A 72,089-nucleotide genomic window follows, 5' to 3' on the forward strand; every position below is an offset into this window, starting at 1 on the left:
TTAAATGCCCTGCTGGTGGGACTTTTTAACAGAAATGGAATTGACAGCTACCACGCTCAGTTCTTCGAATACGACCAGACGACAACGACAAATGTTCACGCGCACACATACAACGCTTTCTTTGCTTCCGTAGCTTTATTTCTATAAAAATCTTAGAAGTAGTTTGGCGCCAATGACGGAAGAGGATTGGAGAGTATTGGCAATTCCCCACCTATTCGGTAGTATAAAGTATTTAGGGGTTTTAAATCTAAGTGGTTTCTAATCTCCTCTTTGAGGGGAGTTTGCAATCCACGATGAGAGCTTAGAATACACCTAAAATCATTTCAATAGTTACAAGTGGAACATGTGTGTCACAGTACACTATTATTCTATTGGGCACATGGCTCACTAATAATGATCAACATCGTCTAAATATTGTCTAGCACTATCCAAACATTGTCCATATTAATCAACGATTAAAAATCGTTGGTTAGTCACTCAGACATAATCTTATGCTTACGGCCCATCCAAGACTTGAAATTTTATCATTTTCAGGCAAAGCATATAATTCAGCAGGCTTATCACAACCAGGGGATTGGAAACCCCCTCGAATCCCCTCGAATCCACGGTGCCAAATGACCCCTTATCCTCTAATTACCATTTGATTTAGCATCCATTATCCTTTAGGGCCTGTTTGATTTTCTAATTACAGAGGTAATTCAAGGTAAATGGGTAATGATTATTTACCTTTGTATTTTTTGTTGGATTTCTAAGGTGATGTTGACCACCACCTTTCATTTATAGCACTCCTTATGTCACATGAGTAGAAAAATGTTAAATCATGGGGCACACCAAAATGTTTGTGTCTTATCCACACCGTCCATCCCTTTAGCCAACTCATTTTAGGGCATGAGCCGAAAAATGAGGCAGATCCAAAGATCAAGTGGACCACACCATAAGAAACAATGGGAATTGAACTTCTACGATTGAAAGCTTCTTAAGGAACCCAGAAGTTTTGGATCAGACTGATATTTTTGTTTCCACTTTATCCATGACTGTGTGACCTTATGAACAAGTTGGATGACAAATAAACATCAATGTGGGCCCTAGGGAGAAAACAACTTTCAACCATTGACGTCTTAATGATCATTGTTTCTTAAGGTGTGGTCCACTTGAGCTTTTGAATTTCCTTATTTTTGGGATCATGCCTTAAAATGTATTTTTTTAAAGGATAGATGGTGTGGATAACTCACATATATCATGGTGGGGCCCACATATTTAAATCAGTAATAACAGGGTTTGTATGGATTGATTTACGAAACGTAATTCCCCGCGAATTTCACATAGTTAAAGTAATAATTACTTATTTTCGTGTATTTACCGGGGAAATAAAAAATTAAACAGCCTGTTAGGGTTGTCCCCTAATAGAAGAATGACATGTAATATTGCATGAGAAATAAGAAGTAAATGAAAAAGATCTTCTAAGATTTTAAAGTGTTTTTTTTTTTTTTTTTTGCGAACTTTCAGCTGACATAAATATACTTTTACACACCGAAAGATGGTTGATATAATGTTACAATCGACATACAAGAAATGTAGTCAAGTTGTTTAAGATATAAAAGATGATCAAAGGTAGTAAAAACAAAATCTTAGCCAACAAAAATAAAGTAAGGCTGATAAACATTTGAGAGGGGAGTTGTAAACAAAAAACATATCAATAGATTGATTAAGAGGAGTTTTTTTTTTATTGCTAACCATTGCAGTAAATGAAAGAATAATATAGAGGAGTACACTACGATAGAAATTTATAAAATAATAAAGGAATTCAACAAAGAAAGAACAACCTACCTGATCTAATACAATAATCAAGCAAATTTATCTTATCGATTGTTTTATCTTGGTTTATCATAAGAGTAGTGATAATCTAATAGTGGTAATTCTTATATATAATTTTTAGTTGTAATCTAAGTCTACACTCATATGTTGGATTCATTCTTTATCCATTATCAAGCAATTCTTTTAAGAAATGTATTCTTACGGTTACTCTTGATAATTGATTGTGAGTTTTTCATTTTTGTTTGATTTGCATTGATATTAAGAAAGTCCTTTCTAATGTAAGTTACGAAGTAACTCATCTTCAGAAGAAGAACCTCACTCTTCGATTATCGTTTGATTGTTATAAACTTCTACAAGTAGTTGAATAAGCGACCGATATGCTCAAAATATGATCCTGTATGTTCATATTGGGCCTGTCGGAATTTTGAATAGGGTTAACCTGACAGCCTGGCTCAAAACAGTTCAAAATTTGAGTCGAGACCTACCCCAAGCCTCGCTCTGTTGACCGCTCTACTCCTGTACCAAAGTCGGTGGTTGAAAATCTATAAACAGATACAAGGATCATGTGGACCACACTACAAGAAACCACGGGAATTGAACGCCTACCATTAACACCCAACCAATCAAACATTCTCACCGTTAGCATTGTGTTGTGTAGGGTCATTCTAATACATTCATCAGGCTTAGGCATGATTTTGCATTGTTTCCTAAGTTGTAGGCCACCTAAGTTGTAGGCATGATTTTATATTATTCCTAAGTTGTGGCCCACCTAAGTTTTGGATCCACTAGAGTTTTGTTTTCTCTAGTAACCATAAGGTGAAGAAAACGACGAATGGTGTAGATCATGCGAATAGTTTACATAAGCCCTACAACATTCTAATACCGCCGCAAGTTGTGGCAGCCATGTGAGTGCACCATCATTCTCCTTGAATAAGTTTTTGTACCAGTGCACCTACATCTAACTATCTAAGTTAGGGGTGGCAACCGATCCGAGCTACAAGCCAAATTCTAGGACCTCAAACCTAGACAATGGCTAAGCCAGCTTGGCTTGGTTGGATGGTTTAACTAGAGTGGATCACTATTATAAAAGAAATTATGCTTTTACAACTTTGTATATATATATTTAAACCAATTAATTCAACTCTTAGGTGGACCACCTTATAAACTTATACTTAAAATTTCTAAATTCACGTGATATAGCCCAACTCAATCTTGAATTATTTTGATTTTTTATGTAATTTCTTCATCTTGATGAGGCATATTAAATTGTTTTTTTTTTTTTTTTTAAATGTAATTTTCTTCATCCCAATGAGGCATATTAAATTGTTTTTTTTTTAAATGTAATTTCTTCGTCCCAATGAGGCATATTAAATTAATGAATTAGATGACTCATAAACATTGGTATGCCTTACACAAAACGAATGGTGGGCGTTCTTTCCCAATTGTTTCGCGTGTCATGGTTTATTATGATTTTTTGCACAATAGACACAGCGTATTTCATAAAATTCTACAAATGTGGCTTTTTGTCTAGCAAATGAAACATCATAGGTACATTACTGCACGTTACCAAGCACCACTAAAAATGAATCAGTAGAAAAGTCAGCTTCGTGAGAAAGAAGACTACCATACATTGATGATTTTTTATTTTTTATTTTAACCATAAACCATTGGATAACATGTGTGGGTGAAATTTTAAATGGATGTTGTTTTACACATATTTTTTAATTCCTAAATTGCCTATAGTTTTATTTAAATGCCATTTCATGATGTACACGATTCTTAGCTATTGAAAACAATTTTCAAGGGCAAAAATGTCCACCAAAATTTACTTTATAATATAGATAAGACGTCAGCCTGTGGGACCTAATCATGATAGATCTAACCGTGCATTTATTACGGTTGACTTTAGTTTCAAGTTTTAAAACCTGTCAACGGTAATAAATGCATAATGTCATTAATGATTCAACCATTTGATAAGATCCAATGGCTCTTTCATGATGTGAAATGCAACGCTACCATGCAATTAGTTTACTTTGATAAATTTTCCAATTACATAGCCATATCCAATCAGATTCTCATTCATAGATCCATGTTAGAATTTAAATCAAGTTGAATTTAGGGTGCGTTTGGCTGCACCAATTAATCATAAAATTTCATGATATTTGGTGCAGCCAAACGTGCCCTAAAACATAGGTCTAGTGGGGGATAAAAATAATTCAGTGGGCAGATGAGCTTTGACCTTATTTACTGAGCATATGAAATGCTGGACACTTTTCCAAAACAAGTGATTCATGTCAAACGCAGTCAATTTATCACATGTGTAAGATATGTTAGCAATTCGTTCAATCGGGTCCGTCCACATGTGATGTCCAGTGGCCCACCGAGTGAGGGTCCCTATTGGTTGTTTTGGTCATGATTCAATGAGGGCCCCTTATATGATGGAGAGGAATGCAAGTTAAGAGATTCTGGCAGTTGGCACATGTGTCATAGATCCAAGCCATTCATTAGGTAGGGTATACTAAAGATGTCATATGCGACGAAAATAGATGATTGAAAAAAGAAAGTTAAACGGTCTAAAATTGTGTTTGAAATGAAAAAATTGTAGAAAATGAAAATATTTTTGTTTTTATTTAGGGTAAATTTATGTTTGAAATGAAAAATGTAGAAAAAGAAAATATTTTTGTTTTTATTTAGGGCCTGTTTAGGAGCTTGGATTTGGAACCCCTGGATTTGGAACCCTTAGGATTTGAAATCCTTGAGATTTGTAATCCTCTCAGTGCGTTTGGCACCCTGGAGTGTTAATCAACTTTAATCCAAAAGTACCTATGCATAGTATATTTACAGGGGTTTAAATTTAATTACTAAATCAACTTTAATATATCTTATTAGTGAAATATGTAATTTTTGACACAATGGTTGTGATAAGCCCGTTGAAATATATGCTTTGCTTGAAAATAATGAAATTCTAAGTCTTAGATGGGCTGCAAGCACAAGATCATGCCTGAGTGACTAACCAACGATGTTTAATCGTTGATTAACGTGGACAATGTTTGGACGGTGCTGATGTACATGAACAATGTTTGGATGATGCTGATCATCATTAGTGGGCCATGTGCCCAATACAATGATAGTATAATGACACACATGTTATACCTGCAACTATTGAAATGATTTTAGGTATAATCCAAGCTCTCACCGTGGATTGCAAACCCCCCTCAGGGAGGGGATTTGAAACCCTCAATTACTTTATGTGGCGAAACAAACAGGGGATTTAAAACCTCCTCAAATCCCCTCTAATTCATAGTGTCAAACGACCCCTTATTGTAGTTTGAATTGTAAAGAAAATTCTTAATTAATTATACTACCTATTTATGGTGGATATTTTTAGCATAAAATATAAGTTGATCGATGTTTAATCAAATATTTACTCAGTTATAGCGTCGGAAAATAATTGAAAGGAAATTTGTTATTATTATAATCTTACGACTGTTAAGATTTAATATAGAAATTGACAATCCAATGAAAATATAGTCGAGAGATAAGTAAATGTTTTAATCATTGCACCTTTTCATTGTATTATCATGAAATTCTTAAATTCAAATAAAGACATTAATAATTTTTTATGATGATTTGATAGTAAATATAAAAATATTTTTATTATAATTTTACAAAAAGATAAATCAAATAAAAAGACCAATGGTCAAATGCAAAAGTTGTTGCAAATAATTTGTAAATAAACAAATCATTAAAAAGGGTATTAGTGAATGCTTTTTTATTTTGCATTAGGCCCGCTTTCCCAAGATCTATGGATGTAAATGGAGTACTATCCCACTTGATCTAAGGTCGTAAAAGGTTGGGGCTCTGATGGGCCACCGTGATGTATGGATTTTATCCATATCATTCATCCATTTTTCATGTTATTTTATGTTATAAGCCCAGAAGTGAGGTACATCCAGGGCTTAAGCGAATCATATCATGATATGAATCGGTGTAAGGAAGGACGTGAGGTTGAGCACCGTCTTCCCCAGTGGAGTAATTGTTCCGAATCTATGGGACTTCTCTAGAGTCCTCAAATCCACGAGGTAAAAAACAAGAAAATATAAAAATAAATTTTATAAAATTTAAAATTGATTAATAAATTAACTAATCTATATGTACTTGTTGCATCATTAATATATAAAAATCATTAATATATATATAACTAAAATTCATGATTACCAAAAATAGTAAAATTTTAACTCTAATAAAAAATTTAATTCTACTAAAACTCTTCTTAATCCTAATTTCTAAAAATAAAAATTTCAAATAAACTTTGCTAGAAGAATCCTAATATAATTATAAGTTATTTCTAAAAAGAAATAAAATTTAAAACTTTGAAATAATAAATATTAAAAAATTCAAAATTATTAAAAATAGTTTTTTCTTTTCTTAAAAGTTTGTTTGCGACCCACCTACAATTCACCTTGGATAGCCCGTTTCAATAAAAATTGATAAGATGTGTGCCCAAATACCCAGATAAAAAATTACTATCAATTTACTATCCATCTTCTTTTAGCCCAACCATGTTAGGAACATATCTGTGACGGTTCTACATTAAGAATTATATTAATGACACCTATAGTCAAAAACTTCCCATGATATAATGCTTATATGCCATCCAACTCACTTATGAGGTTATATAAAAGTTAAAAAGGAACATCAACTCGTCCAAAACTTTTGTAAGTTTTCAATGGTAATAAGTGTTTAAACCCTGCTGTGGCCAGGAATTTGGTACAACGCTACTTACATTTATGTATTTATACGACAATGTTCCGCACGTGCTCATATTGTCAAAACTATTTTCGTTAATTTTGACAAAACCAAGGGCAAAAACGTCAACACGAGCAATATCGGTGGAGCCAATAAGTAGAATCCTCCAACCGGCGATGTCATTTTCCAAATCCCCAAACGCAGATCATGATCGAAAACTACTCCCTTGACTGTTGAACTGAGAATCCAATCAGTAACTGCCACGTGTCCTGAAACCCTCCACTGTGAAAAAAAATTCTCTTCTTTGCATTGAAGGTGGCTGAAAGGGAAAGTTCTTCCTTTCTTGTTGCAGAGGACGACCCATAAAAGCTAGCGTGCCGAATCTAGTCCGTCCAAACCCAGCCCTAACTTTCCATCCCCGCCGTCCAATATCCCTGCGCCGGATATTGCCGGCGTCTGAGTCACATCCCAACCGATCTGACACACATGGCCGGGAACTCATAACCCTAGAGAAGGAAGAAGATATTCTGCATTTTGATTCTCCTTCTGCTCCATCTTCAATCTATATTTTTTCTGCCGTTTTCCTATTTTCGGATCTTGATTTCAGTCCGTCGTGAGAGAGGGAGATATGTACGTCCCTCCGCCGCAGGGCACTGATCGGGGCGTCGCGGGAGCTCCGGACGCTGCGGCGCCGAGGATTTACCAGGCCTGGAAAGGCAGCAATGTAAGTGGGAATTTCCCCCCTTTTCTAGGGTTTTTATTCGTTGATTTACGTTTTGTGTTGGAAATTAGTGTTTTGGTAGTGGAACTTAGGGTTTGATCTTGTATTGGATTTGGAGCTGAATTGGTGATTGTGGTTTTGTGATGCTGTTGCTGTATTCAGTTTTTTTTTTTTTTTTCGTGAATTTTTTATTCAATCGTTTCTGTGGTCTGTGATCTTTAGTGCTGTTTACAGGCCAGGCCAGCCGGGGATGCAGTATTCAATATATTATTATTATTATTTAAAATTTTTTTCCTTGAATTTTGTTTGTTCAATGCACTCTGTGGTTGGTGATTGTTAGGGCTGTTTATAGGCCGGGCCAGCCGGACCGCGGTATTGAAAATTTGAATTTGTTAGACCTAGGCCAGGCCATTGATAGCCTTACTGATTCATTGAAATTTGATTATTTTTATTTTCTCATAATTCTCCATAATTGTTTTGAATTTTTAGCTCGGTCTCAGTTTTGATTGTGCACTTGATGAATGTAAAGATCATGAAAAAGGACCGATTTGAGAGGATTAAGTAGGCTGAGAAAATCAGATGCTGGTAGGTGAGGTTGAACTGTGTGTTGGAGAAAATGGATCTTGGTGGTGTGGATTTATTGACGATTGGGTGTTTATCTAGTATATATTTGAGTTGGATTGATTTGAATTATTGGCGCTGCGTATCCTTTACTTAGGGTAGAGCTACCACTTTGAAGCCTTGTGATGATTCTGTTGTTCTGCTGCTGAAAACCTAGAAATCCTGGATTTGTGTGTCCATCTCCCAATGGACAGCCTCTTGGATGAGTCATAGTCTGAAAATTGTGTTGATTGGAAGGTCGTAGATATCTAATTCTCCTCCTTTTTCTAGGGGAGTATAAGTTACTCAGCGTATGTTGCTTGATATGCAGGCAGTTAGAAATTGTACACATGGCATGCACTAACTTAAATTAAACCATTGTTGGACCCACTTTTGCCAAATTAATAGTCCCAAAATCGGATCGTTTGAGCGAATCTAACCTCTGATCCATGGACACTTGTTTGTTGAAATAGGACCATTGGATATTTTTCAGTTTTAACTGTCCTATGAATGTCCACTAATCTGATAGTCAGATAATCAAATAAACTTAATCTTTGGTTCATGATATATCTAAACTGGGGGCATGACTTGCACAGTACAATTTAACTTATTTGCATGCCACAAATGCAATTTCTAAGTAATTTCTAACTGCCAGTGTATCATTAATCACACTCTGCTGGAGTATCAAAGCTGGTTAGGATGCTGAATCATAAGCTCATATGATGAAGGGTAGTTCTCCAGGAGAAGTTGGTGACAATCACTATCTCAGGGCATGAATGCCATTGGATACCCTTTTCTTTTTTAAATCTTTCAGAAAAAAAGGTATCCAATGGTATTCATGCCCTCAATTGATGATAAATTGATGGTTGCCTAGTGATGTCTCATTGTTGTACTAGTTGGTTTGTTTTGCTTTTAGGGGTCATTTGGTTGTGAGGAATTTGAAAGGGTACAAAAGAATTTGTTTTTAGGAAATAAAATCCTTGAGAAAGATTTTTCCATTCTAGGAATTCCATTTCGTACAAGTAGAGATCATGCATTGACACAGTGGGAAGGGTGCATAAGATGTTCCTTCCCTGTCGTCAAGGCCTTTACCCAGAATTCTTTGCATGAAAGACCATACCCGTGGAATCATTTCCAAAAACCAAACCTTATTAGATATTTGATTCCACGGACTTCTAGCCATTGTTGCCCTTGAATTCAGCTAGCTATGGCTCCTTAAAATTTCTATGCCTAAAGATATTTCTAGCAAGTTTGCCAGTCTGTTTCACTGATACGAGTAGTGTTCTTGTCACAATTAAGTGAATTTCATGCAACTTTCATGCATAAAATATCATCTGACAGGTACTAAGCTTGTTCTAAGACTTGATGACTTATGGTCTAACCAAAGTTATGGCCGTTGATAGAGTTGGATGGCAGAACAAGATTCATGTTTGGTATAAGGGTTAGATGATGTGATGATATATTGAGTTTGTTCTGCTCATTTCATTGCGCTTCGTTTCTACTATTATTTCTTTTTGAAAGATAGTGATTTTTTTTTTATAAAAAAAGCAGCCAAAGCAACAACAAGATGAGGAAAAATACTAATCAATCCTGTATTTGGATTCATGCATTCGAAAACTCCCTAAACTTTAGGTAATTCTTTTAGAGGCTGGATTTATTGCACAAATTTATTGAAAATCATCCTTGCAGCAAGCATCCGGTCGACCGGTACTACCACTCAAAAAGAAAGGAGCAAATATCCATTATCATAACCTTTTATGTTGACAACTTTAGCTCCCAAAAGCAAGCACCGAGTCCTTGTTGCCTGTACACCATTTTGGCAAAGGGACTTATTTGATATGCTGATAGAGTACATGGATCCATATTCATGCACACACCTAGTGGATGGCAAGAATGTCCGTCAATCCAAACTGTTCAAATATTGGGATACGTTATCCATGGGGTTTAGCCCCAAAACCATCTTGATTGACCCATTTGACTTGTGATGAATCGATATTTGTTTGTCTGATTCGGAATTGACTGGTTCAACTAACTGTCCATTTGAGGTCATTTCAATCACCTGTTCAGTATGAATTATGAGTAGGCTGGATTAATTTAGCTGTATGCCTTGTGTACAGTGTCTTTATGCATCCATGTGGATCACCACTTTTCCATAGTATCTGTTAATAAATATGTATGTGGGCTGTACCATTATATGGTCTGCCTGGATTGGTGATTAAGGGGCCGTACAGTTGTAGGCCCAACTAGTCTTGGTTTTGAGTCTGCTTTCATAATATTTAGTCAATTAGTTTGTCTTGGGACTGGATGGTCATATTGTTAATGTTGTTAGGGGATTTGGGACATTATTGCTTTTAATCACTTAAAATATAAGAGAGACTGGGGGCGTCAATATCCTAATCTATTATTCGTACTCTCTTTTCTCCATATCTCTTCTTCCTTTTTCTTCTTCTTCTTTTCTTTTCTATATTGGTCTACATGGTATCAGAGCATATTTGCTTCTCATTTATTCAAACTTCCCCTCTTCTATCTCAAATATTCTCCTCCTTTTCATCTTTGATTGTTAAATCTCTCTCTCTCTCTCTCTCTCTCTCTCTCTCTCTCTCTCTCTCACGTGCTGGGCCTGTGTAATGGTCTGCATGTGAGAGGTTGAATGTTGTGTTTGTGATTATCACCCCTTATGTGTTTGGTTGGAACGTTTGGATGCGTGGGCTGAATATTCTTGTCAAGTGTGGCATGTACATTGTGTGGAGCGAGCAAGCGAAGCATTCTCTACCATGAAAAGTTAGCTGATATTTGTGTAAACATTGTGGTAAAATGAAGAGTGATCCAAAATCTGGATTCATAAATCCCTATGATTTTCTAGGAGTCCAAATAACCTCTATAAAATTAAATATGGGTAAATTATCTCTAGTGGTCTAAATCCATTCAAGCGTTTGTAACGGCCAAAGGTAAATAAAAATATTTGACCATGGAGAAGCGACATGGGAATGATAACATGTATGATCATTGGATTCAGGAGAATGCTCAAATTATGACATCCGTTAGTTCTGATGTAATGTTTTTGGATATTGCAAATGAGGTTTGGGAATTGGGATTCATCATACGTACCAATTGTTTAAAGAGATTTGTTTATTTGAACAAGGAGATGAGTCTCTTGGTGAATATTATTCCAAACTTAAAGGAATGTGAAAGGAATTGAATATGTATCAACTACACAGTAGTGATTTGGAAAAACAATGTTAACGAGATGAGCAATATCGTGTGGCTAAGTTTCTATTTGGTTTAAAACCTGAATATGAGCCATTACATGTACAAATCTTGGTTGACAAGGATGTGTCAGCTCTGAATGAAATGTATGCTTGCCTCCAATGTGTATCCCTTGACTCTATGAGTGGATTCAATAATAGCTCCACGTTGGTATTATTTATTGGACGAGGCAGAAGTGGTGGCTCTAGTGGCAGAGGTAATTGAGGTGGTCATGATGAAGTGGGAGGAGGTGGTGGTAGAGGTTTTGGAACTAGGAAGTGCACCCCTTATGGGATTACAAATCACTATGTTCATAAGTGTTGGGGTCTCCATTGGAAATCAGCCTAGATTTATCGGGCACCTTATACTGGAGAGAGTGGTGGGCCTCATTTGGTAAGTTCTACCACTATAACTCAACAATCATGTATGTTTGGAGAGACAATTATGCTTACTCAAGATGAATATTCCAAGTTATTGAAGAATTAGCCTATCCTTGCTGCTACACCCACTCCTACAGCCACATTTGTGAGCTCAAGTATGACATGTTTAAGGTCCAAGTTCTTTGGCCCATGGGACATTTACTCTGGGGCATCTGATCATATGACTGCTGAGTCTGGTGCTTTTCTTCTATTTATACATTTTTTACAAGTTCATCTGTCATTTTGGCAAATGATATCCAATCCAAAGTGTGTGGAATGGATATTGGTCACTCAAGGTCCCTGCTTTCATTGTCATCTGCTCTTTATGCTTCCAAGTTTCCTTTAAGCCTATGTCTATTAGTAAACTCACGAAAACATGCCCTTATTCATCAATGGTATCATTGTTTTTTGTCAAGAGGGGAAAAAGGCCGCTTTCCTTTAAGCCTTGTGTTTGTTAGTAAACTCACCAATACATGGTTATTTTATCGGTTATTGTATATGATGTATTGGTTGCATTGCGGAATTTATCACACTTTTTGGGAAAGATGGGGAAACATTGGGAAATTGGTTGATTTTTTCAATCAAACTTCAAGGATTGTTAAAAATGACATTAATACATACTTTTACATCATGATATCACAAAAAACAAGTGCACATGATAGGTTTTATTTGTATGGGGTCCTAAGTTATGCATTGTCTAGCTAGACTGATGCAGGTATATTCAAAGTTTATTAATATAATTTATAAATGTAAGAAGACATGTATGGAAATACAAGCAATACATTCAAAAGCAAAAAAATAGGAAACTATAAATATACCTATGAATAATGTGTATGGTTGTGGCTCAGACCCACATAGAGCTGCACGGTGGCTCAAAATCATCTCCTCTATCTCAACGAGGTTGAAAATAATACCGTTGCTCTACAAATTGACAGTACTGTGCCTAGGTCATAGTAGAATGGTACCAGTGAAGATGCTCTTCGACATAACGTTGGTACTCATCGTCATTGAACTGAACCATTATGCCCATCCTTAAGTACTGCGTAACATTAGCCTGTGGCTGTTATGGATCTGGGGTAGGCACCTATGTAGCTCCTGAGTATCCATACTCTTGGCCATATTCAAGTTGTGGATATACCTACTCGTGGAAAATGCAGTGTATTACATCCATACTTTTTAATACCTTTTAAATTAAATTATTAATTGTATTTTAAAAAAGGTCATCAAACACCATTTAATGTTGTAAAAATGCAGTCAATGGATTGAAGATAAAAGATATTTTAGAAAAAAAAACTAATTTTTATTATTTTTAATTAAAAATATATTTTTTCTTGGAAAAATCTCCAAAACTATATGAATCAGTAGATCAGGCCTCATACTTGTTTGATTTTATGTTTGGACAATAAGATTGCAACCAATTTGGTAGAAATTGTAGAAATTTTGATTTTTTTCTCAAATCAGACCACATACCCCAAAATCCCAAAATTAGAGTGAATGTGGATGATGATTTCATCAAACACTCCTACACAAGGCTGTACACGAGCCAAGCTAGCTCGAAAAGCTCGCTTGGCTTGGCTCCATCTAGCTCGACTTGAACGACGACTCAAGGCGAGCCAAGGTTCATATGACCTAGCTCGTTTTGAAAACAAGCCGAGTTCGAACATAGTACAGTGACTCGACTCGAAGCTCGTGCTCGGCTTGACTCGAATATATATTATATTATATTTAAATAAATTTTAAAAATAAAACTTAAACCATACCCCACCCATCCGTCCCTTTCTTACCCTTTCCCTTCCTTAACTCGCCGCGCTCGAGCTCCTCTCTCTCTCTTTCTTTCTCTCGGCCACTCACCCGAGCTTGACTCAGTGTCTGCTCGACTGGTCTCAGCCATACGGCCTGCACTTTCTCTCTCTCTCTCTCTCTGTCTCTCTCTCTCTGTGCACCAACAACAAGGTACCCTCTATGGCTCTATCTAATAGTATATATTATTATTATTATTATTAATTGAATATTTGATTTGGGGGTTGGGTCAGTTGGGTCGGGTTACTGGGTTGAGTTAGGTGCGGGTTGGGTCGGGTTGGGAGTAGACTCGATTCAAATCAAAGTAAGCTTGCCTCGACTTGATCCACTAGCTCGTCTTGAGCTTGACTCGAAAGGATTGGCAAACAAGCCAAGCTCCAATGGTAAGCTCGAGGCTGAGCTCAAGCTCGAACTTGAGGAGAGCATGAACGAGCCAAGCCAAGCTTGACCCACCTCGACTCGACTTGGCTCGATGTACAACCCTACTCCTACATACTCTGAAATTGGGTCCAACTGACTGTTGATAGAAATGTAGTTTCGAAAAAAAAATATTTTTAATTATTATTATTTTTTAATTTTTTAAAAATTCTCCAAAACTACATGAATCAATAGATCATGCTTCATACATGTTTGATTTCGTGTTTGGATGGTAAGATTGCAATCAACTTGGGAGAAATTGCGGAATTTTCAATTATACCCTAATTTCCGCAAATCGGACCACTTACCCTCAAATTTCAAGATCGAAGGTTTAAATTCTTGATTTTCCATGCAAAGTATGAAAAATCAAGTATTTCCAACCTTTTGGCACTGATTTGAAATGATCTAAACAAAAAAGAAGAAGATCAAAATGCATAAATACTCACTGGATTGAAACCGACCCCAAATCTGCTTTGATCTTAATTCAGGCTCAAAAATGTTGTTTTTCTCCCTAAAGATTCAAGGGGATGGACTGAAATCCACTCTAGATGTATTTAGAAGAGGAAAGAAAGAAAAAGTGGAAAAATCGAGTGTTTTTTTTTTTTTTTTGGGGGGGGGGGGGGGAATATCGGTGATATGTGTCAATATCGATAGATATTGTCGATGCTTAAGAAAAAGACAACAGTGACACGAGCGATATTTTGCGATATATCGCAATAACTATGATATTGCGTGATACATTGCGATGCATATCCCGATACTAGGGATTTTGTGTACTTCAGCCTTGTTTCATATCGCTGGACTGCGATACTGATAATATCAGCCAATATTATCGATACTGCAAACACTGCTTCTCTCTCTCTCTCTCTCTCTCTCACACACACACACACACACACAACGAACTTTAGGCCATATGTAAAGATGTGCAGTGTTTGGAGCCCAAGGTTTAGTAAACCAAACCGTTAGTATGATGGCTTCCGCCATTCATGGTCCATGCCCCCAAAGTCTTCTGGATGGGAAGATCCCAATTCCCAAACATTCAATCTTCAGCCTTTTTCCAGTTGAATGTGGACCTTTGCTGTATTTTGGTTCTCCACAAGTTAGTTGCAGGCCACCAATGTAAGGGTTGGGATTGTCCCATGGAAGAAAGTTTTGAAACTAGGCTCATGCGCTATTTGGCCTATCAGCTTAATGGTTCATGGGTATCACTTTTGCAAACTAAGGACCTGAGGATGCTGGACTTATTGTGAGGTCAAGGATCTTGGAAGTCCTCTAACCTTCATTTTTAGATTTGTCTTTCACCTTGAGGGCCTCATTGTTGGATCTTCTATTCAAAGCATGCTGTGAAAGGGAAATAAACAGGTTATATTTTTGGAGGGTTACATGATACTTGGTGGCCCCTTAGTATCAACGACTGGTGCGAATGGTTGGTTGTCCAGACCATTAATCTGATGGGTGCTTGCTCGGATGGACTGTGCCTCACAATTTTCCTGACCGGAAGATCCTAACCTCCAGATTTTGGTTTCTTTTCAATTGGATGTGGATTGTTGTGGTAAATCTCCGCTGCAGTGTCTATTTGGAGGCCACTAATTGAAGGGTTTGGTTCTCTTTTCCCAATCAGGAGGATTTTTGGGTCATGTAAATCAATGCTGGGACTCATTAGAAGAATGACCTGGATCGTTGGGCTCTGACATCACTTGTACAAATTGAGTGCCCAAGGATTGGATATTTTGTTCCAGTGGCTGTTTAGTCCATGGTCCATTGGATGGTTGGTGCCAGGCCAGAAATTGGAACACATTGATTCTGCTCATTCCCGTCCTTCGATTCAGGGCCTAGATATGAAGGGACATTTTCTAGCGTTTATGTTGTAGGTCAACTCTATGTAGCAAGGAGATTTTGTCGAAGTTGTTTGATACTCTAGAGTTTGACAATCCATACGCATACACATAAGACACATATAAATGGATCACTTGTTCCTGAATCCAAGCTGTCCAAATTGTGGGCAACATTCGTTGCTGGGGCATGGTCCAGAACCTAACTTGGTGAATGGTGCCAACTATCGGATTGTTATCCAATATAAATACGGTTAAAATGTAAATGTTCAATGGTCAAAATTCAATAGACTAATGTGCATTAATAGGAGACCAGGACCATGCAATCAATTTAATTTTGGGGCTATATCTCATACAAAAGTGAGCCCTACTATGTTGGCAGTTTGAATAGAGATAGATGCAAGCCATGTGAACAGTGGATATGTGCATGTTGTATGGATAATAATAGTCTTACCAGAGAATCAGTTTTCTTTTTCTGTTTTGTCATTAATTTTAAGGAACCATATTTCTGTTTTTTTTTTAAAAATAAATAAATAAATTTTTATTTATTTATTTGAGAGAGAGAGAGAGAGAGAGAGAGAGAGAGAGAGAGAGAGAGAGAGAGAGAGAGAGAGAGAGAGAAACCACACCACAGCGTGAGAGACTGAAACCACACCACATATTTCTCTACAACTCGAAAAAGGCAATCTGGGAAAAAAGGTTCTTTTGTAGTGGTAAAATTGCCTATGGCAGCTAGTGTTCCTAGGAACCTTGACTGAGTGACAAATTGACCATTTTGCGTAACAAATCTGGTTGTTTAGAGAATATGGAAGTTGACTGACTTGGTGGATGATAGACTTAAAAACTGGGACCATTTTGGTGTTTTTCCCAATTATTTTCCATTTTGTGATGAATTTTTAGTTTCTTATGAAATATAGTTGATTCAAGACATTTGGGCTGGGAGTAACATTGATTATTGAATCTTCTTATACTATTAGATTTTTGTTGAGCATCTCCTTTTATTTTTATAGTCTACTGTAGAAGCCAAAGTGATTCTTGTATGATATGATGATGAAGATAACTGGTTTGTTTTAGACATCTTTAGCCTGTACTGCAGAACATATTTTCATGCAGTTACATTCAATCCAATGATTCACATGGTTAATTTTGTGATATGCAGATATTTTTCCTTGAGGGGAGGTTTATATTTGGACCTGATGCAAGGTCTTTGTTGCTGACCATATTCCTCATTGCTGCACCTGTTGCAATTTTCTGCATATATGTTGCCAGAAAACTAATGGACGATTTTCATCACCACTTGGGAATATCAATAATGGTGGTTGCTGTTGCATTTACATTATATGTGAGTATTGTCGTTTTACTTGTCTACTGTCTGTTTTCCCTGTGATGTTTGGTGTTTCACATCTTGCAGCATTGGCATTCTAGTGAATTACATCGATCTTTCCTATGCTTAAATGATAGCACCCAAAATGGATGTGATGTTTTAGTGTTATTTTTTTTTGGATAATTTGGCGGCTTAATGACAGTTTTCCTTGTTGATGAACTTGGCATAATATTAGATTTTCTGGTTAAAACATGATGTTTTCACTTGCCGGCTGACATCTGGATATTTGTGACATTAGAGATAATTCTTTCACATTGGGTGGGATCTCTTGTTTCTCCAAGAGTGGAAGCTTTCTATTGAACAACTGTAGCAAATAAATATCACAATGCCAAACATGTATTTTCTATGTTGAGAAGAGTCAGCGGACCACCTCTTCCTCCACTGAAGGTTGCTAGGGAAATTTGATGTTTCTTCCTAAACCTTTTCGAGATTAGTTGAATTTTCAAATCCTTGGTGGCAGACTTGACAGCTTTGGAGGTAGGTCATTTCAAAGGCCTAGTGTCAAGTTCTGGAAAATGCTCGCTTATGCCATGTTGTGGAGCGCATGTAATGCAGGGGCCTTTTCACACCGGGCTTGAATGGGGTTGCCTGTGGGATGTAGGGGCACACTCGGGGTGGGCGGCCCGTGTGAGGCAGTACCCATGTGATTTGGGGCCCATGAGGGGGGTTCGACTGAGGTCTTAACCCATGCGATGTGGGGCCTGGGCTATGAGATAAAGAGATTAACTTGCCATGCTCTAACAGTTCGAGCTTTTAGAGCAAGTGGTTAATTGTCCTACATTAAATTGGTATTAGAGCGGGAGGTCTAATGTTCGAGACTCCTCACCGGGGGTGATTAATGCAGGGACATTTTCACACTGGGTCACACTGGGCTTTAGTGGGGTTGCCTGTGGGATGCAAGGGCACACTCGGGGTGGGCGGCCCGTGTGAGGTGGGTGGCTCGTGTGAGGCGACACCAGTCAACACTACTTCTAGCCTGGGCTAGCACACACCTGCCAACTACTAATGTGGCATCATCACCCACCTCATCCTCATCACGCAATCATCCTACGTGCTGATATTCTTCGACTTCAGGGTCGCACTGATCATACTTGTTATCCTGGGAATCGCCTATAACCAAAGCTTTTCCCTTGCTCTTAGTGAGACAGTGAGTTGCAAAATGGCCAAACTGAGGTGGTTATATCACAACCTTGGAAACCTCTTACGATGCGCAGTGGGTGAACGTGCAAAAACTTGGGATTTGATTTTACCGAGTTCGCCTACAACAGTTCAGTCAATAGATCTATAGGGTTGAGTCCATTTGAAATTGTTAGTGGGTACAAACCTCGGATGCCCATAGACTAGTTACCCATGTCAGTTACCCAAAGATCTTCTGAGTTAGCCAATGCATTTGCACGACACATTCATGATTTGCATGCACATGTTAGACAACAAATAAATGCGAGTAATGATAATTATAAATGTTCAGCTAACCAACATCGTAGGTGGACATAATTTAATGAAGGGGATTATGTAATGGTTAGGATTAGACCCGAGCGGTTTCTTCCGGGTTTTGTTAAGAAATTACAAGCTCGCAGTACTAGACCATTCAAAGTATTGCGTAAAATTGGGTCTAATGCGTACATGGTAGACCTTCCACCTGGAATGGGAATAAATCTAACGATCAATGTGGAAGATCTAGTCCTTTGTCCCAACCCTTCCATTGTTTCTTCTTCTCACCCTTGGCCACTTTTGAACTTTATTTCTCAATCCACTCCACCCTTGCCACTATCAATTGACCGTAAGGAAGAGATTGAAGCGATGGTGGATGAGGAGATTATTTTCACATGAGATGAGGCCTTCTAAGGGTACCTTGTCAAATGGAAGAATAAGCCACCATCTGATTCCACGTGGCTTACAAAAGCGGAATTGCAACGGATTGATCCGGACCTTCTCGAGACGCACAAAAGTTTTAACTTGTCGGAGTCGAGTTCTTTTCACTGAAGGGGAGTTGATGCAGACGTTAGATCCTTCAAAGTTCATCAAAGACGAAGGCGGCTGACGAATACATCTTTATGGCTCGATGATGGTTCATGGCTCAATCAAGGATGATTTTGAAGATGTGATTCATTGCACAACTAATTGATGATTTTGAAGATCTAGTTAATTGCAAAACTAAAGATGATTTTAAAGATCTTACACGTGTCCTTGGATTAATCGAAGGCCCCACATTAGGAGGGCACACGTGTAGGATGAGTTAGAAGACCGATCTGTTACGCGTGATTTTTATTTTTTTACAAAGCTTTGTTTTGTGCGTTTATTTTTTACTTCGTTATGGGGGTATTTTAGTCATTTCCTTTTAAATCTGAATTTTATAAATAGGGTGCTCTCTACCCTAAACCTAATGATATTTTTTTAATGAAAGCATAGTGCCTCATTCCCCTTTCTCTCTGTGGTAAGTTATTCTCTTCCCCTAATCTCTTCTCTTCTTCTAACTTCTATTTCTAGCCCTCCAACCTTCTTCTTCTCTTCCTATGCCTAATCTTTTCTTCTTCTTTTTGGCTGCTATTGATCTTGAAATTCTGAGAATTGATCCCAACCCTCTCTTAGATTTTCCAGCCGTCCCTATTCCAGAAATCCTTTGATTTCCTGGACTAGAGAAGCTGCATTGATTGTTGGATTGAAACCATGCAAGATCGGGAGGTCACATCCCTCGCCGGATCCAATCCATGCATGATTTGAATACGGTACTGCAGGATTGTGATGATGGTATGCAACCATTGCATGTTCCCTTTATTATTATCTTTACTATGATGTTGAATATGAATATTTCAATTGATTTCCTTAGTTTATTTCGCTGGATCATTTTTGTGCTCACACATGCATTCTAGTTTAGACCGTCCTGCATCAACATGGAAGGAGAGAAACATAAGAATTTTTACGGAGTGATAAAGTTTGTGGATAGTATAAAGGTAAAAGTTAAGCTATCTCTCATCGGTTAGGGCAGAACTGCAAAAGAATTTGAAGGTGTTTTCAAGGCCGCCTGGGGCTGGCAGCATTCTTAGGCATGATTCATAGTCATGTTTTTGAAGCCATATGACATTAGGGACTATAACTGTGCTAAAGTGGAAGTGCTCAAGGTGGACTTGAGACTAGCCAATGATCTTGTGTCCAGAAATGGTCTCATCTTCCTAATAGTGTCTGGATTCCAAAGTTGCCAATTGTGGAATGTTGGGATAGCATGCATAAAATAGCATCAATTGATGCCCAAGGGAATCTAGTTTGGAGATTGATTGCTAGAGGTCCTTAGAGAGTATGGTGTTGTTGTATATTGAGAGTGGAAGGACTGGCAAAAAGAGGCATATAATGAGCATCATTTTGATGGAGAATGTATGGCCCAAGGAACATTCAGCTGTAAGCGCAGGTAATGTCATTGTCATCATAGCCTCATAGGTGGATGCATTGGGATGGGGGTTAGGCACCCAAGTGTTGGTTACATCGAGATGATGCTGTAGCCATAAGAATTGGCCTTAGGTGATTGATGTAGGGTGATGCAATTTATGATTGACGATTCTGCCCCTGTTCTGCTGGCAAATGATGCTCGAACATATCAAATGGGTATTTTGGATAACCTTTCAAGTTATCTTACTAAAGACTCACGATCCATTCATCCATGTAAGAATTGATCAAGTTATAATGAACTTAGTAATAGGATTGAGCCTTGTTATGGGAATCAAGTGTTTTGGGATCAGGCAGGTTGCTGACATCATGATGGCATTACAAATGGAGTCCACAGGTCCAGGTATATACAAATAATGGGTTGAAGTTTCCCTTTTCTGTTTAGGGACTTCAGTGGAATTTATTTATTTATTTATTTCGATTAGCAATCTGAATTTGTTACGACGAAAGAAAAAACTACAACAGGGAAGGCCTACCAAAGACCCAAAGATGAACATTAACACAACTCTAAACAGCAGACATCAATGGCCAACCAGCCAAAACATAATTGTAGAGATGGACAAACGGAGTAAAATGCAGCAGATTGGGAGAGAAGTTCATTTCCTGTTGTGAACAAGAAGGAAATCTTCACAGCACCCAGCTTAGCAAGATTGTCTGCTGCATCATAGGCCTCTCGAGACACTTGAGAGAAGCTCACAGGATGCCAACCACATAGATCCCTAGCTTAATCGATAAGGTCCGTCACTTTCCAAGGACATGAGCCAGATCTAGCCCATTTGATAGCGTTGGAAGAGTCCTCTTCGATAACCAAAGGGAAGTTGAGATCCACATATCTTTCAAAAAATGTTGAAATCCACATCCTCTTTGATAGCCTGAAGAAGCACTACAGCTTCTGTTTTTCTAGAATCTTTTATACCAATAGACCATACAACAAATGCCTGCTTATCCGGATTACTGAAGGAATAGCCACCAAAATTAACTTTGAGGCTGACGATAGGGTGATGCAAACCCTAAAGGAAAAGTAAATAAATCAATAAGAAGAGAGAGATTGTGGGAAAAGACTCAACAATTTTCTAGCCGAATGTTAGAGATCACAAATGCAAGACTGTGAGCAAGCGCAACAGTCCTCTAGTCTAGAACTAGAGACCACTCTCCCTCCCTTCAACAGCCACTGTAGAGAAAATAAGAGAATTTCATAAAGAGAATATTAATCAGCCTGTCTTATTCCATAGGCCATAGGTCCTATTTATAATTGACCTTACAATCTATAATACCAGATATGGAATCTAAAAATATGCAAAAACAGGAAAAAACCTACATAACAAAGCATTCTAATTAAGAAAATGCCTAAAATAAGAAGATACTTAGATAAGAAAATATCAGTGTTTTAAATAGCGGTAGCGTGTTGCGTAGCGTTTAACTCTTTGTAGCGTGTAGCGTAAGCTACACAATACTTCTATATATATATATGTATGTATGTATATGTATAACCCAACGAGGTTTGGGCGAATGGTCTTCACCGTAGGTTTGCTCCCTATGGGTGAGGGTTCGATTCCCATGTGATAATCGATATATATATATATATATATATATATATATATATATATATATATATATATATATATATATATATATATATATATGATAAATATTAAATAGTAAGAAAAAAACAAAATATATAAATGCCACATTCTTCAAAAAAACATACATCACAGTGGACTCTACGCATGTGGGCCATGCCATACACACACCACAGTGAACCCCACGCATGTGAGTGGGCCATGCCATACACACAACAGTGGACCCCACGCATGTGGGCCATGCCATACACACACCACAATGGACCCCACGCATGTGGGCCATGCCATTCACACACCACAATGGTCCCCACGCATGTGGGCCATGGCCGCGCATGTGAGCCATGGCATAAAACACCACAGAGGACCCCCACACGTGGGCTGTGGCATAGAACACCACAGTGGACCCCACGCATGTGTCCCACGTGATGGTTGGATGGGTCAAATCCATGCCATACACACCACAACCCCCATAAAAAGAAAAAAAAAATTGAAAAAATGAAAAAATAACACAACATTTCAGCATTAAAAAAAAATAAAACTCATTAACAATGATTAAAGGGCCAAAACATACCTTAAATAGAGATTTAATCAACTGAAAATTGATTTTTGGGAGCTACATGTCCGTGCGGGTGCGAAAAGAGGGATACACGATTTCTCCCTTGTTTGGGCTTCAATGCTCCTGAAATTCCAGCAAGATGATGCTCTTGTAATTCTGATTGAACTCCAAAAATCGGATTTGAGAAGGGGCTCTTCAAAATCTTGGAATCAAAGCTTCAAAAATGGGGAACCTGCGGCTGCTGCGGCATTGCAATAGGGCTGTTCGAAAGCCCTATTGCGATTGTTTTAAGTTATATATATAAAAAAAGACTTATAATATGAGTCCCCCACCACCTAGTCAAAAGGAAAGATGCCCAGTCACCACCATTTAAAAACAAGTTTTTAACTAAAATGACTTTTATTTTAAAATTCTTACGGTAGTCCTAAGGCGTACGCGATATACGCTACAGCCCTTGTAGCATACACTACTGCGTATTTACGCTATTTTATACGCTACGTAGCGTTTTTTGTACGCTACGCTATGTAGCGTACACTACCATGCTATTTAATACATTGGAAAATATTTAAAATTATTCCATGCCTAAAATAAAGATATGAAAGGAAGAGCAGATTTCCTAATTTAGAGATTTGAAAGAAATGGGAAGTGGCGATGGGCTAAAAAAGGAAGGTGGTCCTTTTCTTGTACACACATGTGGAGCATGCACGTGTGGGATGTGGGGCGATTGCATCACAAGGGGACCTTTCCACCCAGCTGATCCTATCTAATCATGCCACCCACAACTAGTAGCCTCCTCTCAATTTGAAATTAGTATGGGTTGAGAAAGGCCTCTGAATCTGGAACCATCAATTTCCCACTTGAAAAGAAGCCTGAAGATCTTCTTCACCATTGATTTCGCAGATTTAATTTTCCATTGAAAATCTTCTGATTTCTTTCAAGCCACATAGACCACAGTGAGACAGGGAGACTATCATACTCCATGGGAAAAACTCAACCTGTAATAGTCTTTATGGGATTTTGGTGATTCCTTTTATCAAAGATATAGAAGATCATCGTCAACCCTACCATTACCTTTCACAAAAAAAAAAAAGGAAGACCATTTTCAACCCACGATTTATCCCTATTTTGCATATGCTCTGGGATAGAATACATGACTCTGTAGTCATGTGCCAAGTAGCACTTCTATCAGGGTACCGGTGGAAACAGTGAATGTAGCCGTTAGTGCCTATGTCTGAGAGGGAGATTAATAAGGATGGCATGATGCCGATATCAGTTGATCTGTGTGGCTGGGTTTGTTGAAAATCTTTGCAACATCAGAGGCATTTTACATAGTTGGAGGGGATCCAAGAACTATCATGTCAAGGAGGAGTTCCATGGCCAGGATTGTCACTAAGAACCTCACCATGCCACCTCCACTTAAACCACAAGCCATTTTGGATCCATGCGGTGGTCCCTGGTTAAACACTTCATTTAACTGAGGGAGTCTAGTGGTCCCTGGTTTCCAGCTTCTGGTTTTCTCTTGCTAGCTTTGTATTTTGGCCTCTCTTTTTTTTGTCAATGAAACTTTCTCACCTTTTCCACACACACACACACACAATAATAATAGATAAATTTGTTGGATGGATCCATGCAGCCAATCACTGTATTCACAACTCACTTGATCCTTGCTACCTGGATATGGATACATTATGGACAGATGAAATCTATGCCAACCATGTGTGGATGCAGTTATTGAGTACGACAAGGCTCAGATTGGGAGGATCCTCAAAAGTCAAAATCTACAGTTAGGGCAAGGATCGTTTGCTGCTCATAACATAAGTGTGTTAAAATAATCCTTATGTATATTGCTGTACAAAAGTTAATGAAATTCAAAAGATATAGTGAGCACCTTTGATAAGCTTGTTTAGATGCTTCTTATGTAAGCATGTATAACCAAGCATGGTAAAATACTTGTGCATAAGGTGCTCACTCCTAGACCTTATATATATTCCAAAAGTTGGGATCAATATCCTACTCACACAGGCACATGTTTCGTGACAAATGCAACATTATCTTTTCTGGAGTTGGATCATCCAGATGGGGAGATTTGAATGAAGCTGAAGTGCTTAGATCTCTACAAACACATGCTGTAGATTCCCAAGTTGTAGTACTTAGAGAAGCTCTAAGGACAGATGCATTCACTATTTATTGCTGTTTTTGTAGAAAGTGAGATCAAGTGCAACAAACAAAAAAGATTGGAAAACTACTGGTTGATTTTCTTTTTATCCTGAAAAATCAAGTTTCCAAATACTTTATGCTACTTTTGGGTGTTTGCTGTGGCCGACAGGATGTGCTACCACCAAATTGTATGCAGTTGGCATCTCAAACATGATCCGAAGAAAGCGGGAAAATGTTAACCTGCTTAACCGTGGTTCCAATTTCTGCATTTCCCGAAGCCCCAAATGCATTATGTGCAATTGGAAAGGCCCCGTCAATCCTGGTTTGCAGTATACCCAATCTCTGCCTAAACTTCTATCAATGAAGGAAAGCAAGTCCCAGTTTCAACCGAAACTGTTGTGACTTGTGAGTGATTGGGAGGGTCTAATTTTCAATTTAATGTTGCCAGGACTGTCTTGCAATCACTGTTTAGTTCTGCTGGCTGCATGTGGGCTTTGCAAAATGGTGGCTATGCCATCCAGATCTAAATAAATAGACTGATCCTTTCCATACTATGACCCCTTTTTTTGTTGAGCTGAATGCTGTTACCATTGGGTCTTTACTGATGCTGATCGTGGTTGTATCAACACTGATCTTAGACTTCATAGTATGGGCAGAGTCATCTTATCTGTGACAGTAATTGGATCAAGATAACTCTAGCACCATTTAGTAAGCCATACGGCAACCTTACCATGTCTTTAATTTCATTCAAATAAAAAATGATAATATGAAAAAAATTGCTCATAATATTGGTGCATTACTTACACATGGATGACTCATAGTGGGAACATGGAGATTGCCTGGATGAAAAATCTGGCCACTCAATGTTGCAGCCAAGTTGATGGTTAGGCCGGGCTATTTTTGGGCCAGGACATCTACACAGTGAGATCCACCTGATGAACAGCTTGGATCTTGCACTCGTGTGCCATGTTGACACGGTGGTGGCATGTAGAGGTTCTATGTAATTCCTGTCTGTGGGACTCTCTCTCCCTCTCTCTCCCCCTCCCTCCCTCTCTGGGTGTTTGTTTTCTCATACTTACCCTGCATGCATCCCAAAACAAAATTGAACATGTCAATTTAGTTTCATGCAGCATCTCTCTGACTTCCATGTTCACATAATTGGTTATGCAGGTTTTAGCTCTTCTCCTGCTCACTGCTGGCAGAGATCCTGGTATAATACCTCGCAATGTGCATCCTCCAGAGCCAGAAGGCTTTGAAGGAAGTACCGAAGTTGGAGGAGGTCAAACCCCCCCACTACGCTTACCTCGCACGAAGGACGTCTATGTCAATGGAATATCTGTAAAGGTCAAGTACTGTGATACCTGCATGCTGTATCGAACCCCCCGCTGCTCACACTGTTCGATCTGTAATAACTGTGTGGAACGCTTTGACCACCATTGTCCTTGGGTAGGGCAATGTATTGGATTGGTAAGATACCTGTCATAGAACTCGTGTGCGTGGTACAATCCCAATGCTAGCCAGGGGGAGAACTATATGGTCATGATGCTTCACATCGTGTAGTGTCCTGATGTGCCCAGACTGTACAAGTGGGGCGATGTTTATAAATCCAGACTGTTGGTTTAATGGACCCACTGGGTGCTGGATGCTCCAAAAATCCAGATTGGACGATCCTAGCAATTCAACTTCTGGGCGCTTCTTTCCTGGACTTCTACTGTATTTTTACGTTTGTATATTTGTTGGAACCATCTATTTTAGGCTGCTCCATGAAGTTTTTATCTTTCAACCTGTGAGATTTTCGCAGTATCCTCATCGCACTGGATCCATCAGTTCAATGGTCTGGATTTAGTGAACGATGGGCCCAAATTTTCAGAGGGTGGCATCATTATGCTGTGTATCTGGAGGTTCAGGCTGCTGAAAGGTTTTGGATGTTTGAATTGAAGAGATTCTAGGGGCGTCCACATCTACAGCGGAGCCATGATTTATGTGACCATGAGACCCACTTGTATAGAATGGAGGCATCAGGATCTCACATCTAGAAGCTTAAGGAGATTCAGGATCCTATAATTCCTCACTGTTAATTGATGCATGTGGAGTTGAAGGAAAGCTAAAATTCCGAAATTCAATCACCAAAAAGAACAAAAATCTCAAGAGTTTTCGGTTGTTGGTGTTTCAGATATGGCTCTCTCTCTTTCTTTCTTTTTTTTAATAAATGGAGAGATCAATAGACAGTTTCTAACAACTTAATTCTGTTTCATTTTAATCTAACAAGCAGAGTTACTGGTATTTGTTGATATCTTATATATATTTTGATACTGGATACAGCGTAACTACCGGTTCTTCTTCATGTTTGTCTTCTCAACAACTCTACTCTGCATCTTTGTTTTCGGTTTCTGCTGGGTGTATATCAAGAGGATAATGGATGCTGACGAAACGACAATCTGGAAAGCGATGACCAAGACTCCTGCCTCCATCGTGTTGATAATCTACACTTTTATATCGGTCTGGTTCGTTGGTGGCCTCACTGTCTTCCATTTATATCTCATCAGTACAAACCAGGTAACTGAATGACATTCATAAGCTGAAGTATACCATGATGCTCAATGGAAAGAATTGTTATATTGATCTGAACTAGCAACAAGACAGGTGTGGCATACCTTTTGGTATGCCATTGATATTGTGGGGCCCATCATGGTATGGGTGAGATGCCCCGATTTCTCTTCCATCAGATGATCCTTGCAATCTGATGAATTCGAAAGCAGTTATAACTGATGTCCACTTTTAATGGGTTGAATCCAATGGTTATGATCGTCTGATGGGGATTTTTCTTTTGTGCGTTTCCCATCAGCCATGGGGCACATGACTTGGTGAGATTTCAAGCAGAGTCTCTGGAGATATCGGTGCTGGACCTGACTAGGAGAGACTCGTCGAGTTGACTTGATGGTTGGTTGACCCAACATGACTCGGCGTGACTTGAACCAAGTCACTAGTCTTAAATTTGTGGGATTGTATTAAAAATAAAAATTTGAACCCCCAAACTCAACTCAAGGCAACAACCTTAACCACTGAGGTATCAGCAACGATGATGCTTTGGATTATGGTTTATATTACTGATACAAGATCTAACTATTTAAACGTCTATCAACATTCCTAAATTTTCAATTAATAAATTAAATATTCGAGACAAGTCAGGTTGAGTCTTTGAGTCAACCCATCCCGGCTGAACAATGAGCAGAGTTTTTGAGTTTTTGAACCATGCTTTTATGCATGCCCTAGTTAAAAGGTCCATGGGTTCCATATCATGATTTCTTTATGGATGAAAGCAGCAGTTTTTGTTTTGTGCTTTTGCAGACTACATATGAGAACTTCAGGTATCGATACGATCGGCGAGATAACCCATATAACCGAGGGGTTGTGCAGAACTTCAAAGAGATATTCTTCACGAGCATTCCTCCTTCCAAGAACAAATTCAGGGCAAGGGTTCCACTGGAACAGGGTTTACAGTCTCACTCAGCGGGCGGAGGTTTCGTCAGCCCGAACATGGGGAAAGCTGTGGGGGACCTCGAAATGGGCAGGAAGGCGACGTGGGGAGAGGCAGGGGCTGGTATGAGCAATTTTGAAGGAGGGTTCAATGGCAACGGTCTGGACAACAAGGACGCAGGATTCGGAGATGCTTCCCCGGATTTAAGCCAAACTGAGATCCCCATGGAGGGAATGGAGGCACGTGCTGGTATTCACCCCAGGCGTTCTAGTTGGGGCAGGAAGAGCGGGAGTTGGGAGATATCTCCTGATGTACTTGCTTTGGCAGCAGGAGTCGGGGAATCAAACCGGTCTGGCAGCGGCAGTGGCAGCAAGACAGCTGTAAACCGATAGGGGGGATTGGATGACGACAGCAGGGGTGGGGATTTGGGTCGGGTTTGGCTTGAACCTTCCTTTGGGTAATATATTCCAAGTTATTGCAATGTGTGTGCGCCTTTTGTGGACTTTGTTTTTGCAAAGGGAGAGGAGGGATTGGGGGCCAAATTGTATTTCTAGAATAGAATGATTGTGTGCTATTATGATTTTATTCCTTTTTATTTTAATTTTTTTCAGTCCTTGATTGAATATTGGTTTTTGTATTGCAGTGGCAGTTGTGGAATAGTGTTGCATTTGTTTGGTTTGGGTTTTTCCCCCCTCCCCCTAGGGTTTGAGGCAACTGATTATCAAAATGAGGGCTGTGTGATTTTAGGGTTGTAAAGGGCATGGTGTTCGTTGGTGTGGTGGATCTCCTTAATTTTAAATTTAAGGTATAATAATCTAAATTCCTTTTGTAGTGTTGCATTCTATTTGCAAATGCAGTCAATGTAAGGAGATTCTGCAAGTTTCTTTGATGAAATACCATTGTTTTATAACCTGCAAGCCATGTGCTGGTGTGTGTGGGTGGGTGGGTGGGGGTGCAAATTGGCCTGGGTCAATGAGAGTTCCAGACCCAACCAAAGGCAGTGATATCTAGTAACACATGGCCGGATTTAATTGGCCACTTACAACTACAGACTCGTAAGCAGCATACTAAAAGGAGAAAGCCAGATATAAACATAAACAGAATTACACAACAAAAAATAGAAGGAGAAAGAATTACACAACAAAAAATAGAAGCATACCAAGTTAAGGCCGTTAAGTGATCTGAAAGTTGATCTGGAAAGTTAAGAAACCATATGTAAGGCTCCTACATAACCCAAGTTTATAATAGCAGCACAGAACAAAGAGCAAACAAATCTCTTTTCAGTTTAATTGTACCTATCATCTTTCATACCACACGAATGTTTATCTTATCTTAGCATAGCGTAATTTAGACTCTCTGCTTTTGTCCAGCACCATAATGCGGTAAGTCGGATTGATTAGTGTAGTTTAGTTTAATTTTCATATTTAGTTTAAAACCTCATTGTCAGATCCACCAAATCCCTAAATCCTTAATGATTCTTCAATTATAGCTTGTTAACCAAACCATGGCTGTTTTGACTCACCAAATCCCTAAATCCTTAGTGATTCTTCAATTATAGCTTGTTAACCAAACCATGGCTGTTTTGACTACCGTTCTCACAACCATCTAAATTTAGAAGGTCATCAATTGCCAACCGTCACTCGAATCGCTGTTAGTAATTCATTCTGCTTTATTTACTCTTTTATACTGACTATACTACATCTACATTTAGATTAATAAAATTGACATTTGGCCTTTAATTTTTTATTTGCTTTCTTAATGTTTATTTTATTTACGAACATGACTAAACTATTATCGTCGTGATAAAAGTCCGTCTTCAAGACAAAAACTTATCGGAAGGACTGACTCTCCCTTTTATAAATCACCCCATTCCTTTTCAATAGGTGGTTGAGTGGTCGGCTAATCTTCAGAGACTTTGTCTTAATTCAGCTGACAATGCCATGAGTTGTGCACTGTTGTACGTTTTCATGATTCAATGATTGGAACCAATGCGTTGAGCCATGACTCAACATAGGTCCGAGGGTGATCCGATCGACTTGGTAGCTGGCTGGGCTGGTCATGGCTAAGGTCTTCAAAAGGGTTAGGCTTGCAGCTTGGATGAACCTCAGCCCAACACACATCCACCTTCAGTTACACATGAGGCACATGAGATGAGATTAGAAAGGTTTCGAACATGAATAAGATCCCCATCACTCCTGATGGGCCATAGCTCAATAATCAGATCTATTGGACGAATGTAATCACTTGATCATCCAAAGTGGGGACTGCTTATTTGAGTTATTACATGTACGTATGGCACGTGTGCAATTTCTTAGTGCATGCATGTGGGCCATCGCATAATCTGCAACACCATTTTGAATTTATGCATGTATGGGTGACTACCATTAATCTGATCTAATTCAGTAAGTGGTAGCAAACTCACATTAATCCCAATTTTTTAATTTAAGCTAGCAAACTTGATTACTTAACATTGGTATACTGGCACATGAAGCGTGGCCAGGAATGCGACGATCAGACCATCCCACCATCCAATTGGTGGACCAAAAAGGCGTGATGGTTGTCCAAAGTTAGCAGGTAAAATCAGACGGTTAAAATCGTCCGATCAGAGTGACACGTGGACACAAATAATCTATACTCTTGCACAAATCTACCTTATATTTTACATACATACACCTATGAAATAAACAGTCCTAAAGGAGGCGCTCTTGTTAGGTGGGTCATAACCGAAAAATCGAATGAGCGTATATAGACATATTTGGTCAATTAAGGGACACGTAATGGATGGTCGGAAATAAAAGTAGTCAGAATCGTCTGATCAATATTATTGTAAGTATATATCCCATCCAATGTGTTATCCACTATTTTAACGGTTTGGATTTAGATACGTTCATGCTAGATGTACCATGGATGAGCGCAAGTGTATGATCTTTCATACTCCGCAAGTAGGTCACTCTAAAAAGAGAAATTCTCACCTTGGTTTCCGTTACCACCGTTTCGTTTGGGGTGGCCGACATGCCGTTTGGTGCGGCCCACATGAGTTTCATATCGGGCGCGGCTTCGGCGGATCCCGGACTCACCAAGGTGGGTGGATCCCTGACTATGGGGCCAACTATGATGTATGTGACTTGCATCCAATCCGTCCATCTGTTTTGACAGTTCATTTTATGCATTATCACAAAAATTAAGTGATAAAAATGTTATGTGGACCACACAACAGGAAACAGTGGTCAATGAGTATCCACCATTAAAAACATCCTGGGGTCCACCGGAAATTTTATTTGACATCCAACCTGTTGATGCATTGATTTTGCATCGCTGACTGAGACGGACCAATGACTATACAGCAAAGGAGGAAAAAGCAGGAAAGTCGTGGTTTTGGCAAACAGAGGATCCGGACCCGACTTGCAAAACTTATAGACGGAGTGGATGGATCTGATGAGAATCTCTGTGGGCCCCACACAGCTTCCGACTACAGGAACTCTCTATGCCCCCGGGCACAGCAATCCGCTTCCACAGCTAATGAGGACTTCACAGGCATCCAAACCACCCGCTAGCCTCTCGCTGGTGAAGGTTAAGCACCGTCACCGATGTCGCTCAGGTTATCCCGTCTCGCTCCCCTTCCTTTCTCTTTCTCTCTCAATTTCAGTCCCTTTTCTAAATTACGCCTCTTCTCTCACCTCTCTGAAGCTCATCTGGAGTTGGGGTTTTCAGAAGCCCTAAAACCTTCAAAAGACGCAGATCATCTCTCCCAAATCCTAATCCAACATCACAACCCATTTCACACCATCGAATCCTCTCTCCAACTCAGCGGAATTAGGGTTTCATCGCACCTCGTTCTTCAAACCCTCCTCCGCCTTAGAAACCTCTCCAAAATCGCGTTAGGGTTTTTCACCTGGGCCCACCACCAGCCCAATTACCACCACGATGTGGCCGCTTATGATCTCATGATCGACATCCTGTCGAAAGTCCGGCAATTCGACGTCGCCTGGCAACTGTTCGTCGAAATGTCCCAACGAGGTCAAAACCCGACACCAAATACTTTCGCTGTTTTAATTCGTCGGTACATTGCTGCTGGGATGACCAGGCAGGCGATTCGTACTTTTGATGACATGGGCTCGTTTTGTGACCGAAAGACCGATCTGGGCCACTTCAATTTCCTCCTTGACACACTATGCAAGTACGGGTACGTGAAGATCGCGACAGAGATTTTCAATAAGAGGAGATCCGAGTTCATCCCAGATGTGAAAACATACACAGTTTTGATTTATGGGTGGTGCAAGATCAATCGGTTTCCAATGGCTGAGAAGTTCTTTCGGGAGATGATTGATCGCGGGCTTGAACCCAATATAGTCACTTACAATGTTCTTTTAAATGGGTTGTGTCGGAAATCTAGCTTGCACCCGGAAACCCGGTTCGAGAGAACTATTCAGGCTGCGGAGAACTTGTTTGAAGAAATGCAAAGAAGAGGGGTGGAGCCAGATGTTACAAGCTATTCAATAGTTTTGCATGTTTATAGCCGTGCGCATAAGCCTGATTTGTCACTTTGGAAATTAGGGCTGATGAAGGAGAGTGGGATTAGCCCGACAGTTGCGACATACACTTCTGTTATTAAATGCCTTTGTTCATGCGGGAGATTGGAAGATGCAGAGAAATTGCTCGATGAGATGGTGGGGAACGACGTTTGTCCATCTGCTGCGACCTATAATTGTTTCTTTAAGGAATACCGTGGAAGGAAGGATGCTGATAGTGCTTTGAAATTGTATAGGAAGGTGAGGAAATTGTTGATGTCAGAACCTAGCATATTGAGTATAAATTCATATAATATTTTGGTTGGAATGTTTTCTAAGTTGGACCGGATGGAGATAGTGCGGGAGTTATGGAATGATATGAAAGAGAGTGGGGTCGGGCCAGATTTGGATTCTTACACATTGTTGATTCATAGGCTTTGTGAGAAACAAAAATGGAGAGAGGCTTGCCAGTTTTTTGTGGAGATGATAGAGAAGGGTTTCCTTCCACAGAAGACCACATTTGAGACATTGTACAAAGGGTTGATACAGTCTGATATGTTGCGCACTTGGAGGAGATTGAAGAACAAGCTTGAGGAAGAGTCGTTGAAGTTCGGTGTAGATTTTCAGCAATATCATTTCAAGCCTTATAGGAGATGATGATACCGAAGGTCTTGGAGTATGAGATTGTTGTGCTACTACCGTTAGGTATTTATTTAGCATTTCCTTCTGCTAGTGTACACTTAAGGTGCGTTTGGTAACACCACTGGAAGCTACTCTGGCAACTTCTCCTTCAAAATAAAAGCAATTCTAAAATAGTATAAAAAACACAGTGAACAGCTCTCAAACACATTAATACTCATCTCCTATTTGAGACGAGCATCTCATCCCTCATAGCTTCAAGCTGCCAAGCCATCCCCCTCATTGTTGGCACTTCTCCACCATATCAGTCACCCTCCGTGGGCACCCTCCTGATTTGGCCCACGCGATTGCATTACTGGACTCTCCTTCTACGATATCTGTCAACAGGCAATGCCGCAGCCTCCATGTAGTTTGAATCCTTGAAACTGACAGGGCCAGAAAACTCCATCAGGACGATGCCATTGCTGTCCCAAACAGCACTGCCCACACCTGCTAGCCCAGGATTCACAAAAGAGCCCCCATCGAAATAAGTTTTAAGCTGTCCACATCGGGGTTGCTTCAATTACTTCCATGAACACATCAGCACCTCCTCCCAGTTAATATCCAGCATGGATAACAAGATACCTTTGAGCTGGGAGTCTAATTTTGCCTAGACGTTTGTTAAACTGAAAAATCTTCAACGGTAGATGCCGGAGAAATATTCCCATTAAAAGTGCTTTTGTTCCTTTCAAGTTCTATAGACCATAGTGTATCAGATTCAACTATGCCACACCTCAAATTTGTTCATCATTTCCTCATCTGCTTTGAAGTTTGCAAGAGGATCAAGCCGCTTGGTTGGAAGAGAATTCTTTCAGGAGTTGAAGAGAATTGTCTGGGACTTTTTTTTTTTCTAAGGATTGTTGGGATACCATCAATGCCGACTTCATGAGTTTCACTTTCTCTATCACGTTTAATGGATCCCCAATCGGGCTCTTTCCTAGTTCCAGAGTGTTGCATGAGGGTGACCCTCTATCACCTCTTTTATTTATGATTGTAGCAGAGATTTTGAGCTTATTGATGTCTACGGCAGTTAAGAGTTACGGCTTCTCAAAGGATTTGAGTTTGGAGGTCAGGAGCTTTCGATTTCCAATCTCCAATTTGTAAACTATCAGCTGATTTTGTGCGAGGCATCTGTGCATCAGCTCTAGATTGTCAAAATGGTGCCGGATGCTTCGAGGTGGAGGTTTGGAAGAAGGGGCTAGTTCCCAGGGCCACTTGGCAGAAATGTGGAGTCAAATATTTGGAAATCTATGGATTTGATCAGTTGGAGAGTTGGGCAGGTTATATCTTCCATTCCAGGAAGAGTGGACCAGCTGTTTGAGGAAGGAACAAGGTTCGTGCTAGGGAAGGGGGACTGTATTCGGTCTTGGAAGGATGAGCAGTGCTACCTGGCGATTTTCTCTCTCGTGGTGAACAAGGAAGCTTGGGTTAGAATCTTTTGAGATGGTGGGAGGTGCTGGGGTGTGGAATGTCATGCTGAGGCGTAACTTACATGAAGAGGAGGAGGCAGACTTCATTGTCATTCTGAAATCTTAAAGCACAGTCAGGTTGGACTGATCAGAAAAGGGTTGCAAGGGGTGGAAGAAGAGCCCAGGTGGCCTGTTTGTCTCTAAATCATTAATGCACAGGCTTTGCAATTAGAGAGTTGCTCATCACCCGTGTGCCTTTATTTGGAAGGTCACTCTCTCCCTTAGTGCAAACATTCAAGTGGACGACAGCAGCAAACAAAATCCTCTCAGTTGACAACCTTGAAGAAATGAAATATAGCGATGCTGAACAGGTGGGTCATGTGCAAGAATAATGAAGAGTCGGGGGACCATCTTTTCATCGGTAGCCCAGGCAGTTTGGTCTCATGTTGGCAACTTTTTGGAATCAAGTGGATCACGCATGGTTCCTTGATGTTATCACAGGTTGGGGAGCAGACCCGTTTTCTAATCGTGGTAAGGTTTTACGGAAGCTTCCTTTCGCAATATTTAGGGGGATTTGGAAAGAAAGGAACGGTAGAATTTTCAAAGGCAAAGCCCTTTGGATTCCTTTTTTCTTTTTCTTTTTTTCTTTTTAACGATATGCGGTGGGCTTGTATTTTTTATTTTGTTTGCTTACTCCGTGTGGAATGACGAGAGGGTCACTCGTTCACCTTTCAATTCGTAATGTTGTCCTCGTTGTAATGAATTTGTTATCTTCTCAAAAAAAAAAAAAAAAAAAAAAAAAAGAGGAGGAGAAAGCTTATTGTCGAAGTGGTCCTCTAATTCTCATTTAAACCAAAGTAGAGTTGCCTATTCACAATTCACATTCACAAGAATGGTTGAGATAACACAATTAGTAGAGCATTGTTTTACCAGCTGAGTTGAAGAGATCACACACAACATTAACACAACTCTAAACAGCAGACATCAATGGCCAACCAGCCAAAACATAATTGTAGAGATGGACAAACGGAGTAAAATGCAGCAGATTGGGAGAGAAGTTCATTTCCTGTTGTGAACAAGAAGGAAATCTTCACAGCACCCAGCTTAGCAAGATTGTCTGCTGCATCATAGGCCTCTCGAGACACTTGAGAGAAGCTCACAGGATGCCAACCACATAGATCCCTAGCTTAATCGATAAGGTCCGTCACTTTCCAAGGACATGAGCCAGATCTAGCCCATTTGATAGCGTTGGAAGAGTCCTCTTCGATAACCAAAGGGAAGTTGAGATCCACATATCTTTCAAAAAATGTTGAAATCCACATCCTCTTTGATAGCCTGAAGAAGCACTACAGCTTCTGTTTTTCTAGAATCTTTTATACCAATAGACCATACAACAAATGCCTGCTTATCCGGATTACTGAAGGAATAGCCACCAAAATTAACTTTGAGGCTGACGATAGGGTGATGCAAACCCTAAAGGAAAAGTAAATAAATTAATAAGAAAAGAAAGAGATTGTGGGAAAAGACCCAACAATCCTCTAGCCGAATGTTAGAGATCACAAATGCAAGACTGTGAGCAAGCTCAACAGTCCTCTAGTTCTAGAACTAGAGACCACTCTCCCTCCCTTCAACAGCCACTGTAGAGAAAATAAGAGAATTTCATAAAGAGAATATTAATCAGCCTGTCTTATTCCATAGGCCATAGGTCCTATTTATAATTGACCTTACAATCTATAATACCAGATATGGAATCTAAAAATATGCAAAAATAAGAAAACACCTAAATAACAAAGCATTCTAATTAAGAAAATGCCTAAAATAAGAAGATACTTAGATAATAAAATATCTAAAATTATTCCCGGCCTAAAATAAAGATATGAAAAAAAGAGTAAATTTCCTAATCTAGAGATTTAAAAGAAAATGACAGTAGAGATGAGCTAAAAAGGGAAAGTGGGCATTTCTTGTGCACACGTGTGGAGCGTGCACGTGTGGGATGTGGCGCGATTACATCACAAGGGGACCTTTCCACCCAGCTGATCCTATCTAATCATGCCACCCACAACTAGTAGCCTCCTCTCAATTTGAAATTAGTATGGGTTGAGAAAGGCCTCTGAATCTGGAACCATCAATTTCCCACTTGAAAAGAAGCCTGAAGATCTTCTTCACCATTGATTTCGCAGATTTAATTTTCCATTGAAAATCTTCTGATTTCTTTCAAGCCACATAGACCACAGTGAGACAGGGAGACTATCATACTCCATGGGAAAAACTCAACCTGTAATAGTCTTTATGGGATTTTGGTGATTCCTTTTATCAAAGATATAGAAGATCATCGTCAACCCTACCATTACCTTTCACAAAAAAAAAAGGAAGACCATTTTCAACCCACGATTTATCCCTATTTTGCATATGCTCTGGGATAGAATACATGACTCTGTAGTCATGTGCCAAGTAGCACTTCTATCAGGGTACCGGTGGAAACAGTGAATGTAGCCGTTAGTGCCTATGTCTGAGAGGGAGATTAATAAGGATGGCATGATGCCGATATCAGTTGAGCTGTGTGGCTGGGTTTGTTGAAAATCTTTGCAACATCAGAGGCATTTTTCATAGTTGGAGGGGATCCAAGAACTATCATGTCAAGGAGGAGTTCCATGGCCAGGATTGTCACTAAGAACCTCACCATGCCACCTCCACTTAAACCACAAGCCATTTTGGATCCATGCGGTGGTCCCTGGTTAAACACTTCATTTAACTGAGGGAGTCTAGTGGTCCCTGGTTTCCAGCTTCTGGTTTTCTCTTGCTAGCTTTGTATTTTGGCCTCTCTTTTTTTTGTCAATGAAACTTTCTCACCTTTTCCACACACACACACACACAATAATAATAGATAAATTTGTTGGATGGATCCATGCAGCCAATCACTGTATTCACAACTCACTTGATCCTTGCTACCTGGATATGGATACATTATGGACAGATGAAATCTATGCCAACCATGTGTGGATGCAGTTATTGAGTACGACAAGGCTCAGATTGGGAGGATCCTCAAAAGTCAAAATCTACAGTTAGGGCAAGGATCGTTTGCTGCTCATAACATAAGTGTGTTAAAATAATCCTTATGTATATTGCTGTACAAAAGTTAATGAAATTCAAAAGATATAGTGAGCACCTTTGATAAGCTTGTTTAGATGCTTCTTATGTAAGCATGTATAACCAAGCATGGTAAAATACTTGTGCATAAGGTGCTCACTCCTAGACCTTATATATATTCCAAAAGTTGGGATCAATATCCTACTCACACAGGCACATGTTTCGTGACAAATGCAACATTATCTTTTCTGGAGTTGGATCATCCAGATGGGGAGATTTGAATGAAGCTGAAGTGCTTAGATCTCTACAAACACATGCTGTAGATTCCCAAGTTGTAGTACTTAGAGAAGCTCTAAGGACAGATGCATTCACTATTTATTGCTGTTTTTGTAGAAAGTGAGATCAAGTGCAACAAACAAAAAAGATTGGAAAACTACTGGTTGATTTTCTTTTTATCCTGAAAAATCAAGTTTCCAAATACTTTATGCTACTTTTGGGTGTTTGCTGTGGCCGACAGGATGTGCTACCACCAAATTGTATGCAGTTGGCATCTCAAACATGATCCGAAGAAAGCGGGAAAATGTTAACCTGCTTAACCGTGGTTCCAATTTCTGCATTTCCCGAAGCCCCAAATGCATTATGTGCAATTGGAAAGGCCCCGTCAATCCTGGTTTGCAGTATACCCAATCTCTGCCTAAACTTCTATCAATGAAGGAAAGCAAGTCCCAGTTTCAACCGAAACTGTTGTGACTTGTGAGTGATTGGGAGGGTCTAATTTTCAATTTAATGTTGCCAGGACTGTCTTGCAATCACTGTTTAGTTCTGCTGGCTGCATGTGGGCTTTGCAAAATGGTGGCTATGCCATCCAGATCTAAATAAATAGACTGATCCTTTCCATACTATGACCCCTTTTTTTGTTGAGCTGAATGCTGTTACCATTGGGTCTTTACTGATGCTGATCGTGGTTGTATCAACACTGATCTTAGACTTCATAGTATGGGCAGAGTCATCTTATCTGTGACAGTAATTGGATCAAGATAACTCTAGCACCATTTAGTAAGCCATACGGCAACCTTACCATGTCTTTAATTTCATTCAAATAAAAAATGATAATATGAAAAAAATTGCTCATAATATTGGTGCATTACTTACACATGGATGACTCATAGTGGGAACATGGAGATTGCCTGGATGAAAAATCTGGCCACTCAATGTTGCAGCCAAGTTGATGGTTAGGCCGGGCTATTTTTGGGCCAGGACATCTACACAGTGGGACCCATCTGATGAACAGCTTAGGTCTTACACTCGTGTGCCATGTTGACATGGTGGTGGCATGTAGAGGTTCTATGTAATTCCTGTCTGTGGGACTCTCTCTCCCTCTCTCTCCCCCTCCCTCCCTCTCTGGGTGTTTGTTTTCTCATACTTACCCTGCATGCATCCCAAAACAAAATTGAACATGTCAATTTAGTTTCATGCAGCATCTCTCTGACTTCCATGTTCACATAATTGGTTATGCAGGTTTTAGCTCTTCTCCTGCTCACTGCTGGCAGAGATCCTGGTATAATACCTCGCAATGTGCATCCTCCAGAGCCAGAAGGCTTTGAAGGAAGTACCGAAGTTGGAGGAGGTCAAACCCCCCCACTACGCTTACCTCGCACGAAGGACGTCTATGTCAATGGAATATCTGTAAAGGTCAAGTACTGTGATACCTGCATGCTGTATCGAACCCCCCGCTGCTCACACTGTTCGATCTGTAATAACTGTGTGGAACGCTTTGACCACCATTGTCCTTGGGTAGGGCAATGTATTGGATTGGTAAGATACCTGTCATAGAACTCGTGTGCGTGGTACAATCCCAATGCTAGCCAGGGGGAGAACTATATGGTCATGATGCTTCACATCGTGTAGTGTCCTGATGTGCCCAGACTGTACAAGTGGGGCGATGTTTATAAATCCAGACTGTTGGTTTAATGGACCCACTGGGTGCTGGATGCTCCAAAAATCCAGATTGGACGATCCTAGCAATTCAACTTCTGGGCGCTTCTTTCCTGGACTTCTACTGTATTTTTACGTTTGTATATTTGTTGGAACCATCTATTTTAGGCTGCTCCATGAAGTTTTTATCTTTCAACCTGTGAGATTTTCGCAGTATCCTCATCGCACTGGATCCATCAGTTCAATGGTCTGGATTTAGTGAACGATGGGCCCAAATTTTCAGAGGGTGGCATCATTATGCTGTGTATCTGGAGGTTCAGGCTGCTGAAAGGTTTTGGATGTTTGAATTGAAGAGATTCTAGGGGCGTCCACATCTACAGCGGAGCCATGATTTATGTGACCATGAGACCCACTTGTATAGAATGGAGGCATCAGGATCTCACATCTAGAAGCTTAAGGAGATTCAGGATCCTATAATTCCTCACTGTTAATTGATGCATGTGGAGTTGAAGGAAAGCTAAAATTCCGAAATTCAATCACCAAAAAGAACAAAAATCTCAAGAGTTTTCGGTTGTTGGTGTTTCAGATATGGCTCTCTCTCCAATATAGTCACTTACAATGTTCTTTTAAATGGGTTGTGTCGGAAATCTAGCTTGCACCCGGAAACCCGGTTCGAGAGAACTATTCAGGCTGCGGAGAACTTGTTTGAAGAAATGCAAAGAAGAGGGGTGGAGCCAGATGTTACAAGCTACTCAATAGTTTTGCATGTTTATAGCCGTGCGCATAAGCCTGATTTGTCACTTTGGAAATTAGGGCTGATGAAGGAGAGTGGGATTAGCCCGACAGTTGCAACATACACTTCTGTTATTAAATGCCTTTGTTCATGCGGGAGATTGGAAGATGCAGAGAAATTGCTCGATGAGATGGTGGGGAACGACGTTTGTCCATCTGCTGCGACCTATAATTGTTTCTTTAAGGAGTACCGTGGAAGGAAGGATGCTGATAGTGCTTTGAAATTGTACAGGAAGGTGAGGGAATTGTTGATTTCAGAACCTAGCATATTGAGTATAAATTCATATAATATTTTGGTTGGAATGTTTTCTAAGTTGGACCGGATGGAGATAGTGCGGGAGTTATGGAATGATATGAAAGAGAGTGGGGTCGGGCCAGATTTGGATTCATACACATTGTTGATTCATAGGCTTTGCGACAAACAAAAATGGAGAGAGGCTTGCCAGTTTTTTGTGGAGATGATAGAGAAGGGTTTCCTTCCACAGAAGACCACATTTGAGACATTGTACAAAGGGTTGATACAGTCTGATATGTTGCGCACTTGGAGGAGATTGAAGAACAAGCTTGAGGAAGAGTCGTTGAAGTTCGGTGTAGATTTTCAGCAATATCATTTCAAGCCTTATAGGAGATGATGATACCGAAGGTCTTGGAGTATGAGATTGTTGTGCTACTACCGTTAGGTATTTATTTAGCATTTCCTTCTGCTAGTGTACACTTAATGTGCGTTTGGTAACACCACTGGAAGCTACTGTGGCAACTTCTCCTTCAAAATAAAAGCAATTCTAAAATAGTATAAAAAACACAGTGAACGGCACTCAAACACATTAATACTCATCTCCTATTTGAGACGAGCATCTCATCCCTCATAGCTTCAAGCTGCCAAGCCATCCACCTCATTGTTGGCACTTCTGGGAAGTGGGAACTACTGAAAAGGAAATTGGCATCTAGACACCCCGACTCCTGAGCTTCTTCCACCATATCAGTCACCCTCCGTGGGCACCCTCCTGATTTGGCCCACGCGATTGCATTACTGGAGACTCTTTCTATGATATCTGTCAAGAGGCAATGCCGCAGCCTCCATGTAGTTTGAATCCTTGAAACTGACAGGTCCAGAAAACTCCATCAGGACGATGCCATTGCTGTCCCAAACAGCACTGCCCACACCTGCTAGCCCAGGATTCCCAGAAGAGCCCCCATCGAAATAAGTTTCAAGCTGTCCACATCGGGGTTGCTTCAATTACTTCCATGAACACATCAGCACCTCCTCCCAGTTAATATCCAGCATGGATAACAAGATAACTTTGAGCTGGGAGTCTAATTTTGCCTACACGTTTGTTTCAACGGTAGATGCCGGAGAAATCTTCCCATTAAAAGTCCTTTTGTTCCTTTCAAGTTCTATAGACCATAGTGTATCAGATTCAACTATGCCACACCTCAAATTTGTTCATCATTTCCTCATCTGCTTTGAAGTTTGCAAGAGGATCAAGCCGCTTGGTTGGAAGAGAATTCTTTCAGGAGTTGAAGAGAATTGTCTGGGACTTTTTCTTTTTTTTTTTTTTCTTCTAAGGATTGTTGGGATACCATCAATGCCGACTTCATGAGTTTCACTTTCTCTATCATGTTTAATGGATCCCCAATTGGGCTCTTTCCTAGTTCCAGAGCGTTGCATCAGGGTGACCCTCTATCACCTCTTTTATTTATGATTGTAGCAGAGATTTTGAGCTTATTGATGTCTACGGCAGTTAAGAGTTACAGCTTCTCAAAGGATTTGAGTTTGGAGGTCAGGAGCTTTTGATTTCCGATCTCCAATTCGTAAACTATCAGCTGATTTTGTGCGAGGCATCTGTGCATCAGCTCTAGATTGTCAAAATGGTGCCAGATGCTTCGAGGTGGAGGTTTGGATGAAGGGGCTGGTTCCCAGGGCCACTTGGCAGAAATGTTGAGTCGAATATTTGGAAATCTATGGATTTGATCAGTTGGAGAGTTTGGCAGGTTATATCTTCCATTCCAGGAAGAGTGGACCTGCTGTTTGAGGAAGGAACAAGGTTCGTGCTAGGGAAGGGGGACTGTATTCGGTCTTGGAAGGATGAGCAGTGCTACCTGGCGATTTTCTCTCTCATGGTGAACAAGGAAGCTTGGGTTAGCATCTTTTGAGATGGTGGGAGGTGCTGGAGTGTGGAATGTCATGCTGAGGCATAACTTACATGAAGAGGAGGAGGCAGACTTCATTGTCATTCTGAAATCTTAAAGCACAGTCAGGTTGGACTGATCAGAAAAGGGTTGCAAGGGGTGGAAGTAGAGTCCAGGTGGCCTGTTTGTCTCTAAATCATTAATGCACAGGCTTTGCAATTAGAGAGTTGCTCATCACCTGTGTGCCTTTATGTGGAAGGTCACTATCTCTCCCTGAGTGCAAGCATTCAAGTGGACGACAGCAGCAAACAAAATCCTCTCAGTCGACAACCTTGAAGAAATGAAATATAGCGATGCTGAACAGGTGGGTCATGTGCAAGAATAATGAAGAGTCGGGGGACCGTCTTTTCATTGGTAGCCCAGGCAGTTTGGTCTCATGTTGGCAACTTTTTGGAATCAAGTGGATCGCGCATGGTTCCTTGATGTTATCACAGGTTGGGCAGCAGACCCGTTTTCTAATCGTGGTAAGGTTTTACGGAAGCTCCCTTTCGCAATATTTAGGGGGATTTGGAAAGAAAGGAACGGTAGAATTTTCAAAGGCAAAGCCCTTTGGATTCCTTTTTTTCTTCTTCTTCTTTTTAACGATATGTGGTGGGCTTGTATTTTTGGTTTTGTTTGCTCTCTCCGTGTGGAATGACGAGAGGGTCACTCGTTCACCTTTCAATTCGTAATGTTGTCCTCGTTGTAATGAATTTGTTATCTTCTCAAAAAAATTAAAAAAAAAAAAAAAAAGAGGAGGAGAAAGCTGATTGTCGAAGTGGTCCTCTAATTCTCGTTTAAACCAAAGTTGAGTTGCCTATTCACGATTCACATTCACAAGAATGGTTGAGATGACACAATTAGTAGAGCATTGTTTTACCAGCTGAGTTGAAGAGATCACACACAACACACAAGATATACCTTTTATCTGATTCCAATAACTAATTTCAAAGAGTGATGATAGAAAAGGTCTTTGACAGAACGTAAGCGAACCCCAGAACAAATTTCAACCTTCAATTAATACTAGATCTCATCACTTGCTTATCCTTAACACAACCCTATATAAGTTAATATTTCTATCTTTAATACACACACACACACACACACACACACACTTAAAAGCCTGCCCTAATTGGGTTTTAAAATAGCTAGTTATCATAGCAGCTCCTTTTTTTTTTCCAAAAAATAGGTGATGGGTCCCCACTCCCCACACGCACAATTTTGGCCCACTACCAAAATTTACAAGATAGTATGGCTGCATGGCAAGGATTCATAACTACTCATAAGTATAATCATGTCAGAAATTTGCACACTTTAAAGTTCTTTCAAGATTCTAAAGAACTCGCAAATCTATGGAGTTCAAGTCTCAAGGAAAGAGAATCCATTATTCTTTGAATATCGAAGTTTGAAACTCAAATTGCATTTTTTGTAATTGTTCTTAACCCTTTCTCACCCTTGGGCTATCATATTGTATGTATTGTATGTAGAAGCTGTGAGACGACGTTTGAAGATCGTATACTTTTGGTTTGCAATTCTTAAGGTATGCAAACTCATTATTTACCAGTTTCTGCACATTAACTAATTTAATTCATTGCTTAATTACAACTTACTTATCTTAATAAGTCCATATATAGTTGGATAGTTTAGTTAGATCTTGTACTATGTTAACATTCAAATTTCGAACATAAACAATTTCACTCAAATGTACCAATAATAGGTCAATGTTGATCTAAATTTCCTATCTACATACATTCAAAACATAATCAATATAGGTCTATAGTATTTTTATAGCTCATAAATTTTCATGATTCATTTGTTTCTCCAGTGCTCTTTAGGTAATTTTAACTGATTTGACTAAGTTGTCATTTCTCATTGGCTTGATTTAGTCAAATTAGGAAATCGTAAGTCTATTGTTTTCAGTCTTGTCTAAGTTTTTAAACCTTGATTTATTTTAGAAGTCATGGGTAATGCCCATGTATAGTCTATATATAAAAGCGGCAAAAAATTGTCATAATATAGCCTTCTTTGGGTCTAAAATAGACTGTAGTCCAATGGAAAGAATATCCCTTACTAGCAGAAGTAACTATGATGTTTACCCTTGCATAACAGTTTAAATCTTCTGCTAGATGGGTCGTCCTGAGGGATGTAGTCTCCTCCTTTTTTAACTTCATATCCTTTATAGATCCCACTCTTGGCAAATACAACTTGCAAGTGACTCAAAAGATTAACAATCCACATCACCATTCCAGATGATCCATTAGGTCTTGGTCCACTCCATAGTTGGCAAAATGACATACAGCAAAATTACTGTATGGGAAACGTTCATGTTTGATTCGGTCGGGATTATTTAAAATATGGTGAAGAAAAAAAATGGAAACACCAAAATTTCAAAGAAAGAGAAATTTGGGTTCTATATGGTTTGGACTACAAAACATAGTGAAAAAAAAAAAGGCTATATATAAATTTGCACAGGTGGGTCACAGCGAAGAGTGATCTGGACAGTTAGGCCCTGGACTTCTGGTAGACTTTCTGCTTAACTACACCAAATATTGTTTTCTTTGAAATTCACTCAGTGGTCATTGTTGTACTTGTGAAAATGTATTTTTCAACATTTTTTTATGGTTAATACACGAGTTTCAGTTACAATAAGTGAGATCATATTCACTAGTCCATGTTCGGTTTGCATCCTAGCTTGAGTGGACCATTCACCAATAATCTAGTTCATGATGCAATCTTGATCTTTTGATTTGTGGCCTGTGAATGACAGATGGTTAATAAGATAAATGCAATTGGGGTCTTTACTCTAGTGTATTGAAAGATTACACCGGTCCTTAAAATGATTGACCTCACATGCTGGAAATTAAAATTTTATAAGTTCTACATACCAAGACTCGAGGATGGGGTCCATGAGGCAACCGCCCAAGCTAAGGCTGGAAATGGGCCAGGCCTAGGCCAATGAAAAGAAAATTTTGAACAGACCAACCAGACAAGCCTGGACTGACCTTTTCGAATTTGGGGCCTAAGCCATCCTCGTGCCTGCATGTTACCAGGCCTAGCCCAGACACCTTCGTAAAAACTAACCACGGCATGTGTGCTCTAAAAACCAGTGGGTCCACTAATAACACATGCATGAAAATGGAACAGTGGACAGTTATATATATATGATAGCCGGGAGAATTTCCGTGTGAATGATTTCTCTTCATTGTTGTGATAGGATATTTACCACCTCCTTTCAAAGAGGAAAACAACTGCATATAGTCTGAGATATACAAAGGAATGTTATAGGTTAGGAGGAGGAGATGTCGTAGGATTTGGAGAGATCTTACATGATGGAATGTGAGATCAACTCCTTAATATTGCCCCTTCGATGGAAAGGTTGGGCTTTGTGTTGTGTGGGACCATTTTTTTCTACATTTTGTGTACATATGCGGCCGTTGAATAAATGGACCATTCAGAATTTTAGGACCAGATGCACCTGGACGGTCACGTGCCACATTCGACTTTGTGATGTGTTTGTGCTTGGTACTTGAAGATGGGGCGTCTAGAACCGCGACGAGGAGGCTTATGCATGCATGAAAACCTCCACTCATTGAACATCCCAAAGCCGTCACGTGCCACATTCAACTTTGTGATGTGTGTTGTGCTTGGTACTTGATGATGGGGCGTCTAGAACCGCGACGAGGAGGCTTATGCATGCATGAAAACCTATACCCACATCACGTGATCCCATTCTATGCCTTCGAACGAAGTCACGGTCACCGCTTCAACAGGTGGGCCACAAACGTAGAAAACAAATGAATGGTTCAATGCCAATGGGGCACGGTATTTGTATGAGTCATGATCAAGGGCTGAACGAATATGACATTCAGCATTTGTACCCCATCCCATAGCTAATTACAAATCGAAATCATTAATCTGGTGGGTCAATCACCTCATCAATGTATGATGGAAAATTAGCTAGCTAACAAACAATATAAATATTTGCGATTGAGCTTCAATTCATCGAAAGGCTGAGATACATTGCCCAGCCCGGCACGACTTATTGTGCATTTTTTGGCTGAAGATTTCTTACAATGCCCAGAGCTACAAAAGGCCGGGTTCTTACCTCCCCGGTGGGCCAGAGTTCGGATGTGGATCCTTGCGCATAGGTTGGGCCTAGACACTAAGAAGGGTTTTTTTCTTTTTTTTTTTTCTTTTCTTTTTTATACTCTGCTATGAGTGATGGTTGATAAACAGTCCAAACTGGAGGGCCCTCTGTAGATAGGTCAGCATCCGGAATAATTGAACATTTGTACATATGATTTTTGGAATTTGGACCACTGATTACTTTTTGGTTTCAAAGTAAATATCCACCAAAAAGGCAGGTTAAAAAATGAAATCAGTGTACTTTTCAGTTTGTTATATATCCAGATAGGGTCCCACAGTTTGGACGGTTCAATTTGAGCTACTTATATGCCATAGAGTACAATTTCTCAGCAGCTACGCATCAATATCACACAATGCCCGAGTATCAAAGTCTCTCTCCTCTTAGTAACCCAACCAAAGAGTGTACTGACCTGACATTTTTTGCCAGGGCATGAAGTGGGGACGCTTGATGAATGGGTTGGATCTTACACGTGTGCTGCACTGGCATGTCTGGTGTGGGTCTAGAAAAAAGAGAGCAAAATCCATAGTCGGGCAAATCTGTAACTACATTTGGCAAAATGCCAAAGGGGTTCAGTGTTATCAAATGGCAGCCTCTCCCTCTACATCTTATACTTTGGGACCAAATATCATGATATTTGGCGCAACCAAACACGTCCTTGACTATAAATACCCCATTCAGCATCGTATGACCATTTGGGTTTTCATCTAATATAATATTGGACAACAACATTGCATGATTTCCAACGGTTTAAAATGGGTAGACAACAACCATTTGCAGAGGTATACACTTCAAGCTTTGACACACCTGCAGTTTCCGACGGCCTTTCATTCATGGATCTTTCCCTGCCATGGCCTCCAACCAATCATATATAGTTTGCTCATGATTTTGGCAATTAGGGTAATCTTGCATTGCAGGTCATTGTATTTTGAATGATCATGCCTGGCCACACTTTCTTAAACACTCTACTCCCTCTTCCTGATAATCTTGCCTGCTAATCCAGAACTCCGGTGCATCCTACACATGTTTAGGGTCAAAATCAAGCTGTGAATCTCCTTAAATCACCACCATTAATCTGCTACAATTACTGCCCTTTTATGCTAAAGTAGCACCCCTACTTCTCAGGTGCGCCCCATGCTTTTTGCCAAGAGGTGTGTCCCGGTGGTACCAGTGCGCCACCATAAGGTTATGGTAGTACTGGGAACATGTGGGGCACCTGATGTATGCAGGACATCCAACCCATCCATTAGATGCTTGAGTTCATGTTATCACCAGGTAACAGAAATCAGCCCAGTCAAACACTCCGGTGCGCCACAGCACAGGGAACAAGATGGAAGGGAATGTCCACCCTTGATTTGTACCAGCCCGCCTGAGTTGAAAACAGCCTGGTTTTTGGCCTGACTCTTCATCCATGCCAGATGAAGGGTCTGGATGGCCTGGATTTCATATACACTACATTGTGGGCCCCATATTCAAATCAATGGTGGGAGTCTACTCTCAATTATTCTGTGATGTGGCCCACCTGAGTTTTGGATCAAGCTGATTTGTGGGTACATACATATAGAGTAATTTGAGGTCATGCATCTGATGGACAGGTTGGGTGTCTTGAATAAATCACGGGAGCGCACCCCTTTTGCCAGTGACAAGGGGAGGACTAGTTCTGGAGCTGACAATCGTTCCTTTCTTCATCTTTTTTTCAAGCCAAAATAGGGTAAAGATAGAGAAGGATACAACAGCTTACCTTCATTATTCCTGCAAGAACTGCGCCGCCAAGGTAGACCATATGCTTTCTCCGTGGTGGGTCCTCTATCCGCAACCGTAGTTTCTGTTCTTCATAAAACAATCAAACGTGAGAATTAGAGTATCCTTTTTTGTGCATGTATTGGAAACTCCAAAACAGGTAGAAGACTAGATCTTAGGGAAGAATGGAGCTGCACATTCTACATGTGCATCACTAGCATGCCGACTTACACATGGTAGCATGTGCATGATTCTGAGCCTTTCATCAGATGGGCACCACCACGGATCTGCTGGTCTAGAAGTCAGTTTGTTGGGACAATCCTAGACCTACCCACAGGAATTTAAAAAAAAAAAAAAAAAAAACTTGACCAGCATGCCACATTCAATGCTCAAATTGAATGGTTAGGGATGTTGGACCGACCTGATTCTTAGACGAGGTCGCATCAGCAGTGAGGCCCACCTATTGAGCGGCTTGTGTCATGAAACCTTTTTCCACATGCATCCACATGTAAGCTGCGGACTCTGGAATGCATGGGATTAGCAAACCTTGAGAGCATTGGTGTGAGTGCATTGAGTGCATGGTTGTGGTGGTGGGTCTATTGCAATGCCTTGGAGCTGTTTGGGCCTGTAAATTGTGCTTCCACATGGTCTATAAGAACCCCATGTAACACATTCAAAGGTATTGTTCATGGATTTTCCTAAAAAGGCAAGAGCATGGCCCCAAAAGGCATGATGGTCATCCATGCTGGAGCATTGGATACCAAGGGGAGGCCTTGGATGTCTTAAGGAGAGCTTTGCTATGCCCACACACATTTACAAGTCAGCTAATGTATATGCCGCCACATATGCCAAGTAGCAGATGGGTGCAATATCCAAGCCATCCATCAGGTGGTCCTTACCATGCCGATGTTTCTGCCCAAAGATAAAGGTGGTCCATTCAGTAGATGTGTTGTGATATTCGAAATAAGTTGGTGAGTTAGAAACTTTGGCTGATTATCTCACAATCATACATCTCTTGAGTTAATTGTGGCCCACCTGATTAGTGGACTGACCTGATTCTTGGGACAGGAATCTACAGTGGTACCCTTTCTAATGGATGGCTTGGATATTTCACCTGTGGCACGCAAGCATATGTAGTCGCATGTGTATTAGCTAACTCGTAGCAAAGTTCGTCTTAACAAAACTGAGTTCAATGAAGTGAACTGCTAGCCTCACACACACCTCTACGTGTGAACGCATGTGCCAACCTAGCATATTCATAGGAAATCTAAGCATTTATCAGGGGGGACCCACTGTGTTGATCATCTGGCGAAGAATTCAGGCAGGTCAACTATTAGGTAGGTCCTGTGTGTACAAGAACAATGGACTGTAGAAAAAACTTGAAATGCATGTGTGGCCTATCTAATAGTTGGCCAGCCTGATCTTTTGATGAGACGATCTACATGGTAGATCTCACCTGATGCTCGGCGGCTAAAATGTCATACATACATGCTAGGTTGGCACATGTGCTCATATGAAACAAGTGATGCATGTGGAGGGATGAATGTGGGGCCAGCAAACCTCTTCAAAGACACATTTTTTCATATATCTCTTCTTATGGGTTAATGCACCAATAAAAAGTAACTAAGAAGTCCAAATCCAGGATGAAACTTGACTATGGTTGAAGGGCTACAAAAGAGGATGTCATGGAGAACTAAAAGTTGGATTGAGGCGGCAAGAAGGGACATGAAGACTGGCTTCAGCCGCCAAGTGCACAATTTTCAAAAGCAAGCATGTGCAAATTTTGGATAGCAGTTTTGCTAGAGCCCAAAACAACCTCTGCAAGCAGCAGGATTTGCTGATGTGGAAGGTGTATGAACACCCGAAGTAACCATGTATAAGGTGGACCCCAGAATATAGGTGACTTTGCCCAAAACTAAGGCCAATCAACTCATCAGATGGGCCACACGAGCAAAACCAATGACGCTTCAAAAATTTGCCAGCAGTACACATTAAACATAAACATGTAGCTCGCCTGATGAGTAGGCCACCTGATTTTGGGCCAAATCATCTACTCATTGGGATCCATCTGATACACAACCTGGATGTCCCACGCATATGCCAAGTGGCCACGCCTGGTGCAGGGTTGCATCTGGTTTAGAAAATCTCTATTGGACAGAAATGGGAAAGACCTGCTCACTCAGGACTGGTAAAAAAATGTTCTATCAGGAAAAGATGTTAAAAAAAAAAAAGTGAGCTAAAAGAGAGAGAGAGAGAGAGAGATTGCTACCTTCAGCCCATCCTTATTCCCCTTCAAGACAACATCAAGATAGCGGTCAAGTATTTCTTTCTCCAAACTGTCAAAATGAATTAAATGGATCTATTAACTGCTACATTGACAAAGCTGAGAAGACTAGCTGATCCAATTCAATGTCTATATGAAACAAAAGCCGACCAATTAAAATTCACAAACTACAAAGTAACAGCCCCTAAGTCCCTATGTTACAAAACAATGCAAAAAGAGTACAAGAAACATAAGAAATTGGAAATATGCAGCCTGATCGTTGATGGTGTTGTAGCCTTTAAAAAAAATAAAAACACCAAAACCCAAAAAAATAAAATAAAAGAGAACCTGGCTCATGCTAACTAGATTTCACAAATGAGGAAGTAATAACTCCTGAATCCTGATCATTGGTTAAATTGCTGAAAAGAAAGAGTCCCTAGAATATTACCGACTTGGCAATCCGGGATACATAGTACTCCCTCCGCTTAGAACAATATGCTGGTAGAGCTGCAATAAGAAATTAAGTTAAGCATGAGAAATTTGTGCAATAGACTCCCATGATCAACGGTACTATGAAACATCAAAACAAAACCAAAATTTGAATGATTGCCAGATACAATCCAAATGAGGAATAGGCAATTACTTTTTGTTAAAGTTAGAATAGATAATTACTTATTCCTGGTTATCATAAGATTCATAGGACATCCATACCAAACAGAAACTAATAAAACGTAATTCAGATCATAACATCAGATGGTCATCCACAAAGAGCACAAGTCATCCAATTAGGTGAATGAGCAATTGTTTAGGCACCATTGGAGGTGTCTGACACCTAGTAAAAACCTACCTTCCTGTGGTCATGTTGGCAACTACCCACATCATAGGTGACCAGTAGACCGTATGCAGCTGCCTAAGACCAAGAGTGGTAAGCGCTACCTAGAAGGTAGATACCATTTTCATCCTAGAAGGTATATGGCCAGTTTCAGGGTAAGTGACTAGAGATGAGGGAATGTAAAACCCTCAAGCCCAAGATGATTTGGTTCTCCTAGCCTTTTTACAAATTGAACTACATACAGTTACATCATGCCCATGATGTGAAGTTCATAAGGTGCACAAACTCAATGATGCTATGTACCCATGTACCAAACTACTGAATATTTAATTGCAGCAGACTACTAGTTATGCAAATGAACAGTATCTCGTTATGTGTGTAATTATTTAATGGGTCATGTAAACTCATGAGAGATATTCTTGTGGATTTGGGTCTCCATCAGGGGTTGGCATAAAGCCCATACCTTTTTTGCATTTGTTAACCAAAACTATATATATATATATATATATATATATATATATATATATATATATATATATATATATATATATATATATATATATATATATGTTTTGGTTAACAAATGCAAAAAAGGTATGGGCTTTATGCCAACCCCTGATGGAGACCCAAATCCACAAGAATATCTCTCATGAGTTTACATGACCCATTAAATAATATATATATATATATATTTATATTATATATATATATATATATATATATATATATATATATATATACACACATATATATATATATATATAGGTGGTATTCTGATAGACCGATGGAGACCAAGTGTGTAGTAAGTGTAAGACACAAAGGAGGTGTATGGACATGAAGTCGGAGCTTATGCCTGATCCAAAACTCTAGTGGGCCATAGCAAAGAGATAGCAAATAGATAGCAAATCAAGGGAGGTAATTGTTTCCTTTTTCCGTGGTGGGGAGGTAATTGTTTCCTTTTTCCATGGCCCACCACAGTTTTGGATCAGGCTGAAAGTTGGGCCCTGGAGGGTTTCATGGGGTGCTGCATCACGTGGACAGTTCAGATTTTGCACACGCATCATGTATCAAAAAGTGCTCACAAGTTCTTGGGAGAACTGGTGCGCAGCTGAGTATTTCACACACACATGACCAGAGGTTATGAACACAGATTGGATGTTTGTAGGAAAGCTCAAGAGTCTAAAGGTTCAAAAATTAGTGGAAACAAGACAGTATTTGGAATGCTATTTTAGTTTCAAGCTATTCAAAGAAAAATATTAATCCCATTTGGATGTGATGCCAAATCCCTTGTTTGCACTATTTACACGATGCCTACTTTAGTTCCAAAATCGCGTTCTGTTTGGTAAGCGGGGAAACTCAATTCCAGAGCCCACTCACTGAGAAATTCCATCAAAACAACGCCTTATTTCAAGCGAGCATAATACGGCAAGCGGCTAGGTTTTGTCCGTTACCTTTTGAGCTCAATTCTTAATACCCAAATTCACTCTCAACCGACGACCAGAAATCAACTTACAATACGCGCAGAATTATGGATGTGCAAACATGATCCAATCAAGAGGGTCATCCAGTTGAAATTTTGACTAAAGATTACAGCAAGTTGGAGATATATTATAATTCACAAACATTATTAATACTACCATCATCCGGTTGTCGATATCCATTTCCTGAATGCAGCGAAATACCATGTCAGCCATGCCATCGCCTTCAACATCTATGAGTTCCTGCATCAAAGATGGCATCTATCAAGCTTTCAATGACCTTTAAAACATCCAACACCACAAAAAGCTCACTATCACATGATAGCATGGCCTTAAAATTCTCACAAAATCACAAAAGATGTTTCGATGATTGGCAGCTTTATGGATGTTGCAGCTTGATTTATTTTCAGAAACTGCTTTTATCTTCAGAAATTCTTGCAAGCAGCACTGTGCGTGCACATAATCAAGATATACAGAAATTTAAGCAAGCAGTATTGTGCATGCACATAATCAAGATATACAGAAATTTAATCAAGTAGTATTGTGCCTGCACATTAATCAAGAAAAACAGAAATTTAGCAAGTATGAAAATAGCATGAATGTTGCATGGCACAGTAGCTTCAAATCAGTTTTTTATGCATATATCTTAGACCTCTTCAAGAGGCCTGCTCATCTAACTATCAAGTATTGTTGCAGAGTGTCTATTTTTCCAGGGGCATCCACAAAATAACAACACTCCATTCGTATGCATGTGAATGTCTAGTGGACTAAAATCGCCACCGTAGAACTAGCAGACATCCTATGTTTCAACCACTCACAGAACACGTAGACATTAGAGTAATATGGCGCCTGATGGCAGATATAGTCTTTTTCACATTGTTGATTTCCATTCAATCTGTTGCCAGATCATATGCTGATGCAGTAGGTGCACAATGCAAACCACCGTTGCATGAAGAATACTCACACAAAGAAGAAGAAGATTTATAATCCAAAGGGTAGAGGAAAAGCAAAAGGGGAAAAAAGTTAAATTACACAGATCTGGTTTTTCTCTACAAGAGGGATTAACAAAAGCCAAATGATATCAACCATTAAAAAACAAGATTTTTACTGGAAAATTCCTCACAATTGTCGGTTTTCCGGGAAAAAAATGCTTCCAGCTTTCATATGTACCAAAACTGCGAAACATACTTCCAAACCTACTAATGAGGGTCAAATGACCTATCTGCCCTTATTTTGAAAATTGAGATGGAAAGTGGAAGAACCCTGGTTTATTAAAAAAAAAAAACTAAGAGCATGTACACTAAAGCTCAGGTACACGCCACACATGTGCCTGCATGACACATGTAAGAAACCTAATCCATCCATCAGGTTAGTCCGACCTTTTACACATTTTCCCAAAAAGAAAATCTGGTTCCATCAGCATGCGGGCCTCAATATTGGAACACATGGATGGGAAAAACCTCATCCAAGTATTTCAGGCCGTACATTTGTTTTGCAAACTGTAGCCCACCTGGCAAGTGGATCAACCAGATTCGTGAGCCAGGGCATCAATATAATGGTACCGTTTTGATTTATGGATTGGACCTCGGACCTATGGTGCCATGTTGGCATGTGTGTGGCATGTACATGAACTTTATGGCATGTGTGTGAGCTTAGCAATGGTCAACAATAAAAATTCTAAAGAGGGGTTTTATGATACTCAGGCTGCATATGACAATTGATACGCAAGCAACTCATAAATTTTGTACACGTGACACATTAATTCAAATAAAATTGACTAGATTGAGCCCTCTATAGCCAAGTCACAATCACAATATGACAGATTGGTTGAACAATCATAGCCTCTTATCCGTGGATGCTTGTTTATGGAAACAGAACCTTTGGATATTTTTCATTTAACCGTCCAATAAATGTTCACAAATCTGCTACTTAGATGATGGAATGACCACAATTTTGGATTCATGATCCATCTACACTGAGTACCATAATTTGGACAATTTAGTTTGATCACTTGTGCGTTGTGTTTGCAATTTCAAAGTGCTTGCATGTCATCCATCACACTTTTCCAAAGTATCAAAGTTTTTCTCATTTTGAAAAGGGAGTCTTGCCAAGCTATGCCGATTGCATGTGGCACCCACCACAAGGATATCCATGTGGTACGACATGGCCCAAGCTCTGTGGGGCCCACGTGATGTATGTATTTTCTCCACGCCATCCATCCATTTTTCTAGTTCATTTTAGGGCATGAGCCTAAAAATGATGCAGATCCAAAGCTCAAGTGGACCGCACCATAGAAAACAGTGGGGATTGAACACCATCGTTGAAAACCTTCCTAGGAACCACCATGATGTATTATGCCATCCAACATCTTCATAAGATCACACAGACTTGGATGAAGGGAAAACACAAATATAAGCTCGATCCAAAACGTTTGTGGCCCCCAAGAAGTTTTCAATGGCCACAAAGACCTGGATGGAGTTTTTCTCCAACCCATTCACATGTTTTCAATATTGGAGCTTACATGCTAATTGAATTAGATTTTCTTTTTGGGTTCACATCTACAAGAGCAAACTAACCCAATGGATGGATTAGATCACCATGCGATGTTGGCACATGTGTGGCATGTACACGAGCCTTATTGTACACGCATTCGTGCCAATAGGACTCTTTATTTCTTTATCATCCGTCTTAGATTTTATCTCCTTTCAAAATAAGGGTAAATATGTCATTTTACACTAATTAGTAGGTTCGGGGGCATGTTTTGGTAAATATGGAAGTGAAAGTATGTTTTTGGAAAACTAGCATTGGTGAGGAATTTTCAGGTTTTAAAAAATAATAATAATAATAATAAGTAAAATGATCTGAGGAAAAAAAAATCTTTCTCCCTTGTGCTTAGGGCATTGGCACAGCTACTGAAGGTATAACCAAGTCCTGTCAATTGGTGGACGAAAACTATTTCCAGACCCTATCTTATGTGCCACTAATTTCTGGAAGGGCTTCTTCCTCTTTTTTTTTTCTTTTTTTTTTTTTTTACACAAGCATGCACACCCCACACACACCCATGCAGTCACACCACAGTGGGATTTCACCACAATGGATACTCGAACACATTACCTCATGTTGAAACTCTTGTGAGTCTACCACCGAGGCATGAGTAAGGACCCATGGCTTCCTCTTTATTTCAATAAATAAATAAAGAAACCTATTTCTTATTAAATTAAGAAACTTTATCGGAAACAAAGAAAACAAAGTTATATATGAAGAGGTGGCATCATGGTACCAACACAAAGTGTGACTCTTGACACACCACTTCTAAGCTTTTAGCAAGAAATTCAACCAAATCATTAACCTCTCCCTATACATGGCTAAAAGCGCAAAAACAAATATCTCTAATTTTAGAAACTCCTTGATAAAGGCCAAACTTCCTTCCCTCCGTCAGTCAATCACCGCTAATGTTTGACCTCCCTCATTATATGGTTTCCTACTTTTGCTCAAACTCCAGTAAGAAAGTGCATTGATCTATAAATTTATTGTAAATACCAAATATTCACCTAAATTCTGTACACTTGCATTAACAACTTATGAGAACATGGGATACCTAATGTAATGCTAGTCCAACACTTGCATAAAACCCAAAAAAGAACGTTGAAACATCTTAACTTCGTAGAAATGGCTCCATGTAAATTTAAACATAGCTCCATCCTAGTAAATATCAATGGATACACAAAAACACTAAATAGATCCCTAGATACAAAGTCCCCCCCCCCCCAAAAAAAAAAAAAGACCAAGGTATCAAATTCATCAGCACGAATGTGCCGACACCAAGTGTAAGCAAAGACAAGTGCAAAGTTTCATTCTTGCAGCCCATTCCTCCTGTATATCCTCACCACCATCATCTTAGCCTTTCTACCAGCAATTTACGGTTGCCTTTTAAATGGTAGATTGGAAAAGGCCTTACAACCTGATGCCAAAATCAACCTTCCTCTTTCACCCAGGCTCTTGGAACCAGCCATGGCACAAGCTCACATTGACACCAATCACATGCTAACACGGTCCGACCTGGTATTGATCCCCACTACGTGCATGCCCAAAAGGCTGAGCAAGCAATGTAGGGTCATCTGGTCATGGAGGGGCAGTTGCAAAGCAAACCACTAAGCATGAAGTAGCCACACATGAAAGGTCATGAATGAGTAGTTGGCTGCTCATACTAGCAGGGAACCCATAAATGCATGATCATCAACAAAACTCATGTGCCAATACACCTTGATCAAGCCACTTGCTAACACAAAGGGAAGTTTGCAAACACTTGATGTCTAGAGTGCAAGGTGCAAAAGACCCACGAAGCTTGAACACACGCAGTGTCATATGAGTTCCCTCGTACCAGGTAAAAAAAACACAAGCATCCAAGTTTGCACCGAGGACACAAATGTACCACCATCAGACCAAAAGTTTTTGGGTACCACCATCGGACCAAAGGTGGAAACAACATGCTCAAGTGGTCGGTTGCAAGGAAAAGAAGGGAGTCTCATATGCATGTTCACCAAACACCACTCACATGCCTCATGCCCAACACTATGGTTTGCTAAACTATTATCCACAATCCAGAAAGGAAGTGTGCAAACAGTCAAAGTCTCTAGCATGCAATGCTACACAAGCTCGTTAGGGACAATAAGTTTATAGTTACACATGCATTGCTTGAGGTCTATAGCATGTGATGCCAAACAAGGGATTCAGATTGTGCTCATACCTATTACGAGACTTGAAGAGCTAGGTAGAGTTACTTATTTGCCAGTTGTCACTACCTACCCATGTCAGGATTGGGTAATGTTTACAGATGCTGCTTAGTTGTCTTCCCAGGTATCGTCACTGTCTACCTGTATCACTACCATCCCTCCTGCATGGTCTTCCATAAAGCTTCAATCTGTTCACAACTTCATAACTTTAGGCTTTCACAATCTCACCCTTAGACCTGGCACTGCTTAAAGACACCTAAGGACACAGAGAAGGATCCAAACTTGATCAAATGATGCATCACAAAACAAGAGCATTCCATTGACAAAATGGAGCTGAAAGATTGAAACATCTAGATCTCTCACTTCTAAGCCACCAGCAAGCTTGCAATCTTGTGCCTTTGTAATAAGCTTATAATGGATCCCTTGGTCTTACTTTATGACTTGGAAAGAAACCATTAATCAAGATCAAATGTCTCATTTCAATATTCACAATAAGTTCCTTATATCTATTCCATCTATCACCAAAGCCCCTTCCAAGGAGCATGTAGTCAATGATTCCCTGTTCCACGTAACCGACTGGATCCGAATATGCAACACTTTTGCAATGACTATATAAACATTACTAACCGAACTAAATGGAGTAAGACTCTAAAGTCCTTAATCTTCACCTCATAACCAAACTAAAGGATTCATACAGTCTAAACGTAGTTCATCAGCATCATCTAAGCCTTGTCGGCTTATCCCAACTGACTGGGGCCTGCTACATTAATCTTGTTGTGCCACTCCACTCTATCAAGGACCATATCCTTAGTTAAACCAGGGTCATCAAGGGCCCATTTGAATGCACTTCCTTATAAAGGGCTTTCTAAAAACAGGAATTTCAATCCTGTTTTTTTGGTTGACTTGGCGGATTGGTTTTGCCGAGTAAGCGTTTTAGCGCATATTTTGTCAAGCGGGAGATGAGAAGGGTTTGCAAAGGGCATCCAAATACACATCATAACTGCTGTTTGGATCAAAAGGGCATTTAGGCCTCAAATACCCCCTCGGGGGGTGCATCCAACTGGGCCCCAACTCTTTTATTACAGCCTCCACCCACATCCCTCAGTTGCTGATTTAAATGTAGATAGGATGAAGAACTAGCTAGGTAGTACAAATAATCAGGTGAAGATTGTTATCAAATTTCCAAACCAGTATAAAAGTAGTATGAAAAAAGCATGATGATCCCAGCTATTTATTAGTGCAGGGAAAACCAGAAGAAAGAAGCAAACTTACTGGTGTGAAAAGAGCCTCGGGAGCCTGGAACCGCTCAGTGCCAACTTTAATAACCCTTCCATCTGGTAGCTGATGAAATAATTCAGAAGTGATAGCTGATGAAATGAACTCAGAATGAATAGGCAAAAAAATTAAAAATTAAAAATTAAAAACACGTGCGCACACACACAGTTTCACCCAAAGCTCAATCGAAAAGTCAAAATTACAATTCAGACCATGATCAGGGAATAGTCTTATACAAGACAAGCATTCAGCCGAAGATCAGAAAAGTCAGAAGTAAAGCAGACAGCTAGTAATGTTGCAAATTACAACAAATGTGCTTCATATGTATGACTATAACTTACATATTGTATGTGCTCCTTGCACTTTTTCTAGAGATATTATCAGCCAGGTTTTTCTCAACTGACAGACAGAGTGGAGATACCTCGTTTCAACACTTGAGGTCTTGGTATCGATCCCTAGTGGGGGTGGCTAACATGGAGTGTGTGTACTGACATGGGTGTGTACTAACAAGCTAACCCTCAAAAAAAAAAAAAAAAAAAAAAAAAAAGGGGAGGAAAAAAAAGGGCCAGGTTTTGAAACTTTGCTTCAGATTCAGATAGGGATACTAAAATTAAATTATTGAGAAGAAATGTGATGTTGTGGCTGCAGTTTCTAGCAAAAGATCTCACATTAGTTCTGGGCCATATGTATCATGTCTGATTAATGTATTGCTGCATATGTGCTGGTGGCATCTATCTTGGGATTTCCTATCACCCTCTGTCTCACTGAGGTTATTGTCTCACACTTTCATGTCTTTTATGGCAATTACGGGAACTGGCATGTGCAACGCACGTATAGAGAGAGGATGGGATAGGAAACAGTAGGAGATATCGGAAAGGTGGGACAAAAAATGGGAGACGTTGTAGCAAAAGAGAGGGCCACACGAGTAAAAAGTGATGAGATGGACAGAGAGAGAGAGAGAGAGAGAAATTTAGGGCAACAAGAGAAGTGTTGTTAGTTCAAAAGACTAACACACATGACATATATATACTGACTTAAGATAAACATATAATACTCCACAGGAGTATATGGATAACACACACACAATTACATATATTTTCCTGCACACCCCTCAAGTTGGAGCGTGGATATTGATCATGCCCTACTTGGAACACATACGAAGAAGATGATGAGGATCAACATGGGCCACCACTCTCCCTGAAACACAACATGGTGGTATGCAAGATCTTCAATTGTTGCTTGTCAGTAAAATGCAAACTGAGCTTTTGTCGTCCATTGAGTCTCCTCTTCAAAGATAAGGCCATAACCAAACTCGGCAACCATCAAGCCACCAAACTACCATTCACATTCAAAATCCTCTTAAAGATACGTGCAGCATTGCAGAACAAGTGAATATACAAGATTCACAATGGTTGAGAGGGGTATTACTCCCACAATGGCAAGTGAAGACACACGTGCAACATTGCACAGTATGTGAGTGAACTAAGCCCACAAATGATAATAGAGGTCTAATAAAGGAAAAAAGGATGACCATAGAAAGAAGGCTCCATTGCTTCTAAAAAACCTCCGTGTCAAGTTGGGTCAAGCATTACATCAAACAGTTTGTGTGCATACCATCTCTAAGCACGAAAGGAGAACACTAACTACACAATTACCAATCCTCAACATGAATCAACATCTCATTTCACAGCATCACAACATTAGAACATAAAGACACAAGGAAATTTCAGCAAAAAACAAAACAAGGGTCATATGGCACTCATTGCTCATAGAAAAACATCATAGCGCCCCCCATATCTTGATGAAATTTTAGGATTCTTGTTTTGGTGATTGCTAATGATCAACCACACCCAATTCGTGTGACAAATTTGCCCAAAATTCCCTCAGAAAAGCAGCACAACAAGAAAACAGAAATCTAAATTTTTCCTGACTTCTCTCTTCTCGCTTAAACATCACAAAAAACTAATAAAAAAATTGCAGTAAAATCACCAAGATTCTTCTAAAATCATTACCTTACAAATCTCATACTTTTCTACTTCAAAGGACTACCTAGTTGTACCGTGTTGTTGTCACCCGTATGACTGGATGATGTGAGCCCCACAATCGTAGATTGTGATGATGTCCATACACCTACTCTGACACCAAGTAGAAAGTGATGAGATGGAGAGATGGGGGGGAGAGAGAGACGAAAAGAGAAGGAAGAGAAATTTATGGCAACAAGAGAAGTGTTGTGTGTTAGTACATGCACACACCGTGCATGCATGCACACCCACACACACACAAATACTAACTTGAGAGCCATATAATGCTACACAAGAATACATGGATAACACACACACACACACACAATTACAAATATTTTCCTACAACAGAGAGAGAAGGGTTTTGATGGTTTCAATGATGTGGATGCCCCATCTCCACTGTCTTCCTATGTTGTGGCCCACTAACGTCCCAACGTGAGCCAGTACAACAGTACAAGTGTGAATATCACATAGACACCACAATGGGCCCCACAGAGCCTTTGTTGCACAATCTCCCTACTACTATGCTCTGTGCAGGCTATATGCATAGAGAAGTTTGAGCAGGCTACTCACATTCAAGAATAGAAAAGATGCAGGCAAAATCTAAGCCTTTGCAGGCTTTTTGCAAGTGACATTTGAACCGTACACCTGACAATAGCCACATTTTTCAGTTCCCAAAATACCCCTGACTTCATTTTTGTTGTCCCATTTCTTTTAATATTAAAAGTTTTCCGCCCTATGAAACTAATTTGCAGAGCAAAATGTCCAAAAGTTGCTCGCATTATATGCAGCATAGATGAATGCAGGATCTATAACTTTAAGCTTTTTTACAACAAAACATCTAACCGTTTCTTGTTCTTACAAGCCAATCTACTCTCTGAATATTGGAGCTTTAGGTTCATTGAGCCAAATGCTATTATAAGACCTTTTTACTTATTAGTCAGCTCAACTAACCATCTCTATGGTTTCTCAAACAGAAATGCCCTCACATTGACACCTGTTTGCTGACACGTGAGCAATGTTTGTAATCAGTTTCCACCTATTAGAAAGCCACAGACATTCAAAGCTTCTGATCACTGTTAAAACAGTTGCTAGTGAATAGATAAAGGGCACGGTTCTTCCAACTGGAATAAGAAATGCACACTAGAACGATCCAATGTGTACTATCACGTGGTTTAGTTTCTTCAATAGGAGATTCACAAACTACCACCAAGCAGCAGTCTCATCAGCACCATGTGATCAAGAGGAAGCTAGGCATAGTTTAATGATCACCTTCAAAAGCAGGCAGGTTTTGGGGAGAGAGTCTATATATCTGGGGACTGCTTCCTATCTCTAGCAATCAAGAAAGCCTGCTGGCCTTGCATTCTTTCCGATCCATATGCACATTCTGGCTGTTTCGATGCAATTACCTCTAAATAGAAAAAGAAGTGGCTAGTGTGATGAGTGAAGCAGTTTCTAAGGTCAACTTCTTGAGTCTTGACTGCCATCCCGTTGAAGTTTGAGTAAAAAAACACATCAAACAATTGCAAAGTTTGGTAGAAGTAGATGAAGGATGAACTAAATCAAAATGCTATCCCAGTGATGCGGACATCAATGGTGCACCATTTAGAGTGTACCAGAGGAGGAGGCGTTGCCGACAGATTACCAGAACGGAGGAGTTGATGTGGATAGACGTTGGATCCATCAGACCCATTTTTTGATGCGCTACGAGTGCAGGAGCGACATGACCGCACCCTGACCATAGATCCATGGGTCGGATTTCACACCCTACCACACGGGTGTTTTAGTTTTCGGCCTTCTTTTTTTTTTGTTCTTTTCTTTATTTCAGGGGCTTTATTGCACTTTCTTCACTTTTCTTATTTTTTTCTAATTTTCTTGTTTTCAGGAGCTACTTTTTCCATAGCTTATATATATGTTGTGAGAAACCTTATTTTCATTATTATTGAATGAATAGAAATTCGTCTCTTTTCTTCCTCTTTATTTAATAAATTAAGGTTTCAAGATTGGCCCTTGGGTGTTGAGGATTCTACCCCCATTTCAGGTTTCCCTCTTTCTAAGATCTTCGAGGTGCAGGAAAAGGTAAGAATCATCCTCATTTTCTTTTGACGACAAAAGGACCTATACTTTCTTCATCTCGAACCCCTCATCCTTCACCCCTTTTGTTCCTCTCTAGATATCTCCTTTCTAGTTCGAACGGAAAAGAGGGATGGATAGTCAGTAGAATCAGATCCAAGCTTAATTGTGGACTAACTTATGCTAGATCTGGGATATCCTCATATCCCAAGGCCCTCCATTTTTACTGTTTACGTGATCTTATGCTAAGGGGCATGATCCTGACGGAAATACCTCATCTTTGTGTTGAGATTTACCTAATCCCTTTGATTGGAAACAGTTAGTTAATTGGTGTATTTATTTGAATATTCTTTAACCTGATTATACATGCATCTAGGGTTAGGTCATCACATGCCCTGCAATACCTAGCTTCAGAAATTTTTATTTTATTTTATTTTTAAAGGCCTCTCAACTATTCTGCCAGATTCAAGCCATCTAAATTAGCATATTCAAGCAAATCTATCCACTTTCTGACTGTCATTCCATTGCAACTGCCTATTCTCTTAGAAGATGTGGTTCAGGTGTGAGCAAGTGAACAAAATAAAAGCATCTCAAAGGAGACAACGTCTCCCACATGGACTGGAAACAGATTAACAATAAGCCCACTACAGAACAAGACATCGACAAAGCCAACAGACTACACCCCACCAAACATTGGCATATTATTTTGAAGTAAGAAAAATCCTTGACAAAAGCAATTTATGCAGGAAAAGGGAGAAGAATAAAGAAACCACATAAAGTTAAGAGTAAGGTGGGGTCAATATATAAATGCTCCCTTTGCACAGACAATGCGAAAACAACATATTGTAAGGAATGAAACTGTGCATAGTCCTGATTCATCAGTAAACAGTTGTCAATTACATTACCACTATCACGCATGAATGCAAATATTGCAACCAATCACATGTTCAGGTCAAATAAAGGCAGCAACAACCAGTTGCTTCCATCAGATTGAATTTATTAACTATGATTTTAAGGATAGAAGGAAGCATGAATGAGAAAGTTTCTCATTCACGGGGGGAGGAGGAGGGCAGAACTCAATGGTATATTGATTGGCATTTAATGACAGACGAAAGGTTGCAACTATAGCAACAATAAAAATTGGCTTCATATAAATAGTAGATCACCAAAATGAGAGATATAGAGAAGTTGCACCGGAACTAAGGTGATGAGGACATCGTGCACACGCACGCCGGCACACCACCACCCCTACGCACTTACGTAAGCAGAAGGAGGACCCCACCATCGATCTGGCTTGATGACGACGTCCAGGGAGGGTCGCCTAGCTAGAAGACAAGTTTTGGTTCAGAAAAGTGGCCCGATAGTCAAGAAAAGCCCACCATGGGATCTCATGATCGTGGCCCACTTGTCGGATTGGTTTTATATTTTAGGTTGTGCTTATTGTTATTATTTAGAACATCATGAACGCTTTAGATTTTCTTGTTTGGTTTTTATTTTAGTTTACTTCAACGCCAAGTAATAGGTGTCGCACAGGGTGCGAGTTTTTGGGTATAGGGTTATCCCTATAAATAGGCACCCCTTGTAGTTCTTTTCATTCATTGAAGTTAATAAAAAAATTCCTGCTTTATTTTTCTGCTCTCTTCGTGAGTTGTGGAAGAATTCAAAAGTGGGTGCGAAGCCCTCCCTTTTCGAAGGGCTAACTACCGTGGTGCGAAGCCACATCGATCCCAATTCACCTCCATCTTCCATCATCTTTTTTTCCATCTTCCCCCACCATCCGTACTTTGAATTTGCCCTTTTGTTGCATCATATTTCTTCATTGAAGCAGGTTTCCAGATTTCGGCCCGTAGGCAAGCTGAAACTTCGGTGGAGCACCACGCACAAACCGTACATCGGATCGAGCTGAGATTTGGAGGTTTTGGAGTCCATCCCTGGCCGACCAGGGCCAAGGTGGCCTTTTTCTGAATAGTGGGCCCCACACACGTACGGCCGGGATTACACGCATGTCCATCTGGGCCATTATTGCTGTCCACACGCGGGATCATCTTTTGGCTCAGGTTTTTATCCTCTTTTATCCTCTCATAGCCGTTTTTTATTATGAATTCTAACCCTATATTACATGATCCCTAATTGATTTGCCCATTTTTATCACCTTAGGGTTCCTTGAATTGAAATTAGGGAATCCCTTAGATTAGGGACTGATTTTTATGCATGAGTAGTTGATTTTATTTCCCTTTGACATTGTTTGACTTATAATTTTATTGGTCCAGTCCTAGCCTGTGTCGGCTTGGACCCGCATAGATTCCCCTTTAATTGAATGTTTGAATTTTCATGTGGGATGTGGAATTTGTGTGATTGTTTCTGAATTGGTGTGATCCAAGCCTGCAATCTTGCATATCATATTTAAATTCACGTCCTGCGTCATAGGGGAGGCAACGGGCCAGGTTTGGGCCGGATCAGGCTAAGCCTAGGCCCAAACTGGCACTTAAGACCCAAGGCCCAAGCCCAAAAAAATTGGTTAAACCCAAGCTGAAATTAATCAACCCCTATTTCCCACTTGAATCTTCATAATCTATCTATTGATCAAGTGGGCCACACATGCAGAAAGAAATAGACATTTTAGAGGAATGAAACCTATGGCCTACAGTCAAGGCGGATGGATCGCCTAACTGAGAATTGGAGTGCCATATTTGTAAGATATAACACATGTACATATAAAGTCAAGTCAGGCTAAAATGACTTGAGCCCAAGCCTGACCGGAAAATTGATTGAGCCATGCATGCAAGGCGTAAGCCCAACGCAAAGCCAGGTCGGGCTAGTTGGGTCAAGTGGGCCACCCGGCCCATTGCCACCCTTACTAGGAACTCAACCTGGAAAACATGAAGTAAATAAATACACAAAGTCATTCACTAAAATAATGATTGGCATTAAATTTTAGATGAAAGGCTTTCCAGTCACAACATAGATAATTTTAGCTTGATAAAATCAGTAGATCGCCAAATGAGAGACACAAAGCGGCTGAAGACATGCAACATGCAAGCAGATAAATAGATATAAAAAGGAATCCACCTTGAAACTAAGGGCTTGTTTGGCATCTCTACTCTAGTTCAATAAGAGCTACTCCAATAAGCTCTTTTTGTTCTAACTCTTGTTTTAATCACTTTTTCAAGTCCAAAAAAGCTCTTATTTAAAATAAGCACGTTTAGCAAAACATTTAAATAATAAGGGCTTTTTTAGGGGGTAGTTGACGTCATGTTTAAAGATTACAACAACTCTATCATAACTATTAGAGCAATCCAAATGGTTGTTTTGGTGGATCTTACCATAGATGAACTATGCCCCAAATGGCAAAAGAATAGATGACTACAATCTACATATTTTAATACATTTGGGCCTTCCATTATGTCATAAATTAGATGTGGATCAACCATCATATGAAGCCCACCTTTGATGTGGGCCATCCATTGTGTAAGTCAAACCTTCATAGTGGGCCGTCCATCATACAAGGGCGGGGCCCCTCAACATCCACTACCCATCACATGGAGTCCACATTTGATGTGTCCATAGTGTGGGTCCTACCTTCGACGTGGATTGTCCATCATGCAGGGCCCACTTTTGATATCCACCATTCATCGTGTGGGGCAGCCCTTCTATGTGGATCATCCATCACGTGGCCCAGTTTGGATATGGGTCATCCATCATGTGAGACATTGGATGTGGACCGTCCATTAAGTGGGGCCGACTTGATGTGGACTGTCCAGAGGGGTCACGCTTTGATGTGGGCCATCCATCATGTGAAGCCCACTCTATCCATTATGTGGGCCCACCTTGATGTGGACAATTCACTGTGTGGGGCCTCACCTTCGATATGGGTCATTCATCATGTGGGCCCACCTTTGATGTCAATCAACCATCATGTAGGCCCACCTTCAATGACCACCATCCATCATGTGCGTCCCACTTTTGATGTGGACTGCCCATCAAATGGGACCCACTTGATGTGCATGTTCCATCATGTTGGGCCACACTGATGCGGGTCATCTACATGTGGGGCCCAGCTTTGATGTGAATAGTTCATTATGTGGGCCCACCTTGATGTGGGCCCATGTTCAATATGAGTCGTTCATCATGAGTGGCCCACCTTTGATGTCCACCATCCATCATGTGGGTCCCACCTTTGTTGTAGACCATCTATCATGTGGAGCCCACTTGATTTGGATAGTCCATCATGTGGGACCCACCTTTGATGTCCACCATCCATCATATAGGTCCCACCTTTGCTGTGGACCGTCCATCATGTGAGGCCCAACCTTCGATATGGGTCATTCATCATGTGGGCCCACCTTTAATGTCAACCTTCCATCATGTGGTCCCACATTCAATGTCCACCATCCATCATGTGGGCCCCACCTTTGATATGGACCATCCATCAGGTAGGGCTTGCTTGGTGTGGATCGACCATCATGTGGGCCACACTTTAATGTAGGCCATCTATCATGTGGGGCTCACCTTTGATGTGACCGTGCATTATGTGGGCCCACCTTTGATGTGGACCATTCATCATGTGGGGCCCACCTTCAAAATGGGTAATTTATCATGTGGGCCTTCCTCAAAGAAATTGTAAAGAGAAGAGAAGAGGGTAAGATGAAAATTACTTTGAAAGTTTAAGGACAAACTTGTCTAAAAATTAGTCCAAGGTGTCTACCCACTTAAGCCAAATAAGCTCCGTTTCAAAAAGTAACCCCTCCTCAACTTATAAAATCGAAGTTTATTTGCTACTTTCTAAACAAATAAGCACTCTGATTAGACTTTTACCAAACATTCTAAAAGCTTTTTTGTTTTAGAAATAAGCCAATAAGCTCTTATTTGTAGAGATGCCAAACGTCCCCGCATGCTAACTCAATACACTTTTAATAAACGATTGTGATTGCATTTCCTAAAACTGACGAAACGGGAAAAAGAAAAAGAAAATCAAAGAATTTCCAGCAGCAGCATCAGATATGTTTTTGTATATGCCAATGAGTATGCAAAATTATTTTACAATTAAAAAATAAAAATAAAAATAAAAATAAATAAATAAATAAATAAGGAAGAAGAAGAGGAAAGAAAGAAAGAAAGAAAAGACAACTTACTGTGTAATTTTTAACAAGAATCGTAGTCTCCAGCCCCAATTGGTACTCGCGTTTGTAATCATAGCTATGATAAAATTAGTCTCATGATTAGGTGGCATCCCAAGAACTTCATGAAAAAAGACAGTATTTTCGGAGAGAAACAACAACTCACCTGATATAACATAGCTTCTCTTTGATTTCCCTAACAGTCTCAAAATCCGATGTCCTATTCATCGCGTACCTATAAAACACAATTATTAATGTTCCGTTTCTAAAACAAGAGAACTACCGAGCAAGAATAGCAGAACTTCCTATCAATTTCAAGGCTTATTCAATTGAGGATAGGTTCTCACCCTCTCCTTAGGAGTAGATCTACAAGGTAAGAAGTTATGTGCCTGCCAGCCACATTCATTCGCTTAGTTAGATGCGGGAATGAGTAGCCATCAACAACTGGCACCTGTATGAAGAGACACGGTAACACTTTGGTGAGGATTGATGCTGCAATCAGTTTTTTGGTTTGTGGTGATGGCAAGATTTATTTAGAGGTGGTCTCAAGTCCAACCAGTTGGACTGTAACTTATGGTCAACCTGAGGAAGAACTTCCAACCTATCATCTAAGTGCTACATCCCAGCTTCCAATAGGTTGGCCCCACCATGAGGATCAGATTGTGTAAAGTCAGCCCCAATCCACAGTCCACACATCAGGCGGCCTCAACATAGAAAACATTGTAGAGCCATTGAGAGATAACAAAACTATAAGCATGGTCTACTCAATGAGTGGATGTGGCTGAATTTTTGCACAAGATGATCCTCATGATGCAAATAACCTATTGGACAGGTCGGATGTTGTACAAACACAAAAGGTTGGAAGTTATCAACTGAGTGGACCTTAATTATGGTCCAAACAGTTCGACTTGAGACCTTCTCATTTATTTGTTGTGTTAGGTAAATGGTTAATGTCAATAATATGAATGCCAACTGAGATTTCCCTGTAGCAGTTCTCAAGTGAACATGTGACAGGATACCACTCATCCTGCGAGGTTACCAATATGGGGCCCAAAAATCAGGTTGGTTGGACAATCCTAAGCAATTGATTCAAGGTTTTGAAAAAATGACCACCGCTATGTTAGGGCATCATTCCTATCGAGCAGTTAGGATCATCCAATTGACCACATTTTTGGCCTAGAGCCATAGTCACATGACAACTGGTATTCATCTACAAACAAATGAACTCATGATCCACCTAACGGACTTGAACCCAACTCCACACTATGATGGTAATGCTTTTTCTCTCCCTCTCGATAGATAAGCTACAGTTGAGCAACAGTGAGTGCTTACAACCGTTCGATGGATAGACTCAAAACCAAGAAGAAGAAAAGTCCCTGCTGCCACACTGATTGGCAGTCTGCTGATTTCGCTAATCAACTTCCCCAAAGGCTAAATCAAATATATAAGGCACTACTACATATATGTAGAGCCTAGGCAGAAGATGTGAAGAATGAAAACATGAAATATGTGGTAATTTTAAATCTATATTGTAAGGCAAATAGTGGGGGACATTTTTGCACCCGCAATTAGCTTGCAATAGAGGATAACTTTGTGTACTTAGGGGGCATGAAAAGACATTTTAAACAAAATTATAGGTATTTTAGGAATTAAAAAAATGTGTGTGCCTAACAAGCTGCAGTTAACTCTCGTGCTTGTTAGATGAGCTGGTAGAGACAGTGTAGTGTGCATAAGCGATCCAGGGTTCAATCCCTGGCAGTGTTGCCTTTCAAAAAAAAAAAAAAACCTACAGTTAAGATTTCACCCGTGGATGCTGCTCAACGGTTAAGATTCTACCTACTTCCTTCGCTTCTTTGAATACAAGCAGCCCACAGGGACTTCTACTCTTCTCCGTGTGTAGCCCGCATGAAGAGCAGATGGTGCGAACCATTATTTGAACAATAAATACAAAATATCAGCCCGATAACATACTCATATGGACCACAACAATAGGAATAATGCAATTGCTCCCAAAACCACTATGTTCAGATGGTGTGGCTCACTTGATTTTTTTTAATAAGCTGGATTTTGTATCTTCCCTTCATCCTGGTGAGTTAGACCTGATTAACGGGTTAGATGAAAGATGCACCATATGGTAGCCAACATACAAACCTATGATCAGCATCACATTCACACAGTTACATATGGTGTGGCCCTTTTGAGTTGTGTATCTAGCTGATTTTTTATCTCAAGACCTAACATCAAGTATAGAATTTGATGAGTGAAGTGGATTTTACACATAAAATATGGCTGGCCCTCACAGACTTGGGGTGTTTTACGCCCACGTAAGATGGGTGTTGTGGAGGCCTCCCATCTCCCTCTGCCTCTCTCAGTGTCTCTCCCTTCTCCTCTCTCCCCTTATTCTTTCAATCCCTCTTTGCTCCCCGTGCAATGCACGTGCCATGTCCCTAGTAAGCATACAAGGACTCCCAAAGCAAAAGCCAATTGAGAAGGTTTCAAGAATACATCATCCCTTCTGTTATGTAGCAAGTATTGCACAATGCCTATAATGTGATTTGTGATAACCGAGGAATAGAAGCGCAACCCAATCTGAGGACAAAACAATCACAATAGACAATTTCTTTTGTGGGTAAGATAGGAATGAAAACACGATTTCATTGTGATACTGAACACTCTCCAGTTGAGCTACAAGCTCAACCCAAAATAACACATGCAATAGGAAACTCTCTCAATAAGCATACCTCCATGCTGGAACTTTGATGTAGTTTCCAAAGAATGTTGCATTAAACCACACTCCCAATAAGTAATGACTCCATACCACATAATTTGATACAGTTGTCAAAATATCTTACCACATGGGTGACGCCATCTCCGGAGTCAATAACAAGGCCTGTTAGCAATCCTGTCAAGAAGTCAAGCATGCAGTGACTGGTGAGAGAGGGAATCAACATCAACCACGCAAAGAAAATTTTGACACTACAACAACAAGAGAAAAGCCACTGAAAGCACTTTTGGTTTTCATATCAACAGTTTTGAACATATATTAGAGACTGCTATTCAAAGAAGGGAAGAAAAGAAAAGAAAAGAAAAGAGGTCACAGTGCTACTTTGGTGAAAATGGCAATGGAAGCACCTTGAGCATACAATGTCAGAACAGCTTGGATTTGAATGAAGACGCCGGTGAAGTTGTACTTCTCAAACATGGTCTCGATCTGTTAACTTCAAGTCCAGGCTATAAGAACCAAGTTGAACAAATAATGGAATGCTATCTATGTGAAAACGTTCCTGACAAAAATGAAGCACATCTTTGCAAATGACTTCGGGTCAGCAATCTGAGGGACAACCCACCATTTTTTCACGGTTTTTTGAAGGATTGAGAGGCGGGTCTGTGAGTAAAATCTTACATTCTGTTGGGTCTATCTGTAACATGACAGAGTGCAAGTCAAAACCTATCAAAAGGCTGGGTCTAACAATATAAAAACAAGAGCTACATTGTAGATCAGAGTATTGAAAGAATTACTTTCAATTCATTGAAAAATGCATGGTCCCAGACATAGCCCATATCATCCCAGTTCTGCACAATTCCATTGTTAACAGGATAAGATATATCCAGATGATGCCGCAAGTCGGCACATGCTTCTCCC

At 40.0% G+C, this 72,089-nt stretch overlaps 4 protein-coding genes across 7 annotated transcripts in view; 3 read left to right on the forward strand and 1 right to left on the reverse strand.

Annotated features, from left to right (window-relative positions):
• Positions 1-6,812: 6,812 nt before the first annotated feature.
• On the forward strand, positions 6,813-29,052 carry LOC131246713 (probable protein S-acyltransferase 7). Its single transcript, XM_058247063.1, has 5 exons — positions 6,813-7,288; positions 16,759-16,941; positions 25,885-26,181; positions 27,037-27,270; positions 28,063-29,052. The coding sequence occupies exons 1-5, from the start codon at positions 7,193-7,195 to the stop codon at positions 28,582-28,584; spliced, it is 1,332 nt and encodes a 443-aa protein (XP_058103046.1). The 5' UTR covers positions 6,813-7,192; the 3' UTR covers positions 28,585-29,052.
• A 2,623-nt stretch (positions 29,053-31,675) lies between these two features.
• Positions 31,676-35,601, forward strand: LOC131246714 (pentatricopeptide repeat-containing protein At2g13420, mitochondrial-like). Its single transcript, XM_058247064.1, has 2 exons — positions 31,676-33,405; positions 34,149-35,601. Exon 1 carries the CDS (start codon positions 31,780-31,782, stop codon positions 33,355-33,357), a length of 1,578 nt encoding a protein of 525 aa, XP_058103047.1. The 5' UTR covers positions 31,676-31,779; the 3' UTR covers positions 33,358-33,405; positions 34,149-35,601.
• Positions 34,536-43,856, forward strand: LOC131247159 (pentatricopeptide repeat-containing protein At2g13420, mitochondrial-like). Its single transcript, XM_058247592.1, has 6 exons — positions 34,536-34,561; positions 34,643-34,805; positions 39,393-39,571; positions 40,024-40,140; positions 40,396-41,281; positions 42,072-43,856. The coding sequence occupies exons 1-5, from the start codon at positions 34,536-34,538 to the stop codon at positions 41,231-41,233; spliced, it is 1,323 nt and encodes a 440-aa protein (XP_058103575.1). The 3' UTR covers positions 41,234-41,281; positions 42,072-43,856.
• Positions 43,857-47,440: 3,584 nt separating this feature from the next.
• The window catches only part of LOC131246715 (actin-related protein 2), a 38,103-nt gene continuing 13,454 nt past the window's right edge, over positions 47,441-72,089 (reverse strand). For 2 of the 4 annotated variants that reach the window (XM_058247066.1, XM_058247065.1), the window contains exons 3-15: positions 71,966-72,089; positions 71,794-71,865; positions 71,579-71,657; positions 71,299-71,348; positions 68,794-68,897; positions 68,613-68,681; positions 68,462-68,525; positions 59,233-59,301; positions 53,387-53,470; positions 51,366-51,424; positions 50,924-50,990; positions 48,656-48,739; positions 47,441-47,931 (exon numbers count right to left, since the gene is read on the reverse strand). The exon at positions 71,966-72,089 is cut by the window's right edge and continues 11 nt beyond it. In XM_058247066.1, the coding sequence (XP_058103049.1) occupies positions 47,851-47,931; positions 48,656-48,739; positions 50,924-50,990; positions 51,366-51,424; positions 53,387-53,470; positions 59,233-59,301; positions 68,462-68,525; positions 68,613-68,681; positions 68,794-68,897; positions 71,299-71,348; positions 71,579-71,657; positions 71,794-71,865; positions 71,966-72,089 (1,006 nt within the window). In that variant the 3' untranslated portion in view covers positions 47,441-47,850. Of the gene's footprint in view, positions 47,932-48,655; positions 48,740-49,116; positions 49,177-49,711; positions 49,769-50,923; positions 50,991-51,365; positions 51,425-53,386; positions 53,471-59,232; positions 59,302-68,461; positions 68,526-68,612; positions 68,682-68,793; positions 68,898-71,298; positions 71,349-71,578; positions 71,658-71,793; positions 71,866-71,965 lie in introns of those variants that run through there. The other 2 variants (XM_058247067.1, XM_058247068.1) reach the window with 2 other exon arrangements.

This window comes from Magnolia sinica, chromosome 5, assembly GCF_029962835.1.
Source record: "Magnolia sinica isolate HGM2019 chromosome 5, MsV1, whole genome shotgun sequence".
NCBI classification, from domain to species: Eukaryota; Viridiplantae; Streptophyta; class Magnoliopsida; order Magnoliales; family Magnoliaceae; genus Magnolia; species Magnolia sinica.

Coding starts and splice junctions, on each gene's coding strand:
- LOC131247159 (XM_058247592.1), top strand. CDS start 34,536: ATGGTGCCGGATGCTTCGAGGTGGAG. Junction 34,562..34,642: donor CCGGATGCTTCGAGGTGGAG/GTTTGGAAGAAG, acceptor GGATTTGATCAG/TTGGAGAGTTGGGCAGGTTA. Junction 40,141..40,395: donor GAGGTTCAGGCTGCTGAAAG/GTTTTGGATGTT, acceptor TTGGTGTTTCAG/ATATGGCTCTCTCTCCAATA.
- LOC131246714 (XM_058247064.1), top strand. CDS start 31,780: ATGTCGCTCAGGTTATCCCGTCTCGCTCCCCTTCCTTTCTCTTTCTCT.
- LOC131246713 (XM_058247063.1), top strand. CDS start 7,193: ATGTACGTCCCTCCGCCGCAGGGCACTGATCGGGGCGTCGCGGGAGCT. Junction 7,289..16,758: donor AGGCCTGGAAAGGCAGCAAT/GTAAGTGGGAAT, acceptor TGTGATATGCAG/ATATTTTTCCTTGAGGGGAG. Junction 27,271..28,062: donor ATCTCATCAGTACAAACCAG/GTAACTGAATGA, acceptor GTGCTTTTGCAG/ACTACATATGAGAACTTCAG.